Raw genomic sequence first — 61,403 nt, 5'->3', positions numbered from 1 at the left:
GAGACACACATTTTGACGGAGGTTTACCTCACTTGCATAACATCAGCCGCTGCACTGCACAAGTGTCTACCTGCCTTATGTGAAAGCTTCTTAAATGAACGCTCCTTGATATCTATCTTTCCTAACCAACCATAGCAGCAGTCAACTTCTTACAACAAATCTGTAATTAAATTAAATAGCACAGTTAAATTAGACTCAGAAGCTCTGAGCTATTGCACAGACACGATGATATCTCTGAGACACCACTGTCGTTTTTGTGGAGAAGAGTTCATCTAAGCAGGCCCAGCATGTGCCAGTTGCTGCCTTGTGCAACAGCTATAACGTTACGCAATGCTGGCCCAGCAAAACCCAGACCCTGAGCACAACCGTCCTCCGTCAGAGCCTCAGCAACTACAGAGCTGCATCAGAATCAACCCAGCTAAGACAAATAGGAAGCAGAGTAACAGAACAGCTTGTTTCCAGCTCTGAGCTGAAGCCCTCTGGGAACGTGATGGACAAATGGAGAAAGTCTAAACAGCACTTTTTCTCCTGCTTGTAAGTTGTGGATAATAGGGAAAGCAAAGACAATGGGAGATAGTATTATTTTTTTGTGTGGTTGGTTCTAAAGTACTCTATATATAATAGCAGTTGAGTCAGACAAGAAAGCATAGACTGATTTGTTAAAAAAGCTACTGTTCAGTCTGTAACATTAAATATACAGAAGTGGTCTATTTAAACTTTGCTTTTCTAAACTTGTACAGCTTTTAACTCATCAGGAGAGGGGGACAGACAGCAGAGGTACTTGTACTTTTGAAAGGGTAGGAAAGGAATTAGGAGACTTGTGTTATATAGTGACTTACAGTGTACAGGGTTGCTCACACTGAAATGAATCTGAATGGAGCAGATTGCCACTGAGCCACACATGGCACTAGAAGTAAGAACAACTAAATAAATACATCTGGGTAGAACCAACCATGAGAAATCATTTTTTCCACTGTAAAATGTGGGGGAAAACTGGAGTATTTTTTTAGCAGAACTGTTGCCAGTGGGGCTGAATGTGAAGCCTAGAGCTTGCCATGGATGCTAACCTCACTGAGGAAGTTTCTTTGTCAACAGGAGCCTGAGCTCCTAGCACACGGAGACTGTATACTGGGTATCTACGTATTTTATTAATGATGTACCACAGACATAGTTTTATCCTGATGTGTGCATATTATCGAAATAAAGACTCTTACAAGATCTTCTAATGCAACCAACCACCAGTACCCCAAACCCACAATGTTTTTCTTTTTGTTTGAATTCTTTGGAAACAATTTCATTAAAGTAAAATGAAGAAGACAGAATTAACAGTGCAATAAGGATAAGATAACTTAAACCAGAGTTCTATATATACATTCTACTTTCAGTTTGTTTATATTCGTAATTTCATAAAATTATCTGCTATTATATTCTCAGGCAAGAAAATTCCAACAAAAAATCACCCATAACACAAATACATTCCTCATCTACAACATGACTGAGTTAATACTAAGGCTACTCTTGGAAATTTAACTTTTGCTGTTTACTTTCAGTTTACATCTTCAACATTTTAAATAGCAGAAATGAAGCAACTGTTACTATGCATTCCAGCCCAAAGCCTAATCAAAAAAATCTTGTCTTTAGCATTGATAACCATGCCAAAGGACTGTGATGTTTAAGACCTTTAAAGTTAGCCTTCCTATTACCTACAATAAACTTCAGGGGGTTCATTTTGTTTATTTAGTGGAGTATAAGGTCGAGGTGACTTCTAGGACTACTTGAAGCTATAGCTTTTTTAACTTCCATTAGCATTAGTGGGAATCACATGCATGCATCGGTGGCAGGATACACTCTAAAAGAATCCATTTTTCAATCAAAAAGTAGATTTAAAGACCGATTTCTATCAGTGTGCTTTACATGAGTATGCAAGGATTTTGATTTGATCTATGCTCAGCAGGGGTGCCTGTTATTCAAACCATGTGGTATCCCCTTGGTATGTAGGGTATAATACTGCTGCTGTCAGCATTTGCTTTAAAATCTGATGCAACATGTTACAAAGAAGATTTGAACAATCATAACTAAAATTTGTTGGGAAGACTTGAAACAAAGGATTGAATGAAGTTGAAAACTTATGGAAACAATAAAATCTGAAATGCTATAAAAAGAAACTTAGTATCCACATGGGAACTATTCTGCAACTTTCTTGGCAAATTTTAATCAGACATGCCTAACAAAAGTAATATAACTAAACTCTATATAAACAAAAACATGCATACCTTCCAACAAAGGTATTAAACATTACAGTTAACCTTTTTTTAGGACTACCATATATAGGAATACTTAGCACAATCTGATGGCACTGAACTTAGAGAAAAATGCATAGCTAATTAGCAAAACAATTTCCGATACATACCTGTTTATCAGGTCATCTTTCACTATTTCCCACCCTACAGCCTGTATTTACATTAACATTTATATCCAATGTAACTCTACTAGTTTTATTCCATCTAGCTTTATTTGGTCTTATTAAACCTTAGGAGAGACTTTTCTGTCCAAAACACATAGACTGATTAACCATAACCTTCCCAGCCTGCTGTACTTAAAATTAAATACTATCAGTGTTGCTACAATTTGGTATTCAGACAGGCCTGTCAGAAAAAATGAAGGAGTACAGATCAAACAGTTGTTTCCCAAAGAGATCGAAAGCTTTACTGTGAATTACACCGCACAGAGGCAGAAGACATAAGACTTGGAAACAGAGATTTACCTCGTAATACTTTGTACTATACAACTTACTGGTTCAGAGGTTTTCAAAGTCTTATGGAACAGTGAATAAGCAACCCAAAGTTAAAGAAGCTGTGTAAACAACTTTCTAGAGGTGAAGAAACTAAAACCATGGAGAGATTGACCAAAATTTTATAGAAATCACGACAGTATGAGAAATAAAACCTGCATATATTAAAACTTGTACCCCTTTGACTTTCAGTCTGTGCTTCAGAAGACTAGCCTTTATCTACACATAAATCTCCTCCTCTACTCAAGCAGTGAAGTCTTCTCTGCCAGGCTTTGCTTGCATTACTTCTAACACCTTGAGAGCTCAAAAGTGATGTGGAAGCATAAGAGCACACCTTAATGTACAGCATACAATGTTTCCAAACATGGAAAAAACTACAAAAAGGATAGTTCAGGACAGTAAAATGTATTTTTCATTGTTTACAGTGACATTAAGTAGAGGAAATGAGACCAGCACTACAGGATTTTACTGTTAAAGTTGTCTGGTGTTGAGTCCTTTTGCACACTTAAGATCATCAAGATCTTAAGAAAGAGAAACAATACTCTTAAATGAGGTAAAACCATCTTTTACAGGCATTTTCTAGTCTGCTGTAGGCGTCGATCTGGTAACAAGTTGCTGGGTCCAGTATGGTTAGTCTTATAACTGTGTTCAGTGGAAGCTTTCTTGTGTCAGTAAGACTAGACTCCACCACTATTGATACGCATTTGATTCTGCTTCAGAACAGATCACAGGGTATCTTGAGATCCTTTCCATTTTTTAACTTTTTTTAAATAACAAGATGGGTATTATTGTTAATACATAAAGTGTTAAAGCCTGTAATCACAATGAAATGTCAAATTCTACCACGACAGACAACTGTTTTCATGAACATGAACAAACACTGATGTATCAAAACTAGTTCATGGAGATGGAAACAACAAAGTTGAAACTGAACAGAGTATTTATAACAGCAAAAAAATTATGCCTGCATTTTTAAGTTATAGTCAGTATTACTTTTCAGAGTATAGATTCTATCACAAATAATGAAAATCACTTTGAGGGACATGTTGGTATTATCCAAGGATAAAAGTTCTGGTGACAGTATGCTTAATTTTCCACTGGCGAAAGAAAAGTACATCTGAACTGTGCTTTTGTCATGTTATCCTACTGATTGGCATGTGCTTACGTATTTCTTCTTCTTTTTGACCTCATCATAGCCACTTGTACTTGCCAACTCCATGTTATAACCCTGTGGAGATGGACACAAAAGCAATACATCCAAATAGAAAACTTAAATATTTTCCTCAGTTTAACCAATGACAAAGATTCTATAGAAACTTTTCAGTTTCTATTTTCAACTACTTCCCTTCAATTTGTATGGATTATTTATTATTTTTAAGAAAAAGGTGGTTTATTAAAAAGTAATGATGGACCAACAATAAGAAAACAACAATGTATTAATTGTGTTTTATTCAGTGTTTCATTCTCAGCTTAGGAAGCCAGCTTCCAAAGCACAAAAGAATCACTAACATGTGGGGATGTTTGACTTTCTCTTAAATATTTCCTCCACCTACTGTATATCTACTGCATATATAGTAATATAATACTGTATATTACTTACGTAATATAGCAGACATTTATTTTTGTGTTAGACAGATAAACGATGGTATTAGAGTGCAAGGTTTCTTAAAAAGTAGTGTTGCAGGGACTTTATTGATCATGAAGCACAGAACCAACCATCAGACATGGTACAAGAACACATAGGTCATGCATGTTTCTAGCCTTTTTGACTACTGATCCACTTACCTCCCATACAGTAAGAAAGGTGTCCAAACTGTTCCTGCTGTAAGACATTATGTGCAAAAGCGGTCACTGAATTTAATGATACAGCTTCCATAAGCAGCCATTACTATCTAGAAATACAATCCAGTCAAAAACTACGAATAATTTTTTTCTTATATCAACAGAATATTTCTAAAAGATATAAAACCTACCTCAGCTTCAGTTCTCCGTTTTGCACCAGTAACACACTTTTTCTCATTTCCTTGCTGATGTATTCCTATGCTATCAGTTTTATCCCTAATACATGACACCTCGTATTTCAGTACATCATTCCTTATATCCTAGCCCTCAGTACTTCATTGTCATTTCTGAGTACCACAATAAATCACCTAGGGATAACTGTTGTACCCATAGGAGGACAAAAACTGTGATCCAACCTCAAAGTCTGTTAAGTATTTCAGAATACCAGTTTGATGAGCCTGAGCAGGGAGTTCAAACAGGAGAGACCTATATCCAGAGGGATTTTGAAGGTACGTGCAGTGGACTGGTTGCATCTCCAGCTTAACAACTCTCCACACTCAGATAGGTACTGTACATTCCAAACACTACCACCAAACACAAATCCCTAAATAAGTGTAAAAGTTAGTATTTGGCACACCTTGCCTACTAATGTGATCTGTGTATACCTCAACGCTACAATAATTTAATTTATAACATTACAGATCTTCTTTCAGTTCAGGAACCTCAGAAGCTGGGGTGGTGGTGGTTGAAGTTGTTCTTCAGATTTTTTAAAATCAAGCACTGGGGGAAAAAGTACAATTGAAGCCATGGTTTGGGTATAAATACTGAGTCAGACAACTGTTTTTTATTTTCATTTTTGTTTTCATTGACTGAGAACGTAAATTGAACTTTAGTGCTATTGTGCTTTGTTCTCTCTCTCTGTGAAAATGTGTTCTGCATTAAATTGCATGGATAAACTAGAACAGCTCCAAATATCACCCTTCAGCTTTTGTATAACACAAGAGCCAAGAAAAGATAGAGAATGTGGTTTTATGACCAACAGATGGTGTAATTGGTATCATAGATGTTTTTATGTCAGGGGGTCGTAGGTTCAGCCTCCATCTGGAACATTCTCAGATCTGCTGTGTAGCTAAATGATTAAAGAAGCTATACCGGGTCAAAAACACAACCACCTGCCTGAGGGTAAAAGTATTGCTTTCTTCATCGAGCTGTTATGCTACAGTTGCCTCCCGTAGTACAGTTCTCAAGCCAACCAATGCAGCAATTAGTACCAACAGGATTCAGTAAAACATTCAACACCAATTTGCTCATATCCTTCAAGATTCTCAGTAACTTTTGATAAAACCTATAAAAGTCTAGTTTGCTTACTTGAGTGAGAAGCTGTTCTAACTCAGGCTGATACATAATTTCAACAGGCCAAAATCCAAGGAAAAGGAAACAAGTATGCTGGGCAGACCTTTGGAGATTCAGCACTGGTCAGTTGGCCAAGAGGGCTCACATCTCCCCACCAGAATTAGATACATTTGTATTCTGTTGGTAAAAAGCAACATTAACACTCAGCACAATTGCTCGTAGCAACACTTCCTGGATTAGGATCAGAATACCCACAAAAATGCTCTTAATTCTACAGTATTGGGATTATATAGGGTAAGTATTAGCAGTCACTATGCCCAAAGTCAGTGACGCCGTGACTTCAGTGGAAGCAAATACACTCACTTCCATGAGGCAGGGATTCTGCTGTTAGTATCACCGTCACATGGTGCACCAAACTTGCCTGGGATACCTCATGATTTAAGTGCTCTCTATGGTACTGATCAGCTTACCTGGCAAACACTGGGAACAAGTAAAATGTTTGTCTAACAAAAAACCTCATGCATATTAGCACAGTTTCAAGCAGTTCTGCCACAGAGCATCCCATTACTCTTCACTAACTGTATAGCAGTACTCCTAAGACAGACAGAAATAGTGGTCCAGAATCTGAATTTTAAAGATAATGCCACCAGGATCAGTCAAATGCTTTCCATTACTGCATTTCATGTGCTCATACATAACAGAAGGGTCAAACTTTCTTTCAAAATGTCAGAGGGCTCCCTTACATTACATTTCAAGGATTCTCCCATGCTAATGAAAAACCTGGTATTTATTAGTACTTAAAAATAAGCTTTAACACAAATTAAAAGCTAATGTTAAATAGACTGGTTTATTTCCAGAATTTAAACACAAACCCTGTAAGTGAACATAAACACAAAGAAAAAGACATGTGATCTCATTACTAGCTTTAAAAGTTTGTTTCCCTGTATGACTGAACTGACAGCCTGCTACATCTCTGCAATCACATGCTGAAGATTACTCTGACAAACCTACCTGTGGCCAAGCTTGAAAAGCAGAAATTTCAGCTGTTCATGTGCAAAATTATGTGCTGCTTTTTGCAGATCCCTTAGCAAAATATACATAAACATATGTCTTCTGAAAGCAGTTACTTATTAATGGCAGGTGAAGTTTTAATTGCACTTTTTTCAATACTAAACATGCTTTTGCATAAGAGGTCATTCATAATGTGTTTACTAGTATAAGAAAAACTAGGTATCTAGGGGGTGGGGGGGAGAAAGGCATATTTTCTCCCTCATATACACAGAAAAAAATACACATTTCTAGTTTTACTTACCAGAAGCAATGAAGTATTTTCCTTTAACAAAGGAAACATGTTCTCTCTGCTGCTGAGCACCTTTTCTTATCGCCTCTACTATGGGAAGGATAACAAACATCACATTAATGTAATAACATATATTTCCATTCCAGTCATCTCTGACTAGCTGAGACATTTCAAGTGGATGTAGGATTTATGAAAATAAATAATTTTAGCTGACCACATTGAAATATTTATATTAGCTGCCAAGCATATTGCTTAGACATTTAAGTGCCTCCAAGTGGGAAACATCATCAACATAGCTATTCAGCAGCCAAGAAAGTAAGTTTGTTGATTTAAGTACTCCTATGTGAATTCATGTAGCCTGCCCTCATGGGTATATTGTGTCCCTAGATTACTGCTCAGGAACATCCCACAGTTTCACATCGTTCTTGGAAAAAATCCATATTGGAAACACTTTACAAAATAAACAGGCAGAGGACTGCAAGTAGTAAGGAGGTCATACATCCTGAGACTGCTGGAAACACAGCATGATACCCCTATGCTGAGAAACCTAGTTTGCTCTTGCATGAACTTCAAGATTGATTTCATGTCAAGTGGATAATTTCACAGGAAAAGTGATAATGAGAAGACCCACACCTGGATCTTCCAAGAAAACCTTAACATTAACCTCCTTTCACCTCTAGGTTCTTTGAGTAAACACATGAGCACTTGAAGTTACCCATTGGTCTAGAAGTTGCTGTTCCAGTGTCATCCGTAACAGAGAAGTTTCAGACTTCTTTTTTTTGCCATTAATGTCTGGCAAAAGCAATACTGGGATGTCTGTGAAAAGTAAAACAGCAGGATTAATCAGTGGCCTTGGGGCTAAGTTCTATTGAATAGAGACACAGCAGCTGGAACAGTCTGCTTCCACAGCGAGATGCTCTTCCTCCACTTGTCTCCCCAAACGCATCAACACTACCTACAGGGACAATACTTCAACAGACAGAAGCGTGTACTAACAGCCCAAGAGTCTACTCCTGTTTTCTGGAATTAAACGGCTATGTCAGTCCTTTCAGTCACCAAATAAGATACTCAAATGATAAACAGATCGCGGGCATTATGCAAGTTTCATGCCGTCCATCAACAGTTCCACAGTAAACTACCCCAAAGGCAAGTACTGCTGCCATTTTTCGACCTGTGACAACAAGGACTCCTTCACCCACGAGTTACCTTACTACACCTTCCTTCTGGCTGCAGAAAGAAACCCTTTGGCCAAAGCAGTACGCATATACTGATTTTTTTTTTTTTTTTTTTTTTAATTTTAAGGGTTGAAGTAGGTAGAACATGTTCAAAACTTACCGTTTGATACCATCTCTTCCCTCTGCTCAATACTGTTAAAAGGTTGGGGTTTTTTTTGACCTAGCTGTTCTCAACTCTTTCCTTAGCCCAGCACAACAAAGGTATTTCTAGAAATCTGTGTGGATACATAGTAAATTCCCTTTGGTATCGCATGTTGAATTCTTCCCCCAGGTTGCAAAAGGTACACATAACTTCATTCCTTTGCCTTTGCTAGTATCTGTATGATTTCAGTTGCATCTGATTTTGCTAGGAGATGAGTCACTATCACTATTTTTTCTTGCAAACACAGTTTCTGATATGCAACAATTTCCAGTACACAGAACCTCACCATTCTCCAATGTACAGTCACTCTCTAGACTTGGGTGGACCAGCAATGAGTGAGCAACAGTTCTGGTGACAAATAACTTCCTCAACCTAGTCTCACGACTAATGACAGCCAAGATCCTGCTGTCCCATCTTCTCCTTTGCAGCTCTCCCGCAGCACTTTGTATTCTCATACCTTATTACTCTTAGCCAGCACTTCATGAGCACTGTTTTGTGTTCAAACCCAGGGCCACACAAATACTACCACATTCCACCTTTGTAAAAAAACATCACTATCTTGCTGTCTTCACCATAACATTGAAAAACTGTTTCCATTTTTAACCTGTGACTCCAGCATGTCTTGATACTGCAGCTGTGATACCTTACCCACACTTAATTCTATGGTTTCAAAGAGCTACTGGTAAAGTAAAAAGTTACTAAAATAGCAAAACTGGCCTTGGTACTTAGGGGTGATTATTGACACTTGTGTCATCATGCATTTCTACAGATTTCAAATTACACTTCAAACCTCAAACATGTGTGTACTGTGAATTGTACAGCATTCATCAGCACTATGCACCAAGGAGCAGACGAGCACTGCAACCAGAATGAAACCGACTCATTACATTTTCAATGGAATCACCACCTAATAAATCTAATTCATTTCTACTATCATATTAAACCACCAATTTAATGGAACTTTCTGCATATCCCTTGTCTCCCACCAGTCACACAACAGCAACATGACTGCACTTAGGAAATTCAGACATAAACATTAAAACAAGGTCTACTGTTAACCAAACACTGTCATTGCTTAAGTAATTTTTAAGCAACTTAGCAATGCATTTAGTTTTGGTGGCTATCCTGGAAAATTAAGGAAAAAAAGCAGGAAGATTAATGGAAAACAAAGGTACAGGAAATAGCAAAAGCTTCAAGAAGCAAGAGAGACTTTTAAAAAAGTTCAAATCTTTTCAAATCTAAATATTTCAAAAATTATTATTCTCAAGACAGCAATTTAGGTATAAACAAATAAAATGTTAAGAATTTACTTATTAACAAAGTTTGAAAATCAGCACATTTCAGTAAAATAATCTGTATACTATCACGCCTATGGCTTAACTTCTTCCATGTAGTTCATGGAAAAAGTCAGGAAATTCATTATTGCAAATATTGATTACTGATCACTAGCAATTCTTTGTAGCTTGACCATGGAAATCTAAGGATGGATCAAAATTAGATCTATAGCATATTTTATTGGTGAAAAACTATCTGAACAGTCATAAATAGGAATTTTGTCACCATCAAGTATTCCATAATATCAGCTACTTTAAAGACCACTTAAGTACTCCCAGATTTTAAACCTCAAGGCTGCATACAAAAGGTAACGGGTATCATAGTCTGTTTAGAATCTGTAATTTAAGTCCACATTCAACACTGACACCAAGGCAAAACTTTATTCAGTACAGACATGATAAACACAACTGAAGCTAGCTTATAAAAAAGTTATCCTAGCCAAAGTTAAACCAAAAAAGCTTAGTATTTGATCTTTGAGCAACTGACTGTGCAGAAAGGGCATTTCATTATCTTATGTGTAAAACGGAAAAAGTCCAGATTACCGAAAAATTATCATCAGAAGTCAAAACCACCTCTCAGATAATCACAAAGTGCTGGTGTTGTCACCTTTTTTATCCTCTCTCATCAGTCTACTGTGTAGTTATTGTAATGCAGCAAGTTTAAATTCTTTCTCTGGCATATCTCCCAACACCTACTGTGATTAACTTTAGTAATCAACAAAGGGCTTGCTCCAAAAGACACCCGATTTTGAATAGTGCAATCATAAAAAATTATTGCCACTTCCTTTCCCAAGTTATGATCATACAACTACAGAATCACAGAACAGCCCAGGTTGGAAGGAATCTTGAAAGGTCATCTGGTCCAACCTCTTCTGGGGAAGGAAGACTCGATCAGGTTACCCAGCACCATGTCCAGCTGCATCTTGAAAACCTCCTGCGACAGGGACTCCGTATCTCTGGGAAGGTTGTTTTCTAGTCATTGACTGTTGTTCTTGCTGTAAAAAACTTATGTCAAGATGAAACCTTTCCTGGTGGCAACTTGTAGCTATTGCCCTTTCTCTTCTCCATGTGGCTCCTTCTGAGGGGAAAGCTTCTGCCCTCTTTGTAGATGCCCTTTAAGTACTGGAAAACTATGATGAGGTCTCCCCCGAGCCCTCCCTTCTCCAGGGAGAAGAGACCAAATTCTTCACTCTTTCCTCACAGGGTAGGTTCTCCAACCCTTTGGTCATCTTTGTGGCCCTCCTTTGGACTTTCTCTGGTCTGTCCTTGTCTTTCGTGAATTGTGGGGATGAGAACTGGACACAGTACTACAAATGCAGGCTTACAAGCATTGAGTAGAGTGGCATGATTAAGCATCTATCTCTGTTAGTAATGCCCCAAAATGTTCACATTTTTGCCCTGCATCAAATATAAGTTAACCAGTGAATTAGACATCTTCGATTCTAGCTAAGTTTTTCCTCTGACTTCAGAACTTACTGGTTTTTGCTGACATGCAAAATCAGATGGTAACACCTTTAATAGCAGGGGGAAACAGAGAAATCTTACCCACGTAACATAGCAGGCAAAACTGCAGTATTTTCTTCCACAATGGTCTTTCAAAGACGGGGCATATTTCATCTGGACTCAGAGTTTGTTGATACATCAGAAATTCTATACAGTTTTGCTGTGGCTCAGTATCTGGCCCACTATCTACAGTTTCCAACAGCAGTTTTCTGTAAGTATCTGCTACTGAAATATTAGAAACTGGTCAAGTAGAAAACTGTCCTTCCCTGACAGATACTTCCAGCAATCTGCAGCTCAGATGATTTACTAGTTTATGTGACTTTTATTACATGTATTTTGCAATGACCTAGAACACAGCAGACAGGAAACTAAGATCTGAAAAATCCATCACAGCAAGACAGAGTAAGTAGATTACCTTATTAGCATGAAACCTGCCAGAGAACATAAAAACACAAGAAGAAACATTATCCAGACACATCCTTATATTAGGACACTGAAACAGTTTAATATACAAATGCTTTGTGTTAGTTCTAAATATTTCCTCTGTTTAAGCAGCATTTACAGCTTATGTATATTTCTCAAGTCATCTTAAGATGCAAGACACTTTTGCAGTAGCAACTTCATAGATCAGTGAATGCCAACACTCCACAACCCTGTTTAAAGTAATGAAGTCCAGATGGAGTGACAGAAAGGAGACAGTACACCATTCTGTGCAGTGACTAGGATCGTATTTCAAAACTGAAAAAAAAGTAATATCAAAGTTATTCAGCCATACCTCGCTCTTTTTTAATACTCTCCTTATGCATTTCACCTCCTATCCAAAAATAGTAATTACTATAATAAACAGAAAAAGGCATCTGTACGTTTTCCTATAAAAACAATGATCCTAAAAATAACAATCAATTATTTTTAAATATTCAAGGAAAATAGATCTCTTTGTTTAAAAAAAAAAGAATATATATGTATTTATGAATAGACATACATCATATAGACAAGTTTCTTCAAGTCAAAATACCTTCAAAGTTTAAATTCTTTCCAGGCCACCCTAGTCCCCACATATTGCAAACAATTGCTTTCATCAGGACAATTTCAATAAATGGCCAGTTTATTACAGTTAAAACGCATTCCTTCTCAACTACCAGATACTAATCTTCAGTAAAAAAAAAAAAAATTAACAACATTTATTTTTGATCACTATTTAAGATCCTGATGCTTCCACTTAGCTGAAACTCTGTTCCAAATACTTGGCAGGGAAAAATACATAAATTAGTTGAATTACAATTAAGAATCCAGACATTTATTTTCAATAGAAACTTTGAAGTTCAGGATAAGGTCCTTATGTGTTTGATTCACCTCACAGTATTCTGCTGAATAGCTTTCCTTTTATTTTCTAAGACCGCAGCCTTGCTCCCACATCTGAAGAAATGGATAAAAAAGTCCCGCTTCATCAAGCAAACTACAAAGCAACTATACCAGGCTTGTTCATATATTTATCAGCTTAGAGCACTGAGAACTTAAGCACCTTAACAGGCTTCTGAGTTTTTAATATCAAAAGTTTAACTAGAATCACCTGCTGTCTCCCTAACCCCAACCAACTTTTTTCCCCAGAGCTATCCTTCTCTTCATCTGCTTGCCATGTCAGAGACTTTTATCAAAAAAGCCAAAACGAGGAGGGCCAGACATGATTTAACTGACCAGGGATATCTCCCTCCACCAATTACATCTTACAAGCATCCTAATTTCTCACAGAAACCATGTATATAACCTGACAGTAAAACAGACATTAACAGTACTTCAACTGCTGTCAACCATAAGGTATCTGCTTTAGTGTGAACCAAGTGCCTCTTTTCTATACACTTGTAATCAACCAAAATGGACAATGTTTTAATTTACCAGTGTTTTAATGGTAGGTATCTTTGAAATTGCCAGAAATTGCACTCTGCTTCTTGCCAATTTAGGTGTTATCGCATCATTTTAAAGCGAAAACCAAAACCAACAAAAAAGCCCCATATATCTATAGACTGCTGCTCGTTCTCTAAAGTGCAACAAAAAAATACTGGCTGCCACCCCCCAACCCCCACCCCCACCCCACACCCACACCCCACACACCCCCACACCCCCGTTTGCAGACAACTGAAAACAAAATGCAAGAAGTGAATACAGGTTCTGTAACCTAGTATTTCAATGCTAATTGATGATTTGCTTAACCTTCATAGGTTTACCCTGAACTCCAAACCCACTTATTATGCTGCATTGGAATCCAAGTACCTCATTTGTTTCCAACTAACACAACAAAGGCTTGAGTTTACTTGAATATTCATGTTTCAAATGGCTCACAAGCTCCAAGTATAGTGATAAGTTTTAATTTCCATTTCTCACAGTCTCCGAGGGCCTTGAGAAGGCTGATTGTTCTGCACTTTGGTTCCAGTCTGTAAAACGGGAATCAGCTTCCTTCCCCACATTTTTGCTCTTTTTAAATTGTTGGCTTCTCACAGGCTTTCAGAGTTAGAGAAAAATATGTCAGTGAAATAGGAATAGTCCTCCACATTGGGACGAAAGTTTCTGTACATTGCACAGATGATTTGACTATTTCAAAGTCAAGCAACAACCACAAGTTGCCCCAACACAACTTTAGCTGTTTTATCTGAATGTATGCAGCTGAGAAGTTGTGAAAGACAGCACAGAGATAGCCACTATGAACTGAAGCACATAGACTGTGCTTATGTGATGCAGAGTATTCAAGAAAGTATGGTTGATCATGCTACAAAACCTTATTAAATAAGTAAAAATCAGAATCATACGTTATTGACTTTTTATTTGAACGATAACGTTTCTCAAAAATAGTCTGTAGTCCTTGTAGCTGCAACCAAAAAGGCACATAAATACAAAACAACCCAGAATACATATCAGGCAGAATATAACATTTTTAAACAGGCATTCTTAAAGCAAAATCCTGAAATACACCGCTATAGTTTTAATTTATAAAAAGCTACAGCCTACTGTCACAATTCCTTAGTAGCTTCCTCTGATTCGTGTAATGTGTCCATCAGTGTAATGGTCACTGAAAATCCTGATAGCAAAACCTCCAATATTACTATCCAATTACATGGAGATTTTATGTACACATATTGAGTTGTGTTTCACTAGTGTTTCTACCATCTAAACTCTTTATTAGCTATCTGTGGCTCCTCCTCTCCAAGGCATAGCTATTTCGTGATAAAACTCAGCACACACACCATTTTAGTGCTTCAAAGTAGTTTGACTAAGCTAGTATTTAGTTGCTGTTTCAAAACCTTGGTTTGTTCTTCACGTTCCTTATCACTCCCCCTCAAGACTGGTGCAAAAGATCCCCTGAGACTGAACATACTATAATGTAATTACACCAGTTTCACAATTCAGAAGTTTAAGTTTAGAAGCTTTAAAGTCAATAATATGAAAACCCTCACCCATAATATCAAACATGCATATAATCACATATGAAATGCCAGAAGCGAAGAGTATTTAATATGAATTTACCATTTAGGTAATGGAATTATCTGGCCAGGCATTCTTAAAAACTGGCTTCCAAAAATCATTAGAGAAAGATATAAACAAAAAAGAATTAAAGTTCGTATAATTCAATATTAAACGATGCAATACAGCATAAAATTATGTCTTAATGGTTTTTTTTCTTCCTTTTGGCCATATTAGGAACAGGCCATCCTCATTTGGGCCGGAATAATTCCTTGAAATTTATTTGAAGCTCCCACATTCTGAGAATATGCAAAAAGATTTACACCTTTTAGATGCATTTTTTTTTGAAAATTGAATATTCATATAAATATTTGAAAATGTTTAAGGGTTTGAAGAAATAAACTTAAAACTTTTTAAGATACAACTTATGAAAGAGTCCTATATCCAACAGTGATATCCCATTTAAGGAATGCTAGTAAATGGTAGTTTGAATTGCAAGTCCACTGCATCATTCACCAATTTCAAAATTCAGTATTCTTCCTCTCACTGTTTGCACCCTTCCAGAACAATCTTGTTAGTCAGGTTTCAATGCCATCAGTGGAAGAACTTGGAAGTCACTATACAGTGTAAAACACTTATCCTGCTAATCTGGAGAAAGAGGATTCCAAACAGCAATCTAATTCAATACAGACTGTGCAGCTTCCTTAAGAAGTGATGCAGCTTTGTCCAGTTCTTGTTCTGTTTGTTCCACTGTTATCACTACTCGAATACTAGAAAAAGAAAACCAGAACATACACAAGTAAACTTTACTCCTTGCCTTCAGCTTCAGAGTTTTCTTGTACTAATTTTAACACTTTAAGATGACTCTCTCTAGGGAAGTTATTATGAATTCAAATTCAACCAGAAGCAAGCCATACGACTAAACAGAAATGGTCGAGCAACTTTTCCCTCCCATGCACACCACAGAAATTTCATTATCATCTATTTTGACCTGCACATGTGCAGCTCACTGAAATGTGCCTGGTAACAGGCAACACACTGATCACTGAGATTTGGGTAGTTTTGATACAGTTATGTCAGGGTATTAGCATCCTGTAATAGTCACTGAAAATACACCTCAAAATGGAGCCTTTCCCATTTTTTTACAGGACCAACTATTCAATCTTGTATGCTGAACAAAACACCATCATTGTATGAAGAGAGATAGAGCTATATCCAATAAAATGAAGTAATGCATTGACTTTATACTAACCTTGGTGGAGGAAGACATTTTTCTTCCTTCTCCAGATAGCGGGCCTGAGTTAATGCAATACCACTATTCATGCACTAAAAGTAAAGGAAATACAGCAGTTGTCAATCTGGGAACTTCTGATGGCATATAATTTTGATCACCAAATACACATAACTATGAGTGTGGTGTCAGGATAACTTAAGTTCTTTCCCAAATGAAGGTTTTGAAGGTTGTGCAAATTTATGTCTAATTTTAATAGCATAAACACATAAAACAGGTGAGGGTGTAGCTTCTTTAACTTGGAGATTAAAGTAAACAGATAAAAATGCTGTATTACATAGACTATTAAATCATATCTAAGCATATTTTCAAGGAAATCAACTTCAGAGTTTCTTTTTGTTGTGTAGTCTTGTTTAGCTGCCACCTGAAATATAAAACTTCCTCATCAACCTTCATCTGGGAAACAGAGAATCAATGTGTATTGAAGATGGAAAAAATACTACACACAAAAGCAAGTTTGTGGACTCAAACAAAGCAAAATTACAGAAAGCTACACCTCAAATGGTTAAAATACACCACCAGAACTCTGTTCAAACTATAGCCTTTATTCTTATAAGCATCATAAAGTTTTCTAAGCAACAGTTTTACATGCAAATTTAACTTGAACTTTGAAGTACATAAGAGGAAATCACTATTTTCTGAAATAAAAGTTCCAATATACATTTTTATCCAGTGCTACAGACCTAAACATCTGCAGCAACAAATGGTTGGAAGATGGTCTTCAGTACAGCCCTACAGTCAGCAAAGACACTGAGTTTCTTGCAGCATTCCTGCAAGACATTTCAACAAGTTACCCAGCAAGCCTCCCTACCCAAAGGTACTTCATTCATTATTCATGTTCAAGGGCAATGACATATTTTAATTGCTATGGGGACACTTACATAGTCCACAACTCTTTTAAGTAGCTTCACATCATTTTCTCGAGACCCACTGCTCTCTTCCAACTGTAGGTGCAACGCTGGAGAAAAAGATTCTCCCACCACTTTTAAGCCAGAAATCCTAAAGAAATAACAAGCCTTTAATGCACATCCCACTTGAACAAACATGTTAAAATCCTGCACAGTGCTTCCCCTTTCTAGGTGGCAAGTGAGAAGACGGGTATTTCACTGTACTACTACTAATGCAGACAAAATATACGTGCATTTCAGCCTGCAATAGGTAACAAAACTTACCAAGTGAATGTCTTTCCTAAGGAGTTTGCTAAATGCACTTTCAGTGAGTTTGTGTAACAACAGTGACTCCTTTTGCAAAAAGGATTAATGATTCATAAATTTGAAAGGAACCTTACAAAGATGAAGGATAAATGTTTGTGTTAGGAGTCTGTATATAGAAAATAAATGATAAGTCTTTTTACCCACTTATGTGGTAAGAAGAAACAAGGTTTATTTTTTTGGCAAGACTTCTAATTTTGAATTACTTCCTGTAGAAAATCTTTACAACATCACCTGTCAATTAGTCAGAAGCTCCTCTAAAACTAGTTACATTATTAGAATTGCTCCCACATCTGTATGTAGGGACAGCTGGCAATTAGTTTCCTAGAATCTGATTGAATGATTGACATTAGATTGTCACTGAGTTAGTCCCCTCTAAAAAAAGTGGTATCCAATACCCAAGCAAGACTTCTGGTCTCCAAAATTAATAGGTCCCATAAATGTCCATCTATGATGAGCCATAATTTTGATTTCCTGACTCTGATGAGCTTGCCTCACACACATGGTATGTTTACACCCCCATTTTCAAATAAGTTTTCTATTTTTACAAAGCTCAAGACTGAGTCAGAGCAGAAGAGACGTTAAATCCATAAACTCCAGAAGCAGAGCTTAGAGGAAAGAGAACTGGCACTACAAGCACACTGAATCAATTATAAACTTGAAAAAATAAAATTATACTCTAGCATGGAAAGCATCTTGCATTGTTTCTACAATGCTATTTCAATGCACAGTCCATTCCAGAAAGACAAATCAAACTGGTATTTTTCTTTAGCCACAAAACTGCAAACGTTCTGGTGTAATTCCCCCACACTTGCAAAGTAACCAAACACAAGCGACTTCTTTAATACCCAAGTGCACACACTGCATTTGTCTCACTATGTACACATATCTAGGGACCGGGGATACAACATTAGGTAATATAAAAGACGACAAAAAGCAGCCCAAGGTTCAGCTACAAGGCAAGAAAGACAATACACAGTATAGCCATATAACATTGTTTCTTAGTTAGATTCACTAGGAGAATGTTCTAAGAAGTAGCATTCTACAAGTAGGGAGGTGAGAGTAGAAGCCAGACGTAGTTTCACTGTAATTTAAACCTATTTGCTGGAAAACAAGAGTTTAAGACAACCTACTAAAACAATAAGATTTTGTTTAGAGAAACGCAGTATTAGCTTATAGTTATAAAATAGTAATAATACTTTAATTGAAATAGATAATCATAAACTGACCCCTTTCAAAAATGTAACTGAGAAAAGATGAGTAAGAAGTAAGCTTCTTACAGCTTCTATTCAGACTGAATCTTTGCCTGAACGACATGCTTTGTATTTGCTACACACTTATCCATTGAGGCTGCTTACAAGTTTCAAACTTGACTTTAATCTTAAAACTTTTTCTGTCAGTCACAGCTGCAGTAAGCTGAACTACATAACACATCTTACCCTACTATTTGAAGAAACCCAGGAGCTTAACATGAGGTCTTCTGACGGCAATACTTTAACTTTGATGTTTAGTACTATGTTTTTCTGAGCATCCGCCAAATTAAGATTCAAGAAGTATTTGATAATCCAATGCATGCAATTGTAATTTGCCTGAAATCAGAATTTTTTCCTAAGAAATTCTGGGAAAGTTTCATTTTCAATCCAAAATGTACAGCTTCCACACAAAACCCAGGAAAGTCTGAAAGACCTGATTTTGAAGTAGCAAAGGAACAATACTAGGCTCCTGAACTCCAACAGTCCTTTTAAGGCTAGTTCTGTATTAGTAAATTAAATACGACTTGGACCATTTTCTGGCCCTGTGGTGAATGGGTATAGAATGACTCACACCCATACGTCTAAAATCAGAGTCTCCATGTCGGGGTGGCCACATCCAAATTGACTACTGGGAACAGCTCCTGGCTCATACCAACTCTTGAACCGTGTCCAGGAGTCCTTTCAAAGAGCACTGCTTGGCCCGGGCCAAACTCAACCCACAGATCACTCAAACAATTCGGCAGAGTAGACAATTGAGATCCAGTGCCTAGGAATGGTTCCTGATGTTAGTGTATCAGTGTGGATGTAGCCTCGGGGAGCTCCCTCCTCACAGCCCTCTGCACTCCAGCTACAAGGCTGGGCTGCAGAACTGAGTGGCAAGACCAGGCTCTTGGCAGTAGGGAACGCTCTTTAGCTGGGCTGTCCTGAATACCATAAAAATTCGTATCAGTTTTGCTAATAGAGAACTAGAATAAGGTCTCATTGAAAAAACATCATTTCTCTGGAAATGAAAAATCTTCTAAAAATAAATCTGTTTTTTCCTAAAGAAAGCTTGCTTTATTGGAAAATTCTCAGCCAGGTGTAGGCTATACAACAATTAATGAACTGTTTAAGGGATACTAACTACTACTGGCACGCCTTTTAAAAAACCCACAAAATTCTATCCCGTCCATCCTGTCTCCCTGCAACACAGCTTCTTCGCTTCTATTTACTAAGACACTAGATATTTTCAAATACAAAACAGAAATCTACTTTATCTAAGTAAATTAGAATGTTAAGAAAGTTAAGAATATTCTTAATTTGTGTTAATCATCCCATGCCTTACTGCATTTTCTTATGCTTTATAAACTGCCATCGACAATAAGAAAGTAGTTCTTTTGAATCCTGGATAGAATTCTTCCATTGCTTCCAGAAACCAGCTTGTTAAACAGGAATAAACAGTCATTCCTCTAGCTTACAACACCATGGTTTCATCCCCCACCATAGTCCATATAAAGACCAACACCTTTTTGGAATGCTAATCATGCACCGGTCCTTATATACAAAGCTCTAAATTTCCTAATTTAGTTACACTTCAGCTAAAAGAAAGATTTCCTTCACTTTTAATTTATTCCTCTCACTGCATTTGTTCTATTATAAGAAAGGAGAAAAGCTGTGTATGCTTTCCCGCTTTATTTGTAGTGTACAGTTTCATCACCATTTCATGCTTTTTTAAACCAACAGTAGTTCCACTCTATCGTAGTGAGAACACCATAAAGAACTGGAGTCAAGCAGCAGCCGTGGTTAGGCAGAGAAAATGACTGAGACTCTAAAGGGATTTTAAAAACCTGAACTCTCTTTAGTAGCATAACAGAGACAGCTGAAAAATTATTATATTCTTCCTTTAATACATAAACAATTTAGTGCACATATCCCACCGAAGCATCTGTTTAACCAGAAATAGTTTTGGTCAAGGAGAATTCTTAAAAGCTGGCATTATAAAGGTGTGGTCAAATCAACAGCAGCCAAAGAAAACCCCCAAAAACACACTTACCCCTGTAAAGCTTTGTGAATTCGTTCGCATTTAGCCCGAAGAGTCTGAAAAATGTCTACACACCAAATTAAAAAAAAAAAAAAAGGAAAAAGAAAAAAAAAAAGTTAGATATCCTGTTTCCATTTCACATTTTCTGTAACTATAAATTTTCAAAAGCCCCAAGATATACATATGTGTTGAAGTACTAAGTCTCTCCACCACTCTTCATCTTGCCCCTGATTCCCATTTCTGCCAGGAAATGATGACAGGCTTTTCCCTTTATCTCGTAACTCAGCTGCATTGGTTCATGATCGTATGGAAGGGATGACACAGACACTTGGTAATGGGATTGAAATACCAGGTCCAACTTATTTATATCTATAACATATCTACAGCCATGCAGTCTCTGCTCCTTGATCCTTCACCAGCTCACTGCAGATTCTTAAACAGGAAACTGACTCCTGGACCTGGCAAGACTTGGTTCTTTTCCTTGGTAAATGTTGACCCTTCAATACAGCTAACAGTCCCATAACTTACTCTTTCTTTTTTTGTTTAATTTCTGAGGACTAGGCATGGGCTACCCAGCAGGTAGTTTTTATTTATTTGTGACAAATTAAATACTGCATCTCTCTGGAAATGCCCTCCAATCTGTTGATGGTAATGGAAGTTAAAAACAAAACCTCACAAATTTGGCCAGTTTTGTCCTCCTCATATGCCTCTCACTCCCTCCACCCCCTGCAAAAAAACCTTTCTTAGGTTCTAGCAACCAGGACAATTCTCTGACTCCTAGAGCAAAGACTCCTGCCTGCTAACTTTATCCAAATGCCCTGTACCTGGTCCTGCCAAAATTGCAGGTGATTGCACCACGATAATTCCCGAGACCCTTGCCTGGATTCTTGGAGATGGGGGGGGGAGCAAAGTAGTGCAAGTGGAAAGGAAAGAGTTATTCAGTCTTGAGGAAATACATTCCCATTTATTTCTCTTCAACCTTCCATTCCTCCATTTGTCCTGAAGAAATTTGTCTTCAAGGAAGAAGTGTATCACTAGTCTATAAAGTGGAATAGTAATTCCTTATTTGCTTAGTGAAAACCATCTGTGTCCCTCCTACCCTCAACTAACTCACTTATTTTCAGATGGAACAAGGAAAAGGGAGAAAACATTGAAGAAAAGCAGGATGTGAAGTTAAAATTAATTAGCTGAAAAAGAGAGAAGACTTAAAAGAGTAAGAGGGCAAGGGATCCAAATAGGAAGAATTATTAGTTTTGGGTGAAGAAAGACTGAACAGTAAGATTTTCTTGAATTAAGTACCTGGATTATCTTCCATAATATTCAGAGCCTCAATAGCAGCAGCAGCTAACAAAGGAGGCAGGGATGCAGAAAAGCAGTAGCCTTGACCAGATAATCGCTGTGGGGGAAAAAGAAAAAAATTAACTTGTTTATAGCAGTATAGACAATGTTTTAAAAGTTTATTCATATAAACAACCTCTCCTCCACTCCTACAGGTTTATGGACAGATTTAAAAGTAGGTCTCCAACTTATCTACAATATTTCATAGAACCAGACAGTTTCTGTACTGAACTAAAATATGCATAATAATTTACATCACAGTACTCCTTGCACATTGATATTAGTAACTGACTCTCATTTCTAAGTAACCAATCCTGCCACATCACATAAAAATGACAGCTGACTTACCTGATGGTCAATAATAAAAGATCTTCCACAGCAAAATCCTCCAATAGAAGCCAGTGAATTTTCCATGTTTGCACTAATAAGATCTATATCATCAATCTGCCAGTTAAATTAACAAGTTATTAAAAGATGATTTTGATGATCAAGTCTTTCTAAGACAAATCTATTAAAGATGCATCTTGTTTCACATTATTATGAATACAGAAAAACTACATATGATTATAAAAGATATGAATCCACAAAACTATTTAAAATGAAGCTGCAATTGAAGTAACAATTTTAAGCAATGTAAAATAAGATTGAGATCTATGGCTCTGCAGATAATTTGCATAGGATCACCCTTTTCCAGGCACTGCAATGTGAAGAACACAAACAGAAGAAATAGATTATACAGATACTGCTGACAATTTCCCAAAGTACTTTGTGTGACAGTGTCCTTTAGGAATGTAAGTAGTCCCGCTGCAGTCAGCAGGAGTTCGGAGTGTGTGGGATCAAAATTAAGCATAAGCCTAGTTAAATCAGTTTGAACCTTAGAGACACAACTGTCTTGTTTCACCTGTTAGTTGCAAACATTTTTTTTGCCAGGCTCTGTAATGCACACTGATGACCAGTAATGCAGATTCCCATTCCAAGCAGACAAAACGGAAAGATTATGTTTGTAAAATAATTTAATATAGAAGCAAATTAATCAGATGGTACTTGGTGAGCATCACAGTAGCACCGTTTGTTTCCTTTTTTAAAGCTGTTCAACATTCATTTTGTCTTTTCCACATTTGGTATTAAAGACACTTAAAAGTGAAAACAATAGGAGAAAGGGGAAGACAGAATGAATTCTCAGTATTTGACATTTCACCTCCAAGCTGAAATCAAGAACACTGTCAGAATGTATTGAGAGATGCTCCACACTAAGACACTGGCAAGCAAAAAAGCACTTCTTCATTCCACAGCTCAGGTGGCTGTGGTAGCCAACAACCATCAGGAGACCATTTTGGATTTCCAGATTACTCCTCAACTGAATAAATACCACAAACGTAAACTGCTGGAAAAATAGTTTCACTTAATCTGCCAGTAAAGTAGTAAGACAGTATCTTTGAAAGGACCGTCAAAATCTTTATCTTATTTTTCCTCACTGGACTATAAGGCAATAGAGCAAAGGAGGCTGGTTATCCCTGAGAAGATTTTTCTCACTTACCTCTAGCCCTCAAATATTTATGTGCAAGCAGACACTTACAAGACTGGAAAATACTGCAATGTTCACCTCACTGAGTGTCCAAAAAAGGGATAAAATCATGCACTGTAAAAGTTCTTTTATTTTCCTCACTAAAGGTAAGTAAAATTACTTCAACTAAGCACGTGAAAGAGAAGTGCCAAGACCTGACTGCTTTAAGACTGATAAAGAAAAGTATGTTTAAATTTCTATTGTACACTACTAAACATTGTTAATGCCACATGTATAAGAAATCAATTGCACAATTTGCTTCTGTACAAGTCTCTTGTTCACAACAAGACTCACAAAAAAGGCACTTACGTTTATTCCAAAATGTTCAGTAATACCTCTTCCATGTTCTCCAAGGACTCCAAAGGAAAGGCTCTCCTCCAAAAATATTCTAACTTTGTATTTATACTTCAATTTTATCTAAAACACAGCAAATGACATAAAATACAAGTCAAGCCCATCAGAATCTGGTAACAAAATGGGTGGGGGAGATAAGGTAAATACAGGCAAGTACAGTATCCTGAATACTGCAAAAAATGTCAACCCTAGAGCTGTGTTCTGTCATTAAGAAACTTTAAAAGCCTTCAAAATTCTTCCACATAGATGTTCATATATATATATATATATATATATGTAAATTAAAATAATTTTGAATAGGCTATCAACTACACTCAAGATGATTCATTTTCACAGCATTTCTTTCATTATTTATGCTGAATAGCAAATGTTTTCCGTGGAGTCACTGTTTATGACAGCTGTGTGAGGGTTTCTTTGAAACTTTCTTTTTTAAATATAACTTAGTTTCATGATTTAGTATCATACAGCATAGCTGAAAATACAGTATTTTCCGGGTTATAGAACAGGACCATAACTACATAACTACATATTCATGTGCAAGTCTCATTACATATAGCTTCAGAATCCTAATTCTGATCAGAATTTTCAAAACAACGTTAAGATATGGGATCGTTATTTCATGAAGGTTTGAGAAAGCAAGAAGGTAAACAAAAAAACTGCCTGCAGAGCTCTTCTATGTAGGCTGAACTATATGATACTGCTGTTTCCTTAGCCACATATTTTCACATGCAGAGCTTAAAAGGGAAACTGAAATCCACTTACCAGTTCTGGAAGAGGGCAAATATCTCCTGTGTTCATATACAATCCTTCCACTACCATAAATCTTCGAGTGACACGGGCCTTGCGAGGATTCTTCAGAGAAAGACATGGTTTCAGTTCATATCAATTGTTACTAACAAGCAAAGTTCTGAAAATTCTTTGACAGGGAAGGACAGTAATGGGAAGGGAAGGAAGATGTCATCTCTTTTTCAAGTAAGCTTTTACTTTAGTTTAAACGTTATATTTATAATTTGTAACAAAAGTTGAAATGCTTCATTGGACTAGTTTTTCTTTATTTTGTAATAATTTTAAAGCTTTTGACACAAGATTTAAGATGCCTTGTTTTGCAACAAATCATAACCAATCCATTTGAACCTTATGAATAAAATACAAACAATACAACTACAGAATAAATACTACAAATCTTGGTCTCTATTATATTCATCATTAGTCTGAGCATTTAAAAGGGTTTTCAACAAGTGGCTGGTGCACCAGGATTCTCAGTGCAGCACAAACCTCCCTCAAGTAGTGTCTTCATAAAACACAACCCAAAAGTATTTGTAACATTCAAGTTACAACCTCCTTGTCTGATCTCTGGGCAATACAGGCCATAAGAATATCCTGCACTGGTTTCTGTTTAAATTTCAGTGTTATGATTTGAGTTTTGTTGTTTTAAAATGTTGTTCCCCTGGTATTTACTTGAAACCTTATTGGTATCTTCCAATCAAGGACATTAAGTCATGCTTCTTACCTTTCTCAGTTCTTGTAAAAAGATTCAGAGAACATCTATTTCACTTTTCTGAGTGGTAGGCACCAAAATTAGGCACAGTCTACTCCACAAGTTGGACCAACTCTAATGGTAAGATCTACCTCTTCCTAGTCAGTGTGTCTTAGTCATACACACATGGTCTATATTAAGCTCTTGGCCACCTACTTTATGTTCACATTCAGCTAATTACACTACGAAACTTAAACCATGTAGCTAAATCAAAGCACTCTGCTCTAACAAACCGAATGTTATACAAATTGCATCACTAGTCTGTCAAACACATCTAAGAACTCAAGTAAAGACTATCTGACAAAATGTATTATCCATGAAGGTACGTTAACTACTATGTTATCTATAAATCTTCTCTTAATCAGACCAATTACTGATTGGCTTATAATTATGCAGTTAATTTATTTTACTTTTTCTATGTGCTAGCAGAAAATCAGCTGCCTTCCATTTGTCTAAAACTTTCCTTCACTCTGTGAACAAGGCATATAATGGCGATAGCTCTTCAGCTAACTCTTTATCTGCCTTTGGACACCCTTTTTTATTACTGTCAAAATGAGAAGCAAGCCATCAGACTGATCCAGATTTTTTGAGAGAGAGAACATCTTAAGAGTTGAGTGCAAGGTAGGATAAGTGTCTAAGGAGGGAAAAAAAAAAATCATGTTGATTCTGTAAATCAAAGGGTTAGAAGAGTAGCCACTTTTGTGTTGATTTTACAGTGTGGCATTCAAACTGATAATTGACTTGCACGATTTACTAGGTAAATGTAGTTACATAAATTTTTAAAAGACCGAAAATCCTCTGTAATAATGTTTTAAAAAAATAAAATGATCTCACACTTGAGTTAACTTCCCATAAAGATATTCACCCACTACCAATGCCTGTAAGCTCACTTCCAGTGTTTACACAAATGCAAATAAATAAATAAACATTTAAAAAAATTATCTTAATTACGTAAGTAACATTAACTGCTCAATACAGATTTATAAAAAACAATTAACTGCTTACAATAGTTGCATCCATTCATTTATACAACCCAGTAAAAACGAGTGGGGAAGATGGCACAAAAAAGTACAAATATTTCTTCAAAGGAATGGTACCTTTTGATCTTCAGTCTCCTGTTCTTTCAGCAGTCGTTCAAGGTCAGCCATATCATTATGCTTAAATAACTTGATGTTACTACGAGATGCTTGTAATCCCTTCTGAATAGCAAAGCAGGCAGCTTCATCTCTGTAAATACAGCAAGCCCTTCTAAGTTTGCACTTGGTTCAGCAATTATACAAAGAAAGCTGGCTGTTAGGATTGTCCTGCGTCCTACAGCAGATATCTGTACTTAGCTGTAGTTAAAACCAAGTTTATTAAAGCATCATATATTTTATTTGCAATTTGAAGACTCTTTTCCAAAGCTTCTCAACTTTCCTATGCACTGTAGCCACTAAAAGGCAACAGGTTTTTCTCTTGAAGTGTACGTGGAGGGGTTTTTTTGTTTGTATGTGACAGCAGTTTGAACACAGCATTCCATGGACCGCCTACAATGCCATGGCGATCATCCTGGTAACCTCTCACTCCATTTGCTCTGGGGTCATAGAAAAAAGGTGTAAAGATGTGCCTGTAGCATTTACAGTGGTCCTCCAAGTTCTCAAAACCTGCTTTTTAATATCCATTGGGCATTACTAGCTCAGTGTTCAAAGAACTATCCACCATTTTTAAGTGTTGGAAAAACAAATCTCTGAGCATGATGGGACGCAATACCAAAGATGCTTAAGTTGTATAATCTTTTAAAAGTGGCAACTAAATCAAACCTTCTGCACATGTTAAATTCAGTAATTTCAACCAAGTTGCACCAAAAAGGTGAGATCTTTTGTCAGTGAGAAGCTGAAACTGTACAAGCTAAGTCCAGGATACACAGGCATCCCTGAATGGTATGCACAATCCTGGTCATTTGTCTCAAAAAATCTGATCTGGAAAATGTTCAAAGATGATCAAAAACCATAATCAAAGTTATGAAAGAACTTCTGTAAAAGAAATCAAATAGGCTGCAAGTTACACTTAGAAAAGAGAGCACTGAAGATTTTGGCAGATGAAAACAAAAGTATCAGTGTGTTGTAGCTTAAACCCAGCAGGCAGCTAAGCCCCACACTGCCACTCACTCAATCCCCCCATGGAGAAGACACATCAGTTCACTGTCTAAAAGTCAACAGCATGGACTGAAATTAGTAGGTGTTATATGAAAAAATAAGAAATGCCTGTTTTGAATAAAATGTTAAACTGTGAAAGGATACATCACTGAAGCATTGTGGATATTAAGGATTTACAAAGGTACTAAAAGAATAGGAAGGTTTATGAAAAATGCATCAACTACTACTAAATCCACCCTTCTCTTTGTCTCAGAATGTCTTGACTATTGCTACATTGTTTCTCCTGGGTTTTTTATTATTCCCTAGACAAACTATGACTGGCTATTTCCAGGGACCAGATACCAGGCTTGATGAATCCTTAGTTTGATCCTTCATAGCTGTTCCTTTGTTATTTTAATATGTACCAATATTTATCCAACTAATCCATTGCAAATATGTATGAAGGGAACAACTGTCCTGCAAGAAAGGTGAGAAGCCAGAAGTAAACAGAAAAGCAAACTGATTTTACAGTTTCTTAAGAAGAAAACTAGCTATCAGATTCCTGTTAGTTGTTGCATGTACAAGTTTGTGGTTTTTTTCAGCTGAGTGCCCAAGTCTCCTCTTCTACAATAACATCAGTAACCTATTTGATTTGGAGTATTTGCGCTTTGTACAACAAAATATTTGATCAAAACCAGCATTATTTTTTAAATGGTTAACTTAATATGATTGACAACAATGAAAAAGAAAATTTCAAAGGAACGCTCTTTAACCCAGAACTTCTCAAGCAGAAAAACCATACTTACACAAATACAATGTCCCCTCTTTTCGAATATGCAGGAATAGCACTGGCAATTGTTGCAAATCCATATGAGTATATAATAGCTTCCTCTGTCCTCATGAATTTTGCTAATCGTTCTTCTAATTCTAAGTGCACATCTATTTGAGAGAAAAGATGAGATCTTAAGACAGTTTACTTGTTTTCACATCACAAAGACTATCACTTCTTTTAACAACCATTAATTGAAGCAAAAAGAATGTTTATTTGTACAAAAAGTGTTACAAGTAACTTCCAAAAAACAGCTGCAACCAATCTATTCTTAAACTGATAAGTAACCTGATGTTAATCAGAAACTTTAATACATCTAAAAATATTTATGTAATGTGGTTATCTTGTGTTCCTATGCAATGGTAATTAAAATCTACTTGTGATTAGACCACAAGTAAATGATGCCGTGTTCCTGGACTGTGGCTAGGGAGCACAGTCACTACGGTCAGACAACAAATAGCTCCATAATTTATAGCAATAAATGAGGTCCTGTTGGCAGACTCAGTTCTTCCAAGCTGATGCTTCCACTACGTATAGCACTGCTATCACCACAACAGAAAACTGCTCTTGTCAGGCTGCAATCACATACCATCTCCTGAATGCACTAAGGTCACCATCTCCATGCCAGAGATTACTCACCCTTAAGATAAACTAACACAATTATACACACAAATTTGGTCAAAGTGACCCATGTTAGAAACAGAACAACACTAAACCAAAAGATTAAGAAGTGTAATACCACATGGTGAGTAGATTGTTGCTGCAGGAAGGTGACCACGGTATTAAGTATTCTGCCTAAGCAAAATAATCTGCATCAGACAAACTGTTATTTTAATTGTGTAACTTTCTTGCCACTACCTGCTTCCACTAACAAAAGTTAGTCAGAGAATTATGCCTTTAATCAACTGAAAATAAACAAGATTAAAGGGCAAACAGAGGTCCTTAGTGTGACTTGGAAGATCACCAATGGCCAAATGTTGTCTTTCTGCAATTACTGAAAGTTCATTGACACTGAAATCAAATGAACAACATCAGTTAAAAATACAGATTCTTCAATAGCCTATGAGGCACCATTATATCGAAGTTGCTATTTCTAGCCAGGTACCAACAGCAAGGGTGTAAGAAGAAAGGGCTCTGCAAAAATCTTAACTTTGCCATACTAAACAAACACCTAGCATAACCTTTTCTCAGAAAGGCACATCCACCCGATTCATCTATTTATACAATAAAAGCAAAAGGTATGTCTTCAAACAACAGCCTCTCAACCACATTCAAGAGCAATTTTAGCCACTGACTGCAAACTATAAATCTTGAACAATCCTTTCCTAATGTTTACCTGCACACCAAATAATGGAATGGAAAAGAATTATTTTATTTGGTTTTCCACTGATTTTATATGGAAACAAAAATTTTAATCCTTATTATTTTGAAGTTTTATTTTGCTACCTATCACTTTGATCCAGCTGTATTAGATACACCAAATATTCAGAGAAACCTACACTACCCTTTCTTCTCCAAAGTCGTTGGAAGGAAGGACACTGATTGAGGTTATCTAATCTACTTTCTGAGAGAGATTTTTCATAGTCCTTTTTCAGAACCTTTGTATCTTTTTCATTGTTACATTGACTTCAGGACCTATGAAACAGTCCCCAGTCAGGATTCAAAACAGAATGGATGAACCTTGATTCAATTATTGAACAAAAGCCCAAGAAAGATCTTTTTCTAGCAGCAAGTACCAAAAAGAGGCTGGCCACACACAATATAAACAACATTCAGCCAAAAATGTTCTTTCCTGAAGCCCTGCCAGCAGAGAATAACAGGGGAAACATGAACTGAACTACTACTATTGAGTGCCCAGCTATTGATATCTAACAGAAAAAACACTTTTGAGTGTAAAAGACCACCTACATCCTTTAACTAAAAAATTAGAAAGATGACACCATTGCTGTTAAAAATGAAAACTTGTCTGCTTCTCAATGAGCTTTACTCAGCAACAACTACCACTACACTGAGCATGGGCTAGGTAAAAAGATTAGATGAAACAAATACTCTCAGCAATAATGAGCTAATGAATATAATCAGATTCATGTTAGGTAAGTAAATTTTACGAGCCTAGTAAGTTTTGCTAAGGGCAAGAACATGTAAGTTCGGAATGACATACAGCATAGAAAAATGTGATACATAAATTACAGAAGGGAAACAGTGATTTGTATAATTGTGAGGCTGAAAAACTTAAGACAGTATTAATAAAGGCTTCACTACCATTCTGCCATGATAAAAACAGAGTACTACCTAACTCTTCTTTATCACAATGATTTGCTTTAGCCTGGTTACATCACTTGGATTAGCCTAGCTTAAGTGAAAGCTGCAAACAGTACCTGGAGTACATTGCTAAGAGGAAGATATGACTGGAATAGCTTTCTATGCTACTATGAAACCTTAATAAAACTATCACTGTCAACAACTGCTATATAGTCCCAGTCTAGTGCCTAGCACATGCTTGCACACAAGTGAAAAGCAGAAGAACTGCAACCAAATCCCACACCACCTTCTATATATTTTATTAGGTGGCCAGTCCTGATCTTCACAGTACAACTGAAATTCTGTCTGCTAGGCAATCAACAATAGCCTTAAAAAATTCACCACCAGAAAAGTGATACGCCCCTCAGCTGTCATTATGGAGACAACCACCATAAAAGATTCAGTTATGTGTGAATATACTGGTATTTCAAGCTTATCATAGGATAAAGGCATGGATGCATTTTTCAGGGATACAGCACAAAGCAAAAACGTCTTAATAGGGACTCACAAAATCTATGAAATCCCTTCAAACAGGTAGAGATAGAAGAATCAAGTCTCCACTCAAAATAAATTATAACATAATATCTATGTTTCCAAATAAAGAGATCTCTAGTAACGATATGAAATATCAGCCCCTAAAAGGGCATAATTCTGACTGACAACAATTGACAATCACCAGTTAAGTCCTATATAGTTAAGAGGAAACTACGTAGTTCTGGATACAACATAACTCATTTATCAAAGTCACAGCACACAAAAAATTGTCAAAAAAGTTTGAGACATACAAAAGAAGAGTTTATTATCTGACATTCATAATCCTGTAATACTCAAATGTTTGAAGTCAAGGGAAAACGAAAATGGGAAAACAGTTGGGGATCCAACAAGAACAGCAGGTGTTTGTCTGCAATTTGAAACAAATTCTCTGTTACTTTATCTGTAAAAGATGGTATCTCAAATAGGTGACTAACATAATTTCTTTGCTAGTGACATCATCCAGCAATACCACAGATTATATCCCCCGCTTTGTGAAATGGAGCATGTACCCAAAAAATTCAAAGCCAATGAACAGTAACCAAACTAAATGCAAAAACTATAGAGTTTGGATCTTAGGATGAGACCTCCAAAGAGGGCAGGAGAGAGCCCAAAGTATCTCACTTAACAGAGAAAAACTTAACCGGTCTGTTTCAAATAATTACTAGAAAGAAGCAAAGTGGAAAATTTCACAAAACTTAACATCAACCTGGACTCAAAAGGCAGGACGCATTAGTCCACAAGTTTCTTTGAGTTTTTCAGTGTTTTGGGGGAAAAACAAAACAAACAAAAAAACCCTGTATGAATTCCAAAAGACCACTGCTGAACAGTGATCAGTGTGGGAATCTACCTTCCTAAAACTCTCTACTAATCAATGTGCTACCATCACCTTCTTTCGAAAATAATTATGATTCTAGGCTAATGAACAACTATGAGACTGACATTTAAGACTCAACTTTGTTCTGATACATAGACCTCTAACAAATCAAAATAGGTACAGTACCTAGCTGATCACTTTAAGGACTACCTTGATTAACTGAGAAAAGTTCAAATTAGTCTTGAATTCAAGTCAAGGCTATAGGAAGCTAACTCTATGAGATCACTGAGTACAAACACACTGTGAATTCCATCACCTCTGGAAAGACACCAGAAAGTTCACAAGACAATGAGTTGATGGTTTTAGCCTGCAACTGTGCAGCTATTCCTGTATTACTGCCTGGTTTCCATGCAGTATTTCAAAATAACAACATCTGTAAAGAACTGTTTCCAGAGCCTGATATTTAACAACTTACTACTTCCTAAAAAGATTGAGAAAACCCTTAGTAACACCTGATCACATCATAAAAATCTCTTAATTACAACATTGAAGTTATCTGTAAAGTAAAACCTCATTTTGACTACAGCATTTGATAAGCTTAACTAATAATCTTTATCACAGAAATCAGACTGCCCTCTTGCGGTCTACTCAGAAACTTATTATTAATTTACACTTTAATTCACAATATATGAATAAATTCCAATGTTTCTTTTCTCTTTCTATTACGGTGACCAGAACTAAAACACATTGTATTTAACTTTGCAACTGTCCCCCAAGACCAGCATTAGAAAGAGTAAGAAAACACATAAAATTAATAAGAAACAAAGCTATAAGCAATAAACACTACCAATCCTTAACAAATACATTTAAAATTGTGTTAGAGGGTGACTGTTCTTCACAGCACCAGAAATAATTTACTACTAAAATACAGGACTGTTTTGGCTGACTTAACAAACCAGTCTGAGCACCTTTAAAGGCAGATCAAAGAAAGTTACTCACCAAAAGTGCCATAGAATCCTCTAGGTCCACAAGTGCCAACACCATATTTCTTCAGAGATGCCTGGGCCGCACTCTTTTAACAGAAAAGAATTACATGAAATATTTGTTCTTACACTAGATCTCTAACTTTTCTATTCGCTTCATATTGGCAATCCTATACCAATGTACATAGGGTAGTTGTTGCATCATGTAACATGACCTGATCTACAGGAAGTATAATAATGTACTGAATTTATTAATTAATTTCACATGAAAACTATTTTAGACAAGTGTTTGAGCATTACTCATCATATTCTAGTGATTAAGGACATTAGATATTAATCTAAATTTGATAATCAGCTAGTACACAGTAAGAACACCAGGTTAAACTTTAGGAAAAAGACAATTCAACAGCACAAAATTACAAGGTTTATAATCTTCCTTGCTGCTTTAGAAGTATACTCCCTTGACCAAGTTTGTGCTTTCCAAAGTAATTCTTAATTTCAAGATAACATACAAAGTAAAAGAGGAATAATTACATAAACACAGTAACTGGAAGAACTCACCTTAACCTTTTCATTATCCAGCAGTCCAAGAAAGTTAAATGATGCAAAGTTTATGCACTCCTTGCCATTAACAGTGATTATATGGGTGGGAGGACTGAAAAAAATTACAGACCTATTGTTATGAATGAACAGTTGCCGTTTTCATAAACAGACAAACAGTATAGGATTTTTGTTTTTCAACACTAAGAAGCACATAGCTTCTCCAAGATTCCTTCTTTCCACTTCTTCCTACGCAGCTGCCATTCAAGTTCAGTGTCAAGTGGCAAATATACTGCTATACTCCACTAAAACTGTATCCCTGTAATTTAGTAAAGAAACCATAAATACCTTCTTGAGATATTTAATGATTCTGTCTTGAAAACTTAATTCATACAAAGATGACTCCTGAAGAAATAAAGTTACTCCTTTAAAATCAAAGTAATACCTCTTTGGAAGAATACTACAAATAAAAAGTGAATTTCATTGCTACTTGCTTCCATGATACACAAATCTAAAACCAATGTTTTTGTCATAAAGCAGACCCACAATACCAACCTTGTACTGAATCAAGTTCCTGAAATATAGGTACTAGCTGTAAGCAGATAGAAGTACTGTATTGTCTGTCAGCTCAAGTTTCCAACTCTGTTTAATCCATAATGGTTTGAATAACTCATGTAACCAGGAAACACAGAAAATGTGAAAAAACCACAACCAATAGTAACAAAAGAACAAGAGCACAATAAATAATGAAGGACAGTGCAGCAGTGCACAGAAATTTTCTGCCCTAAAAAAATGATGATTTAGATAAGCATTAAAAAATTGAAGATAAAAATAGCCATCACTCCTTTAAATGCAAGTATCACATCTGTGTGTAGTGTTCTAAAAAACCCTGCTTTGGCAATTCTACACTACAATACCACAAAATCAAGTTTCAATTAATCACTCAGGAGTGCCGAGAAGTCTCAAAGTTAAGCTGAACACAAAATCTTATGTGTGTCCATTTCAGTATGCGTACTACAGTTGAGAATCTATACTATTCCTCAAACATAATAGTATCAACAAGCTTTTCCCATGTGGGAACTAGCACTGAACAATTTCCACAATCAAAATTAAACAGGGCTGCTCAAATGTCAAATGCCTATGCACAGCTGCTCCAAATCTGGCTGCTGACAATATTTCAATGGGTATATTTGGCGTGCAAAGCAAATAGACTTCAAGTCCAAGCTATTCACTGCAAGTTAAGAAAAACATTTAACTGCCTGAACTTCACTTAAAAATACTCCATGATTTTGTTTCATATCTGCTCACTTTTAAAAATTAAGCACATTACTTCAACCAAGCAACCGCAAAGTTTACAAAACAACTTTGGAAAGCTTTCTGCTAACACAGTGTATGCACCATGCACCTTCATCACTGTCATTCCAAGACATTAAACCGACAAAAGCTGAACCTGACCCCACAAAAAAGCTGTCCTGCATTACTGCAGTGCATCTTCTGCACAGAAGGAGCATTGCACAAATATGCAGGAAACTGCCTTGGGGAACTTCCTGCTATTAAAAATATACCTGGACCTGTTCCTCTGGCTTGCTCATCAATGAGTTGTACCAAACATCTGAAGTCCTATTAAGTGAAACAACTACTTAGGTTTGCAGATATTCAGATAGAGCAGACCTCTACCTATGGATTTTGGCACTAACACAAGGTTTAGTATATTCCCAGCATACTATTAGACCTGGTAAATGTACAAATAATTGCCCCCACAGCTCTATCTCTCAAATCTAGAAAATACACTAATGTTCACCAAGAACTTACCCCTAACAAAGGTGCAGACCCCATGAAAACATGGCCACGCTTTGCTATCAGAATTTTACCCAACCTTCTAAAGGAATACTCATGGTTAAGCAGAAAACGCTCATGGAAAAACTAATTCCAGTGAATAATTAGATACAAAACATGGCTGCTAGTAGTATCATAAAACTTTCCTTGCAATGACAAAAACAAGAAGTCTTTGCAAAAGGAAAATGGTGAAAGACTTAATTTCTTTACAGTGCCATGTATCTCTCTTCCTCTAGTATAACACAGTTTGTTAGGCATCACGTTTAGGGACAACTGTTATGAGATACTGAGTGATCCAGCTGAAACCATAAATAAAAATATGATTTCAAGCTATATTCAAAGAATCTGCAAGCAAGACCTTCAGAAACTGTGTTTTTTAAGAACCAAAAGCACTACATCCATACGTAGACCTCTCACTTATCTCCTAAGTGTTGCATGTATTGAAAAATCAGTCACAGAAGATGATAAAGTAAAAGCCAGATCTTTAGTGCCTTTTCATTTTAAAGCAAAACAAGAATCAGCATGAGAATTTTGCAGACATACTGTTTTAGCAGACAGGTTTACATTTTCTGAATGATGTCTTGTACAACTAAGCTATCTTGCATAAATTATTTCGCAGAAAGGCTACCACAAGAAGTAACTAACTTCTGAACTATGACTGAGCTGTCATGGGTAACTTGGTCACCACTGATTCAAGATTGGTTTGTTTGAAAAAGTCTCTGCATTGTTGGCTTTGCTTATCATATGGCAATGTTACCAGGATTATGCAAGTGTTCAGCAGAAAGTAGCATACTAATGTAAGGCAGAAACCACCTTGCATCCTGAGGGAGGAGGAAGTCTGCCTCCCCCAGGCAGCGTGTCAAAGTTTTTCCTGAAATACTTAATACTTCCCAACTGGTCAGGAGCCTATATAAACCCTATCCACACATTACTGCAAATATGCAATATTAAACCACCACACACTAAGATAATTAAGATTTATGTAAATTGCCATTCATGGTAGACATTAACACATGAAAATCATGGAAAGATGACTACCTCATTAACATCAACAGGGCTCCCCTAAAATACTAATTAAAAAGGGGACAGAAATTCTCTTGAGTTGGAATTAGGATGCAGACACTTTCATTTCTGTATTAATCCTGAAACATGGGTTGAGTTTATAGCCCAAGTTGCAATCTCATAGCTGTTGAGCAACTTAAGGGAATGTAGTTGGCAGTTTAAATTTTAGAAGACAAATGCCAAGTTTTGCCCATAGCCACTATTAAGTTCAACAGCCACAACATATTAATGTTCTGTCACAACACATTCCCTAGCTGTAAGCACTGGAAAGTTCTAAATAATTTAAACAATTTCTGAATCAATCTGAAAGATATATTTGTTCAGATTTTTTTTAAATGTCCAACGCTTTCTTTGCCACAGTCTTGTTTGTTTCAAAATTCTAAACAATAACAGGATCGTTCACATCACAGTTGATTAAAACAGGCATCACTTTTCTAAAGCAGACTTTTCCATGGTGGCAGAACCATCAAAATGGAGCTCCCTATGACAGCAAATAATTCTGCTTTGTCACTAAAATATTTTAAAATATTGGTGTCACTAGAAGGATATTAAGAATGCTTATATTGTAAAAGTTACCGACATAAATCTGAAGCTTGTGAAAGAAATTTCAATGCAATTTCTGAAACACTGTGACTCTTGCCTAAGTCAGCACACATTCTAAAACCTCCTAACACAGAAGAAAGTAACACTGAGCCATAATTTCCTCATGGAACAACTTCACCATCAAGCATCTCGGTGCACTTCTGACTGTCCAAAGAGGAACAACTTGTCACGAAGTGCCAAGTGGCTAGCCACAAAATCAGTTTCTTCTGAAGCGATTAGTGATGACAGTTTTCCCCCCAAGGCCTACACAGAAAGTGGTAATCACTTCTGGAGGTTTAAGTCTACATATTCAGAAAAAATGAAACATTACTACCAAACAATACAGATCCCCAATAATGGCAAAGATAAAAATGTCTCTCCCCCCACTGCCAATATTTTTTTAAAAAATCCATAACAACATTTAAAGTAAGAAAGATTTTTCTTGATAATGCTGCAAAACCAAGATATCTCTCCAGCTGCAAATTCAGTCCTGCTATCTAAAAATGGAATTAATTTCTGAAAGGTTTTAAGGATAGTGAAAAGCTTAGTAAGAAATACACTTAAAAATATGGACATTGAGTATTTGAGCTGAAAAAACCCCCAGAATTTATTCTGAATTACATTTACCCTGAAACAATGTTGTAGTTGAGAGCTGGGTGATCTTTTGGCACAGGAGGTACAAGAGGCTCTGGCTGCCATTCTTCAATCAACTCTTCCTTTTCCTGGACAGGAGAAAAACAATACAGCTCAAAAAGGATTTGTGCTAGAAAAGACATTATGCATTAAGAAACAGTTGGAAATAGTTGTATAAGAAATTATGTAGGCTAATATGTGTCACCTGAGACACTTACAATTGACATTATCTCAGTTTGCTCAATTGAGGGCTCTGAATTCTTCAAATGGAAGATGTAAAGAAAGATATCCCAGTTGCTCCTGTGCATTAAAGACATGATAATCAAGAAAAGAGATACTAACTTGGTGTTCCTGCCAAATTTTGATCGATATTGTTTCACTCAATTATGAAAATCCTCCTCTACAGTTTATGTAATTGAATACAAATTACATAATAGTTGAATATAAATTGCCTAACTTTACATTCTCAAGTCTTCAACAGTGGCATTAAAATCTTAGCAAAATAACAGATACATGAGCAGGAAACAATACAGAAAAACTGCCAAATGCTCAAATGGTAGCAACTACTGAACCATGCAGCCCCCCCCCAACCTAACCACGGAGGAATACTGAATGCACATTCATTTTCAAAGTCCTTTATCTGGAAAACCTAAGTTAGAAGATTTTCTAAAGGACATGCAGTGGACCAGCATAACAGGTGCATTAGACTAATTCCACACCAATTAACCACCACTCAGGCAACTCGCCAAAATCATCCTTCATACCACGAAAGCAGCCCTTCCTGGAGGATTATTTACTAGTACAGCATGACACACCTGATAACTAACTTTGAATGGTATGACTGCAATGGGTTTCTATTTCTCCATTACTTCAAAAAGCAGTAGAATATTTAAGGCTACCAAAATACAAATTCTACAATTCATTTTTTGAAAACACCATAGCAATACCTTTTTCCATTTTTATTTTTTCCAAATGCACTTTTCAAAGCCTTCAAAGTACAAAAACAAATAAAGACATGAAAAAATAAAAAGGAAACTACATGCAGCAATGTAATTAGTCTCCTGCATTTTTGTCACTTTCCTTTTACTAAACTAATGAATAACTAGGTATTTCCAGAGTATTAATTAATATCCCAGGAGCTCCACAAATGTCTACTTCAAAACACAAATTGAAATTTCAATATCCCTGTATTTCAGAAAAGATCCTTTTTATGTAAGCGTAGTCAGTTGTGTTTCTAGTATCTTGCAGATGTACTTTAAATACATTTTTTTTTAACCTTCTCATGTTAGATTTCTTACTGAAATTTAACCCATGGGACATGTATTTTAAAGGAAATAAAATGCCATTAATATGTGTGACAGAAGTGAATGTATTTAATATTTTGAAGTGGCTGCACTTGTGTTAGAAGAAGTGTTTAGTTTCTTTAGCCACCACAGGACAGCCCCAGCTGGAGCCATGCACTCAGTTATGCATGCATTGAAATGCTGTTCCACATACCATTAAAGTAGGGGGTTAACTTACCCTGCACTAGTGCCATTCATAGCATGTCAAATAACAGATTTTGTTGCTTCAACTAAAAAAAAAATCTAAACAGATAATGGAGCACCAGAGAACAGAACAATAAAACTGTGTGTAAATACTATTGACTACTATTCATTGCCGTATTCTATTATCAAACCTCATGCTTGACACGACCCAGTAAATACCTCAAGAATGCTATTGGAGATTACCAGGTGATACACCCTACAAAGATTAACATGCAACACAGTTCCAAAATGGTGGAAAAGTAGTACCCAAACCCAGGTTAATCTCAGAGTGGAACCACAACCATAACCCCGTATGCTAAACTCCACTGTTCCAAGTCAGAGTGGCAATTCCATTCTCACCTCAGAGCAGGTACTAATGTGCATCTCTATACGGTATTGCTATTTAAAAAAAATGTCAAAAACATAATTTAACACTAAATGCGCTGACCCACAGCACTGCAAGCCAGCAGCTGCTACAATACAGTCCCCTCCCAGCCACATTCTTGTTCCTTGTGCTGGCATAGGCAGTTAGAGAACCAGACAATAAACTTGTTGAGAAAAATGATCCAGATAAAAACTAACTCAGTAAAAGCAGGATGGAAACATAGCTAAACTAGATCCCACAACACAGAGGTCCCAAACTAGACTGGCTGATGCTACTGGGAAACTGTATCCTGAGTTACAGTTGCCCAGCAGTATCATACCTTTTTCACAAGAGTTCAAAATGACTTCCAAAAAGCAGAAAGCAGGCTGTGTGCGCATGCAACCTTCACTCTGCTCCTACACTTGGTGTCAAAAGTCCCCAAATCCCTGATATGCAGCCTGCAACAACAGTTGTGTCCATTGTAGAGCACTGGACTGGGGGCAGGGCAGGGTCGTGTGTCTGTGTGTTGCTGTTTTTTTGTTTTAACTCTGAAGCAGAATAAATCAGGTGAGCAGTAGTGCAGCCTGTCAGTTATGGAAGGATAAATAAGAAAAGCGTTAGATGGCATCAAATGCCTAAAAGGGAAGGGCTTAAAAAGCATGGTGTTTCTTCTCTGTAAGTTCTGAACACAAAGAACATTTGGACAGATTTTATACAACATAGTTCAAAGCCAGAGCAGGCAACAACATACATTTCCTTCAAATAGGGCAGAATTAAAGCTATGCAAGCATGTACTTAGCTTTTTCACTTAAGTGTAATTTTTTGAACTAAGGCTACAAAGTATCACCATCAGCTTAGCAACTGGTAACACGAATTCGACTAAAATCTTTTTTCCACCCAGTCTAGCAGTAAGAAAAACACTATTTATACCAAGACACTGTAACTACATTATAAATTAGCATACTATAACTACATATATACATATAACTACATAGCATACTATAACTACACTATAAATTAGCATAGTACAATTGTAGTTGAGATCTGTGAACATAAAGATAATGAGCAATTCCTAATTAGCACTTTTCTCCCCCATTCATACCAAATTTTAAGAAGTTTCCATTTTTCCCTTTGAAATGTTTGCAGCACTAACAGCAAGGTGACAAGCCACAGATGAGATGTGGCAATATCCCAATTTTTTTTCTTAACAGAAAATAAAATATATGGAAGACTAATCCTCATTTTAAAAAACATTGTTTCACTAATTCTAGCTCACATTCATTCTACTCATCCATTACAAATCACAAACAATTGCATCTTCACTTCTTACGTCTTCTGTTTTCACATGTACTTAGCACAGGCAATAGTTTACCAAAAGCTTGTGTGACGCAGTTCCTCTATTATGGTAGGGGACTGGAGATACTGGTGATTAAAGTGAGTACCAATCTCAATCTAAAATGGCCATCCGCACTGCAGACGGGACAGTCCATCTCACTTCCCCCTTCCATTCACCAAGTATCTCAGTACACTGACCTATCCTTTCAGGGTAAATATGATCATCTCACTCAGGTGAAAGACACAGCAGAAGCAGGGTTTCATACAGTGACCCCACATTCCTAACAGCACTTTTAACTTCTACCTCCTAAACAGACACCGTATTTCAAACTAATATGAAGAATAAAAATGTTAATTTTCAAGCATATAAAGAACCAGATTTTAATTTACAATGTAACATCCTCAATATATAGCTGATTCGCTTATTTCTCCTCAGTTCACTGTATTGAAAATATCCACTTGATGAAAAAAATTAACACTTTCAACTTCCACTCTCCGGCTATAAGTGAACTCAGCTCCTCCTCTTTCCATTTTATAATTGTTTTTAATGTATATAAACAGAAATGTTAAATAAAATACAAATATCAATACCCACAAAAATATGACTGAAATGTTTACAAATATATAAACTGCAATACACAAACTTATTTATACATTTGTGCATATATGTAAACATTTAAAATATATTCATCTAAATACATACACACACATATAAAATAAATAAAACGGGTTTGGGTGGTTGTTATTTTGTTGGTGTGGTTTTTACTTTTTAAATGCTAGATACCTTGGGTAAGAGAAATACTTGGGTGTAAACACAAACTCAATTTTAACGCAAACACAAAACCCATAATTTAAATAAGTTGCCTTGTTGACCCTGTTTTTTTAAAATTCTGTTCATGAAGACATTTTTGAGCTAGCACTATAGTTATGAAACAGTGTCATACACGCATCTGTGTCAACATCCAGAGATTAACAGTATTTTTTTATTTGCTGGTCCTCAAATAACAGCTCTTTAATTTCACGGTATTTATCGAATCGTATATCAGCATGGCATAAATTGGTAAAAATAATGGCCAAGCTAATTAGAAATTTATTTATTTCAACCTGTGCTAATACTTAAGAGAATCTTTACCTACATAGGGTGTCTTGGTTCAATATGACTGAAAACCTTTACAAGAACAGACTACATCTGCTCTTCCCCGTAGCAACCTCTCAGTGCTGTTCCTGCACAATAAGGCGCTCTTGTGGCCTACAGTACTTCTCAGCCATGCATCAAACATTTGTCTCTGACAGGAACCGCACAGCCTCCTGACTAATACCACTCTAATAAAACAGTTCCATGCTACTACCACAGCAAAAATTCTAAAAACAAGAAAACAACTATGCCTTCCATCCACAAATTAAAAGACATGGCTCCTAGCAGGACTTTTTGAGACAAAAGCTCAGTATCATTTACCACAAAGTGAAAGCCGCATACATCTGGAGGGGACCTTCCTTTCACACAAATGGCTGCTGGCTGGAGAGTGCGTGTATAGCTCAGTGATGCCATGCAGTCTCCTACAGCTTGCTGCAGTCCTCAGTGGCACTTTGCCACTTCTCCATAGAGTTCATTTTGGGTGAAAAGCCCACAAGAATCTCTACATCTAGCACCTTGTCTGGCCAGTCTTGTTTGTACTTCCCCAAATCCCAAACTATCAGGAACTTAGAGAGAAGTACTCCACTTTTTTAGTTAATGACTTGGGAGATTCCATTATTTTGGAATAGAACCAATAGGAGTACCTACAAACACTGTTTGTTATTAAAGGATGACAAGTTGCAAGCCGATTCCTGCACTGGCTTTCACAGTACTCTTGCTACGTAGTTGACTAAACCCAGAAGCCCCCTTTGGGGTGGATTTCTTCAGTGTTTTAGAAGTGTGACTCCGAAGTGCACCAGGTTGCCCCACGTACCATCTATGTCTGGTTCCCCAGCACAGACTGGTCCTGACAGATCACATTAAGATGGCTGTGTAACAGTGCTGTTCTTCAGTAGTATTTATGTGGAGCCTGCTCTGCTCTGGCAGGGTTCCCGACAATAATTCACAGAGAAACTCCAAGTACCACTACATGGGTGGCTGACACAAAGGCAGCCTGAGCTGGCCTATCTCCAATGCCTGTACCTAAGTATTTCTTTCTGGTGTGGTAAAGACTGGACACCAACCACAGCATGAAGAAACCTAGAACAAATCAGAAGGCAAATCAGCAGTCTCCTTGCTGAAAACCTGGCATGTAGCTACACACAGCTCAACATGCACACAAGCCTGGTTTTTTGTGTGGGATCCCATATTACGTGAAACAGACTGTACTGGGTTTGGTTGTGACGGTGTTAATTTTCTTGATAACAGCTCATACAGCGCTGTGGTTTAGATCTGTGACCAGAACAATACTGATAACACACTCATGTTGCAGCTTTTGCTGAAGAGTGTGTGCACAGTGTGAAGGCTTCTGTTTCCCACTCTGGCCACAGGGTGAACAGATTGGGGGGTGCACAATAGACTGGGAGGGGAGACAACCTGGCAGATGACCCAAACTAACCTAACGAATATTCCATACCACATAATGTGACACTCGGCAATAAAAAGGAAAGGGGGAAGGTAGGGAAGTTAGCCATCTTTTGCTTGAGAACTGATTGGGATTTGGTCCCTGAGGGATTGCCTTTGCATTACTTTCCTTGTTTCTCTCTTCTTCCCTTTCTTCTTTGCTTATTAAACAATCTTATCATCACTCACAAGTTTTCTTGCTTTTACTTTTTCTTTCCTATTCCCCCATACCAATGGGGGTGGGGGAGAAAGCGTGCGAGCAGCTGTGCTGTGCTTAGCTGCCTGCTGGGGCTAACCCACAACACAGACCAGTGTCAACTATCTGTGGATTTGCAGTGAAGGTGGATTTTTTTTCTCCCTACAGTTATTCCTCTACACAAAACAAACAAGCTCTTTTCACAGCAATTATCTGCATTATAGAAAAGGAGATGGAATCACTCCACACATCTGATGCACCAGTCTGCTTAAGTCCTCGAACTATAGAAGACTTAGACTTTCACTTTCACTTCACTGCTGTATTTATGCTTACTTTCAATAAAGTATCTGTAGACAAGATATTCCCTTTGAAATACATTTCTTTGCATGGAAAACACTGCTTCCATCTTCAGAGTTCAATGGTTAAGCCAACTATCTTGTTATATATCAAGATATATAATATATATATCAAGATATAGCAATATATAAATAATATATATCATATATAACAAGATATATCTTGTAATCTCCTTCATCAGCAGCCAACTCAAACATACCATCAGACCAAAAAGCCTTCTCACACTCTATTCTTTTTGCCATCAAGATACAGGTAACAAAAAACTAGAGGTGTTGATGGCTAACATCTCAAGTCAAACCTGTTGCTATAATACAGCTCTTAGCATTCTGCAAATGTTTTTCTTCTGTGTCTTGCAACTATACATCAATACACACACTATGCAATTCTTGATGACTTTGGATTTTTGCAAGTATTCACATTCCTTTCCACTCCTCAAGCTCAGTGAAGTTTGTATATATCTCAACAAAAGTATCTCAGCAATAACATATTTGCAGGCTTATGTTCTTCAAAAAGCAAGTTACTGCTGTCCTGCCAATGAACTGTCATACTGCAAAAGTAGGACTGTTTTTAAGCATGAGTCTTTTCCCTTTCTGACCCCCTTCTAAACCCGTTTCCACTGAGCTGCAGCAGACCAGCTACTCACATGCAATCTCCCAAATGCTCATTGCCCCCCATTAAGAAGATAAAAGAACAGTTCTCTTCCTTGCATAATACCACTGCTCCAGATTTCTCTGAGCGTTTTCTTAAACATCTCAATTTCAGCAAAATGGTCTGTCAGTGAATGAAGGAGATGACCTGCAACTGGACGATAATACTAAAGATGCACATAGACATATCTGACTGTAATCCTTACTTTGTGAGGAAGAGATAGGTTTCAGCTTTTCCAGGTCACCAATCACATAAGAGTAGCCAAGAGCTTTTTCCCCACCATCTACTGCTGAGAACGAATCTTGCAAAAGACAACAGTTATCCTCCAAAATACCAGAGATCAAAAACATCTGATGCAGGAAAGCTCTACTAAATGAACTACCACTGTTTCTGAATGGACAGTCAAGGGCTCCTTTAAAGCTGCAGCATGTCTTCCCAAATGATCTGAACATTCAGCACTTCACCGCACTGGACTTCCCTTTGTGTTCACCCCTCCTCTCTATTCTTATCAAAGGTAGCAAACTTCAAGAATCCCAGGATCATTTCAAACTCATCCAAGTACAAAATTGAACTGGCCTTTCTTGATTCCCATGCAGTTCACTTCTTGCCTCCAATAAATTCATGCCAAAGTTTCAGAATACTCAAAGGTTGTCTAGTAAGTACTCCCCAGAAGAGGACACTTCCTGCAGATGTGCTCACATGCACAGCCTTATGCCTATAGTCCCTGCATGCTGTTCACTGATGCATTACACTGAGCTCAGATGCTTGATGTATCCTTAACAAGAATGACATCAAAAAGCATGCAAGCACATGATATAGATAGGAATGACAAGGTAAAATACCCACAAATCTCCTTCCACAAACCCTCCTCAGTACCATGAAGAAATTCCAGTAGTTTACCTCATTCATAAAGGATACCATTCCTCAAACCCTAGCAAACTAAGCTTGTTTGTTACATAGGACTTCAGACAGTTCAGATCAACCCCTCACATACACAAGCTGGTTGGGATATTGCAATAAATCGCTATAGTTCATCTGTGACTGAGGAAAAAAAAAAAAAAAAAAGAAAAAAAAAAAAAAAAGAGTATAACCTTGTTCATCCTTTGAATGTAACCAATGGCACACTCAGACATTAAGCACCAAGAAAAATTAGCCCAGGGACATCTCCAAAACAAGCTCCACCAATTTCTGATAGTCTCCAGCCAGAAGAGAGAAATTCCAGTCTCCACAATTACAGATGCGCCCTTTTTTTTTTTTTTTGAGACAACTACATTGCAAAAGAAGAGAACTGCAACTAAACTCCACAAAGTTTTTTGGAACCCACTTAACACTGTAAACTCTCTGAGCTATTACAGACACCACATATACAGACTGATCATTTTCCTACTCTCTACACTCTTATAGTTCATTTTGTTTGGTGGGGTTTTTTTAGTATAGCTTCCATTTCTAAAACAAAACTATTCATTGAGTAGAGCTAATGCCGGGTTTTCATAACTTGGCAATCAGTCACATCAGTTCTTCTATACTTCTTAGACTCTCAAACACGGTGCTACTGTAAAAGCACACTGAAGCGTTTAAGCAATAAGCAGTTTCTTAGTCCAGTGTAAGCCCACCCTCTGAAATCCTAAAAAACCAGCACAGTTTGTGACGCAGCAGTGGTTCAACCCTAATATATCAATAGCTATAAATTGTTCCTTTAAAGAAAAATATTCTTCCACCATACCTTAAGTGTTAGATCAGATCGCTCTTGAAGCTTGTATGTCTTGGAGAAAAGAAGTCTAATTATCCACAGAATTAGAATTCCTTCTAAAATGAGATGGTAAGCAGGAGCCTGAAAATAAAAGCACAAAAAAAAGTCTATACAAAATTCTATTTGAATCAGTGTAACACTAGGCAACAGTTTTGTCTCTACTAGTACACTTGCAAAAAAATCCAAAGCTGATCATTAGCTGACATGTATTTCTAAAGCAGCAAAAATTATGATTAGATGAAAGTGGATTGCTTTACAACTACTACTTGTAGCTGTTAACTTGAGTTTGAACAGTTTATTCTCTAGTTATAAACAAGGCACACTCTAAATTGATAAGCGGTTTCAGTTCCACACATGCACATAAACTAAATATTGGGAGCAATGGCAGACAGGGGTTGCACCAGCATCTGTGAAGGCAGATTTCACAAGACAAAGTCTCCTGAGAGCCTGAAGGTCTGTGTCATTTATACACACCCACTTCAATCCTACATTCTTGCATAGTCCACGAGCAGGGACAGCTACTGTTATTCACAAAGTAACCTAATCCTGTCCTCACACATTTTTGTTAGTTTCATAGGCACTTTGAGCAGGTATAACCCAACAGTCACCAGGAACAGTTTTGCCGCTGTGTCATTTACTGTTCTGTGTAGACACAGTATTTAGGAATATTTACAGCAAACCCGGAAAGAGTGTTAATCCAAGATGAAGTCTGCCTCTTTGGGTGCTTGGAGGGAGGAAAGTCAGGTTCCTCTGGCAGCACTGCTAGTTTAAAGTAGATGTGGAGTTGTGACATCAGCATTTGACACATAGTTTTAATGACTGGTTTAGTTACTTCACTTCAGAAAGGCTCCCATCTAGACTGTGGACATTCATAATTTGTAAAAGACTCAAATTGCAACATACCAGCATTTTCTGGTGGGATATGACCTGCCAACAAAGGCAGTGGAATGCGCCACACAACCAGAAACTAAAGGAAATTGAATGCAAATATTCAAAACCAGTAAGGAGACCTATGGCATACCAAACTGCAAATAATGAATTAATCATTTGCAGAGTACTTTTCAGTTCACCAAACTTGTTAAGAATACCTATGTACACCACGACATCTAAAGAACACACAGTACAGTAGTAGTAGAGGTCCACAGAAACTACTTCCCTGCGCTTTTCAGTGCCTACGATTATCTGGAATGCAGTGTACTAGGCTGTGCTACCAGCTTCAGCAGCTCAGCACTTCCATATTCGCACTGCAAACCATAGCACAAATCCTTAAAAAGTTATGAACCTTAGCCAAATCCCGAGAGGGGAACAGACTGTTGATACAAGACTGCTGCCTATCATCAGGAAATCCTTTTTAACACCACGAAACAAAGCCTGGATGCAAACATGCCACCCTGACCCCCTCCAGGAGATAACTCAAGCATGAACATTTAAAAGTTGCTTCTTCCTTTGTGAATAACACTTGTAAGTTACAAACCCCGGCCTTACTTACAACGCGCACTGTGAATGTTATTAAGGTTTAATGCGCCGGTATGGACCTGAAATGCAGCTTCGTAAACTTACACAGAGGGGAACGTGACCGCGCACCGACCGCTTTCCACACCCGGCTGCGGCGCACGCACAGGCGGGTACGGCCGGCCCCCGCCGCACCCGCGCTGGCACCGCCACCGGCACCGGCACCGCCACCCGCCCGGCCGCCGCCCTGCCCCGCCGCCCAGCCCCGCGCCGGCCCGCTCCTGCCCTCCCGCTCCCCGGGCCAGCGGCCGCGGGACACGGCGCCCTCACTCCCATCGCCTTGAGGCGGCTCGGCAGCGACTGCCAACCGCCCGCCCCCTCCGCGGCCGCCCCGCGCCAGCGGCCGGACACCAGCCCGCGCCGCAGAGCGCACCTCGTAGAAGGCCTGTACCATCTCCACCAGCACCCACTGCTGCCCCGCGCCCGCCGCCGCCATGGCCGCACCTGCCCACTTCCGCTTCCGCGGCCCGCCCGCGCGCGCGCGTCGGGGGCGGAGGGGCGGGCCCACGGCCGCGAGAGAGCGCCCCCTGCGGCCCGGCGGGGGCAGGGCAGGCCGCGGCGCCGGCACCGCCGGGGGCCGGTGCGGGGGGGCGGGGGCTTCTCCGAGGTTCGGTCACGGCGGGCTGTAAAGACGCGTCTTGCCCGGCAGCGCTCGTGGGCGCCGCTGCAGCTGCGGCTCCCCGCGGCCGTCACCAACTGCCGTTGTCTCCGGCAGCCCGGATCAGGGAGCCAGGCCGGGCCGGCAAGGTGCGCCCTTCGGCGTTAGGTAGCGGAAACCAGCGATACATCGAGCCTGCGCTAGGCCGGGTGCCTCGGTGTGCGCGCCCTCGCCGCGCCCCAAACCGGGCACCGTGCGCTGAGGGCGCGGGCGACCTCGCGGTGCCGCTCCCCCCGCGCCTGGGCGCTGTCCCGGTGAGCCGTCCCGTGCCCGGCGCCCCCTCCGCCGGGCGCCCCCTCAGCCCACGCCGCGCTTGCTGCCTGCGCGCCGGCAGCGGGTGACTTGGCTGCTGCAAGGAGCGGTTGTTCAGACACTCGGCTAATGAATGGCAAAAGCAAAGCCGGAGTGTAGTGCAACTAACGAGTCAATTCGAGTAGGAAGAGAAGCTACAGCTTCAAGAGTGGTGACAAAGTGAACAGCCATAAAAGCTGAACGTTGCTGAGCGGAGAGTAACCTCGTGAAGAGAAGAAGAGAATAGGAGGACCTCTCGTGGGTGCACCGGAGTGCGGGGCGGTGACCCAGGCCCCCTGCACAGCCGAGCAGGGCTTGGGCGACTGCCTAAGGGGCTGTGGAGGGGAGGGGGAGCTGGAGAGAAGTTTGCTTAGGAAGTGAGATAGCACTTGATGGAAGAGAAACAAAGGATATTGCCGCTAAAAGAGATGTCTGGGAGCTGCTTTGCTGAAGCTAAACAGCTGTGGAGAGTTTCTGATGGTCTTCTGGGAGAGCACAGCGGAACTGGACCCCTTGGGGCTTCACTCATCAGTCTTCACCATCGTTAGGGGAGAGAAACCTGGGGGAGCAGTTGATTAAACAAATGGTAATGAAAGCTTTGGGTCCTGTGGATAACTACAAGCCAAGAGCAAGTTACATTTTTGCTTTGGGGGTGGTCAAAACTGGTGAACCTCACTTCCACACTGACTGAAATGTGTAATAGTTCATCTTCTCCCCAAGTTTCTGAACTTAAGGATGTACTTATCGTATTCCAGGCTTTAAATGGTAAAGAGAAAAAATGTGGTTTGAGGCTATCTCAAAAGTCAAGGCAGAGACAATAAATGTCCCTTTTGTTTTTTAGCTGCATGAAGAATATTCGGTTCACTGTTAAGTACTTCTGCGGCTGTTGCATCATGCTGGAGGAGTCTTGGGCTCTTGGGAGATGGCTGCTACTTCCAGCCTCGAAGAATGTGCCTGGTATGCATCCCAGTCCCAAATGGCTCCCAGAAGAGCATTAGTTGTCTTGGTGGACTGCAGATTAAGTTACACCCCTGCTCCTGACATCAGATTCTGACTTTCAGTGTTTGACATGTAAGTGTATGACTGGGAGACTAAGAAATTGATTTCTGTGAAACATCGGATGAATTGTTTCCAGCTTGAAATGCAGTGAACTTAACGTACTAACCAGTAATTCTTCTAGCAGTGAATTTGGAGTTCCTGGTCTAGATTATCATCGGGCTGGGTCTCTTGTAATAATGAGCCTACCCCTATTGTTCAGCAGTTTCATTGTTCCAACACAAGGCAACTGCTGCTAATTGCTTAAGGCTGCTATACTTCTGACAGAAAAAAAGAGGGGGAGGTGAAGGGAGAAGTCCTTTGCAATGGGAGTTTACAGCTGGGAGTAAGGGGGAGAGGAAAAACATCTTGATTCTATCTCTGAATTTAAAACCCTGACAAAAGCTATTGAGACAGTGACCTATGGAAATTCCTGCTTCGGAAATGCCAGCTTTTGCCTTCTTCCCCATATCTTCCAGTTGCACAGTATCCCTAAACTGCTTTTATTCTGGACCTTGCTCACCAACCCACTCATTTCCCACACCCTGCTTTGAATTCCCAGCTCAGTTCTCCCAGGTCAGCACTGGCATGCCAGTTATCTGCAGTTGTTCTCTGGTAACTCTAGAAGCAGAAAAATGGGACTTGGTATGGCTGTCAGGAATCTTATTTTTCCTAAATACCACAGAGGTAGCCAGTGCCAGTTATCTTCAGCTCTCTTGGCTTTATTAGCTCTTCCTCTGGCTTCTTCACTCTCACTCAGTCAAGTATGAGACAGATAGTAGGAGCTGGAAGTGGAGATGAGGGAATGATGTCCACCCTCTTCCCACACTCTTGTGTCTCACCCCTCAGTCCTTTGGACCCAGTACTTTATCAACTAGGAAGCAGAGAGAATGGCAGTAGAAAGAGATGCATAACTGTGAGGGCTGGTGGTGGTTGCTGCCATCCTGCTTGTATTGCTGTGTTGCAGATATGCACATGGAGGGGATGGTGGGAAAAGAAATGTGGGAACTGATGGGAAGAGGCCCTGAGAGTCATTCACTTCACCCCTGCCTCTTCCACCCACACACACAAAAGGGAGAAGATGGCCGAGGAGATCAGGGACATAAGGGAGTTTTTGCAACTTTTCTCACACATTCTGGTTGGTAAAAGCTTAGCTTATATTATTGAGGGTTTAGTGCACCTAGCTGTAACTTACTGGCTCTACGGCTACCCTCAAGAAAGAATTTTAAAAAAATGAATAAAATGTTGGGAATGTAATCTTGTACAGGCAAGGAGAACAGCAAGATAGCGCTAGTTCGTGTTTTTAGTTTTTCCTGTCTTGAAACATGATGCTCAACTAAGATGATGCTGACAGCAATCACAGAAAATGTCCAAAGTCAGTTGGAAGCTTAGTATTAAGCCCCAAAATCATGTCCCAGCTCCTAGTGGGAAGCAGAAAGTTGTTGCAAGAGTACTGTGCAAGTGCCAAGAAGAACTTGAATATCAAGTTCTGTAATTTATCTGATATGCAAAGGAGTAATTGTTCACAAGGCAAGTGGAGCACAGGATAAATTTAGTGTTATCTCAAGCCATGCACCACTGCATCTTAGACATCTGCTTAATCCTAGTTCTATAGTGAAATAGCTCTGGGTTAGCTTCACCAGCAGAAACCTGTTGTAGATCTGCCTGAAAACCACCTGGAGATTGCAACCTTTGACACAAGCTTTGTGTAGGAGTGAAGGCACCTACTGGTCAAAGTAGTGGTGCATTCCAGCTATCCCAAACTGTGCCATAGTACCCTGAATCACTGTAGTGATGAAGTGGCATGAAGTGGAAATGCTGCCATGTTTTCCTGGCATAGAGTGGGGACCAGATTTGACCTGAATTTGGAGTTAATGACTATTGTAACTGTGCTAGAGTGGCCAGAGTCCTCTTTTTAAAGCATGTTCAGCCAAGGGTGAACCTTTGAAACAAAAAGCTAACTTATCACAGAGGTGGATATAGGCACAGCAGTCTGTGTCCTGCTTATGCTTCTTTTCAGTGGCTGTTCCCCAGGTGGACTTGGCAGCATTGGTCTAAGCACCTAAGTTTCTGATACATGGCAGTTTCTAATACAAGGCAACAGATAGGCCCAGTTCTGGGATGACTAAAGAAACCTTTCACTAGAAACTTTTAAGAGCTACTCAGTCACACTGCTGGAACCACTAACAGAAGAGATACTGGGAATGTTTGCATTGCAGAGTATGAGTTACCTATATGCAATGATGCAAGATTGCTGTTGCAGAGCTAGAGCTTGTGTCCTGCATAGTTAAACCTGACATATCCGATGGAAGACTTCAGATTTACTCAGGCTGGGCGTTTGCAGCCCAGAACTTTTTATTGGGCTGGTTGCCGATACTGCAGAAGGAAATAGATGGGTGGCTCACCTGTTTCCCTCACCTGCCTCAATATGCAGCTGAACTGACATCCACCTTTTACTTCAAAACCTTAGTCCAACCAGCACACAATTTACTGCAAATCTTGTCAGTTAAAATCTCATTTGTTTTAGAAACACAAGCACTATATTAAATAGGACAACTTGGAATTTGTTCTTCACTTCTTTTTGTCCCACTTTTTGCTCACACAGAATCTACTAATTGCTGTTCCCCACTGCATATTTGGATTGGGAACGGCAGGCACAATGGGCAGATTTGTATCCAGTCTCAGTTTCACCAGCAGTTTCACCGCAATGAAGTTGGGATTGCTTCAGGAAGAGAGCAATTCAGTCAAAATCGATAATGCAGCTATCAGCTCTTCACATGATAATACTGTCAGCTCTTCACATGAAAATGGTCCAAACTGACTAGATTCAAATGCATGTGCAAAGTGATATGTCATAAAGGTACATGTCTGCTTCAGACTGACTTTTTCTAGGCAGAAAAGTAAGTTTTAAAAGCTCTTTCTAGAAAGTGGTCTAATGGGCTAACCTGATTTGAATTTTGGTTAACATACATAACATGCACCATATGCAAGGCAGAACTCGTGACCTGCACAATGAGAAAGAAAACCACAATTGGCATAAATTCTAGCCACTGGTAAGGTGGCCAACAGAAGTTCATGAGGTTTGGCTCTGAAGGTTCACATTCCATACCTCCCTTAACTACCACCATTCAAGCTGCCTCTCGTGAGAATGAAATAAGAAGAGAAGCAAAGGGATATTAACCCTGAGTAAATTCAGCTTATTTACCTGAAGTTTTGGACTCCAGTCTAAAACAAAATGTTTAAGAAGCTTTCTTGTCAGCAGTGTTTTCCATACTTACTATTTTGGGTAGAAGTTTTAAAGGAGGACTTCATCCTCTGATATTCTGACTAGGTAAAAGACTGTCCCCCAATGCAGCCCAAAGAGCCCTTTAACCTCTTAGTAGTGATTACATAAATGTCACAGTGGTCCGTACAAACCCACCTACTCTTGGAGTACTGTTATCCACTGGCTGTCTTACTTAAAAATGGGGTCTCTAATGGGTGCTTTTACAACAATAAACAGTGGAATCTTCATTTGCAGGTTATTCTGAGGCACAGAGCCTTAGACACTGCAGTTCTGCGAAGCACAAAAGCGCGAGGTGTGCAGCCTCCATGTCACATAGCTGCAAATAGATGCCTCAGAAAAGGATCCATTTAAAAAAGTAAATGAGCCTGAAGCTGCCCATTTAAAGTTGTGAAGGTACCAGTATGCTTTGGCTCCCAGATGGAGATGAGAATTTGGTTGTTCTAGTCAGATACTGGAATCTTTTGAAGTGCAATGATTCAGTTCATATTTCGAAAATGGAGCACTGTATACTTTTCATTTGCCTGCAAAGAATAGGCAGATGAGTAGGCAATTACACAATCATGATGTTATAAGTAGGTGGCTACCTCCTACTTCAGTTTCAAAAAAGATGTTACACAGAGTCTGTGAAAGGTTGTATCCGTATCAGAGATAAGCTTTTTCCTGCACTGGACTATGACCATAAGAGTTCCCTGAAATTCTATGTTTAAATGTGTAATCCAGATGCAGCGAACCTTATGTGAACAGTGTGTACTGGATTTAAAGCTGCATTTTTAAGATTAAAATGGTGATTTTGTCCCCTTGATACAGAGAAATGCAATAGACACCCACCTTCCAGCACCAGCCTTAATGAATTGGCTTTGGATCAAGTACCATGAAACCAGTTCCTAGTCTTAAATTTGAATGGATGTTAATCCATTCAGGTAGCAGATCACATTTAAAGATTAACAGCAGATTCATCCTCCTTATTCTTCCACAGTTAAAGCTTTATGAAGCCTGCAATATTGCAGAATCCAGATCAAAACTGGGATGAAATTGTGCTCTGTGCAGTGGATATTTTTGTTGGCCTTAGGAAGAATGGAATGATGGCAGATAGTTGCACATTTTGGAGAAAGCAAAAGCGTCTCTTGATCATATGAACACACCTTCATTGTGGTGCACATAGCTCAATTTCTGGTACCTTAGATCTATGTAACACTGTGGGGCATTAAAGTATTTTAGTATCCCATGCTGTCTTAATATCCTCAGGCTGGATGTTTATTTCAAGTTTTAAGCAAGTTGTAAATCTTCACAAAGCATTTCCAGGACCTCTGAGAGCAGGTTGAGCTGTCTATGAGAACATAGTCTGTTTTTCTCCTTAATGACTGGGTTTCTTCACTAAGGTCTCTCAGCAACTCCCTTGTGCTGACTGTAGCAAGCATTCATTACTAATGTGTTCACTGACTCTGTGACACCTTCAACAGATGTTGGTAGGGCTTTATTTGTTTTTCCATCAATTCAGCTCCTTTGCTGTTTAGGCAGTTATGCATTTTAATGGTAACAGCGTAGTCTGCAGTGTGTGATTGTAAAACTCTTACTAGCATACTTGAATTTAGAAACAGGAGTCTTCAGATGGTGTTATCAGAGTAGAGAGTTTGAAAAGTAATGGTAACTTCAGCATTTTAATGCATGGTTTTCACCATGGAGTTTGCTCCCTTGAAGACACATTTGTAAAATTGGATGTCAAAGAAGCAACTGTATTTCAGCCAGAAAAATACAAACTAGTCCTTTGCCAGCTCATCATTCTTGCTAATCTACTGAAGCACAGAAAGGCACTGTGTTGTTTACAGATCTACGTAATGCATACCAGAACACAAGCTGAAATTCTTTGTGGTTATAGGTAAAACGTGTGTGCATGTGTTGGCAGAGCTAGTCAAGTCTGACAGGGAACACCTCGCATATGTTTGCTACTCAGAGAGTTGCAACATAGCTGCTATGAATTCATAACAGATGTGGCTGAAAACATTTTTGAACTGGTAGAGAAATGCTCTTTCAATCTCTGAAATTCTTACCTGGCTTTTAAACCACATGAGTTTACCTGAGTAAGGCCTGAGTAAAACCACAGTTCCCTATGCAAATGCTGTTTCGTAGCCAATTAGTGGAATACAAACTGTGTTCTTATTATATAAGCATCCATATTCATACCAGATGTTTTCACAAAAACTAAGTATTTTTAGGCAGTTGACATCTAAAAGATAAAATACACTTGATAAAATGATAATGGCAGGAAATCAAGTGCCTGAGAACCCATCCACACACTTTTCCCACACAAAGTAATTGTTGAAGTGTATCTTTTGGAGGGACCTGAACAGGATCAACATGAATGGAGACAACAACACAGTCCTTGTTAATGGGTGAGTGTTGGTGCCTGTGTAAGACAGATTCTGATCTTTCTGACACCTCTGAAAATCTAAGTGAATGTCTGCTGGACTCAAAGAAAAGTGCAACTTGTTATTTGAAGCTTTTCAGAATTTCCCAGTGCATTCCTCAGCGTCATTGAACAGTGTTTCTGTAGCTTTACTTCTGTAAAGTGTTTGCACCAGGAGCCAAGTCTGCTGCACACAATTGTTTACCTCAGCTGCTGAAGCCAGCGTGCGGTCTCAGGTGGAAAAATTGGCACAGCTTAGCTTGTGCTCTGTCTGGATAATCTCCTAATTATTCCTGATTATACTAATAGTTTTTTCCTTTCTTTTGAAGGAAATGCCTGCAACTCTGTGGCTATAATTTTAGGATATTTTAAATATAAATTCCTATTTATACCATTGTTTCACTTTAGAATTCATATTAAAAAAAAGACAGCCAATGTCTTAGAACAGTCTTCTGAGAAATGCAGTGGAGTGGAGCTTGCCTAGCTTGGGCCGTTTTGGTTTAGACAACAAGCCAGCTAGTTTTCAGTTGCCGTTTCTACTTTGTGGCTTTTATTTCTGTACTCCTGGACTATATTTTGACAATATTTATAGAGATTACACTAGCCTTAATTAACATGTAAGATGATAAAGCAGCCTAAAATCAGTTGCTCTTTACTTAAACATAGTAACAAAATGGAACAAATCTCCAAAATTCTGATTTATTTTTCCAGGAGACAGGAAAGGACAAACATGTTCACTATCTGGGCAGTTACCAAATAGAGAAGCATGTGAGATGAGAGCTTACTTTTTCCAAGCAGTGTCAATAGCAGAGACCACTGATTGATGCAAATACTTGATGCTTTGGGGGAGGGGAAGAAATCTGGAGAAAAGCATGATAAATGCTTTATTCTTGAAAAAGATAATTTTTGCTAAATTTCTGTGCAAAAAAGCTGATGAGCTTTATGAGCTCTGATGGTTGTTACCAAAACCAGGAAGTAAAGTAATCCAAGCACTTTCTATCCAGGTACATTTGCTGTGTTTTTCAGTGATAATACATTTACTTTTCGTCAAAAGCAGAAAACCGCTGAGAACATTTAGAGGTACTTCTAAGCAAATCTCAGTTCCTTCTGTACCTGGGAGGCAAAAAGTCTTGATCTGTCTGCATTTATGCAGAAACAAAAGGAGAGCGTTAGGTAGATTCTATGATATTTTCCTTCAGTAGTTCCTTGAGTTTCTGTGTTCAGTTTAGTGATGCTGTAACATTACCTGTGTTTCCTTCTGCTCTGAGCACAGCTGGTGAAACAAGTCATACATTCTTAAATTGCCCAACAGTCTTATCATGAAACGAGTGGCTTCTGCAACATGAGTTTCTACAGTCAATTCATATTTCAAGACTTTTTGTGTATGGATTTCATCAGGAAGTGAACGAGACAATAAGAATTAGAAGCTGTGGTACCAGCATTCCCAGACGCATTTCTTTATTCCATATGGAGAAACAAATGTGCAAAAAACATTTGCAAAATTGCAGTGTATTTTCCAAATGATTTTTCTGTTAAATATTTTAACCAAAATTGGACATGTGTGGCTAGCTACAGAAACAAGGCCTTTCTTCCCCCTTTAACCACACTTGTATTGCCTCATAGAGAAACCTGTGCAAAATTTCTGTACCAGATTGTTGTTGCTAAGACTGCAAAAGTACATTGGAGAGTTTGAAAGAACGTAATTATTGACTACATCCTGACACCCCGCCACCAAAACAATTCTTGGTGAGAGGTGTAAATTTGTTTAACTCCACTGAAGTAGCTCTGACAGCCAGCAGTGGCTGTCTGCTGTTGGCTGACTCAAGAGGATTACCCCTGCTCCCACTAACTTAGAAAACCTGTAGTGCTCTAGTATCCAAAGCTGTGAAGTGATGCTTACTTAAGGTAGTGCACACTCAGAAACGAATTCTGCTACCCTCACAAATGTACAGTCAAGTGCAAGACATCAAACCCAAAATTTCCCAATTATTTTACTTGCTTTCCGGTTTAGGTCTCTAACATACCAAGCCGGGGATCTGAGAATGAGTATTTAGGTGCCTAATTACAAAAAACCAAGTTCTATGTTAGGAAATGTATTTAAATCCCAACCAGAAAATCCCAGTAGAATGTCTTTTATGGATTAACTCATGATTTGTGTGGTAAACTGACAAAGTTAACTGAGAATAATCATCCTAATTTTCTTTGTTTGAAAGCATAAAGTAAAAACTGAAATGAGATTCACAGAATTTCTAAATTTTCTCTTGATCCTTCAGTCTTGCATTTACGAAAACATAGATGCAACATATTTTGCATATTCCCAGACCTTTGTGGAAATAAGTGAAGCAAAAAAATTTATGCTGTTCAGCAGATGAAAACTGTACATGTAATTTCACAACTGCCAGCCTTTTTTACAAATGTGAAGTGATGGGCGCAAGGGGACATCTGCTGCCAGCGAGAGGCAATGCACTGAAGCCACTTCATGCTAGAGTTCTTGCAATAGTGTTGTAGAAAAGTAAAAGTAACAGAGGTCATTATGCTTACCTTTTACATTTATGCCAGACTCCAGGAAAGATCTAAGGATTTTTGTGTATGTGTGCTTGGTTTTATGTGTGTGTTAGGAAAGGGCAGTAACAAGGCAAGGTGGGGTAGTTGGAAAACTGGATCTTATTTCCTGATACATTCACCTCAGAGCTATAAGAAGGGCTTGTTTACTCAGATGCTTCAGCAACTGTTTGAAGTGATGGTTATGTTCTTTGGTATAGTTGTTGCAGTCACTAAAAATTCTGAACACTCTTTCATTCATCCAAGCAAGTTGCAGGTCTAACCCTGGAGGGCTCCTACATAGAACAGCTGTGCATTGCGAGTGAACAGTAGGACCAGGAAGCTATCAATTTTGTTCTGACCTGGTGGTGGCCCTGGTCCCATCACAACTAAATTATTTTTTAAGTATATGCAACTTGCATAGGATTGGTTAGCATTCTTGAACCTAACAAATATGTCAATGGGTAGAAGGCAACAGTAATACTGACAAACTTTTATTAAATCTATTCAATGTGGAAAGGGCATTGTTGCAGTGATTGTCAGACAGATTTTAGATTGATACACATGGTATTTCACTGGAAAAATCATGTACTTGCACTTGGTGTATTTGTAGTTATATAACTTTCAGGTGACACGGTTATGTTAGTTTTCTGTTTGGAAAATCTGTACCGCAATGTCTATCATTAGACAGCTGCTGAAACTTATTTCAGACATACATTTCTCTTTTTTTATGGTGTTTACTCCTTGGGGGGGCTAAGAAAGTATGTTTCATACCAGTAAGAATATTCCAATTAGTAAGAGCATTTAACCTAAAAGGCAAGTGACAAGTAAATTACTGTAAAAAGAAAACTAAGACATTAAAAAGAATTATGTGGTTCACATTTGCCATAGGGATTTTTAAAATATCTTTTTCAAATATCTTCTGAATTCCCGGTGTAACACATCATCAGTGTACTCACTATCACAACTGCAACAGCATTTCATGTACTTTACCAATGAAACTATTGTGGCATTCAGGAAATGTTTAAGCTTAGTTAGCTAAAGCAATTTCAGAGAAAGCTAAACAAAATAATCACAGGGATCCGAAAAAATGTGAAAACGATGCAGTGCTCAGAAGTATTTGGGCTGGCTCTGCTGTTTTGGTTTTTTTTAAAAAAAAAAAAAAACAAAACACAACAAAACCCACAAACCACAAAATAATGTAGGAGAAGGTTCAGGACACCACACCACACCCACACCCCCGGTTAGCTAGATCTTGATCTTGTTAGATGGCAGCTGTGATTAAGCGTATTTCCTGCCTAAGTAAGATGAGTCATTAATGACAGAAAGAAGTTGCATGCACCACAAATTTAGGCTACCATAAACACTGTACATAAATCTTAACCTTAGTACTGCTCAGAAATTGAACATGTCACTGCTTGGTGCCTTGTACCAGATACCTGTAACAGTGAGGTAATTGTGTATCTCTGGATTTCCACATGAAACTCAGAGTGTTGGGGTTTGATCCCTGACACTCCTATGGGTGGGGATCAGACTGTCTCGTACGCACAAGGTAATACTGCAGTTGCGCTAAGGAGGCTCTTGAGGTGTGCTCTGCCACCCACAAAGAGAACATTGCTGACTCTGCAATGTTTGTCAGGCTGAGTGTGAATGAATTTCCCTTTTTTGGGGGAGCATAGCTCTGATAAGTTAATTTTCCACATGTGCTACAAAAAAAATAGCTCAACGACAAAAGCAAATCCGCTTGAAAACAGAACTCTGCAGCACGTTTCCTCCCTGGGGGGAGGATGAGAGTACAAAAAACATAAGACAAATGTTAGCCATGCTGTTTTAAGACCCAGCAGGAGCTCAACCACTGTGGGGGTAGGCACTGAGAGACAACACACAAGCAATAGAAAGGTGGTCTTCTCCAGGTGATTTCTGAGGCAGCTGCAAGGTGCTGAAACGGAAGAATGCACCCATGTTGCAGAAAGCATTGATGCTGGGGTTGTACGGAAATAGACTATTGAAGGGGGAGCTGAATGTGAAGAATAATTCACTCATTACCAGCGTTTTATTATTCAAGTCATAGCAGCTGGCCCACAAACAATTATTGGCTGTTTAACACATTCAAATTTAATGTAAACTAAAGGTTTTTCCTGGTTTTCATTGCTGGTTGGTTGCTGGTTTTTGGGGTTGTGGTTTTTTTGGGGGTGGGGGGTAGGGGTGTTTTGTTGTTGTTGGGTTTTTTTTTCCAGAAGTAAAGTTGGCATATTTTTTCCTTTTCACACTGTAGATTCATATTCTAGTCAAGGAATTAGTAAAAATTTTATTTGGATGAGGAAAAGTGTGTGCGTGTGCATGGGTGTGGGGGAATGGCAGCTGCCAAATTTCAGTTTTGGTAATGACTGGGGAACAGAAGGAAAACCAAACTATTACCTAATTCCAGGCCCAGTTTTTGGGGTTAGACAATCAATTCAGTTTTCCATTGTTATGAATAATGTGTTATATTTTCTTATAAGACAATAAACATGAATGTCCTAAAGCAATGAATGCCCCAAAACCACCATCCTTTATATTGGATCAAACTGCCAATTATATCATACTGTCAAGAGCAATTTTCTAATAATAGTATAAGAATTAAAAAGAACTAATTGAGGGAGGAAAATCAAGCTGGAAAGTATTGAATGCTGTCACCATTTCACTGGAAAAATACCATTCCTGTATCTCACATACTGCCCTACATTCTTCCTGTAGCCAGTAATTCATCCCTGACTGTCCCACTGTGAGGCATGTTATCTTAACCACAAGGCCTTCCCTCCCTTCTCCAGTATTCAGTGTTTCTGCTTTTTGATGATCACCCCTCACACTCTCAGCTTTAATACAAATATGTTATGACAGCTTGCTTCCCAGATAAAAGCTTAGTTTGCATATATATGTCTTCCAGCACACTAATTACTTTTGTCTTTGACCTCCTGCAAATCATCAGCCAAGGATGTTTTAAGCAATTGCTGCAGTCAGTCGTGCTGTAAGCAACACTACTTTGCCTCTATTTTCTCATGTTTTTTAGGAGTAATGGAAGTATATCTGACCCAATGCTTCCTAACACCATCAGGTTATATCAGTACTAATCTCATAATTATTGGAAACTACAGCTATGAAGCAGTGACTTAAAAATATGTTACTTTTGAATTGGTTTAGCTAGGGGCAGTCTTTTATGGTTATGAAAGTCTTTTATAGTTATGCAAGTGCTT

General features: G+C 38.3%; 1 protein-coding gene across 1 annotated transcript; it reads right to left on the bottom strand.

Moving 5' to 3' along the window:
• Positions 1-14,238: 14,238 nt before the first annotated feature.
• Positions 14,239-48,439, bottom strand: SPTLC1 (serine palmitoyltransferase long chain base subunit 1). The gene is made up of 15 exons (XM_056325260.1): positions 48,329-48,439; positions 46,417-46,524; positions 37,684-37,778; positions 33,598-33,691; positions 33,053-33,125; positions 28,382-28,514; positions 26,559-26,688; positions 24,687-24,776; positions 23,880-23,987; positions 22,355-22,450; positions 21,968-22,064; positions 20,681-20,735; positions 17,066-17,183; positions 16,146-16,219; positions 14,239-15,663 (listed from the first exon to the last, which is right to left on the bottom strand). Exons 1-15 carry the CDS (start codon positions 48,389-48,391, stop codon positions 15,570-15,572), a joined length of 1,428 nt encoding a protein of 475 aa, XP_056181235.1. The 5' UTR covers positions 48,392-48,439; the 3' UTR covers positions 14,239-15,569.
• Between the last annotated feature and the right edge of the window lie 12,964 nt (positions 48,440-61,403).

This window comes from Falco biarmicus, chromosome Z, assembly GCF_023638135.1.
Source record: "Falco biarmicus isolate bFalBia1 chromosome Z, bFalBia1.pri, whole genome shotgun sequence".
Lineage (NCBI taxonomy): Eukaryota > Metazoa > Chordata > Aves > Falconiformes > Falconidae > Falco > Falco biarmicus.
The sequence above is the reverse complement of the archived record's forward strand: the minus strand, read 5'-3'. Positions and strand labels throughout refer to the sequence as shown.

What these genes read in the sequence shown, in the direction of transcription:
- SPTLC1 (XM_056325260.1), bottom strand. Translation starts at nt 48,391, where the DNA reads ATGGCGGCGGCGGGCGCGGGGCAGCAGTGGGTGCTGGTGGAGATGGTA. An exon ending in AGAGGGGACATTGTATTTGT is followed by an intron (nt 26,689 to 28,381) that starts GTAAGTATGGTT and finishes CTGTATTTACAG; the next exon opens with AGATGAAGCTGCCTGCTTTG. An exon ending in AGGAGACTGAAGATCAAAAG is followed by an intron (nt 24,777 to 26,558) that starts GTACCATTCCTT and finishes CTTTCTCTGAAG; the next exon opens with AATCCTCGCAAGGCCCGTGT.